This window comes from Balaenoptera musculus, chromosome 2 (assembly GCF_009873245.2).
Source record: "Balaenoptera musculus isolate JJ_BM4_2016_0621 chromosome 2, mBalMus1.pri.v3, whole genome shotgun sequence".
Taxonomy (NCBI): Eukaryota; Metazoa; Chordata; class Mammalia; order Artiodactyla; family Balaenopteridae; genus Balaenoptera; species Balaenoptera musculus.
Window position 1 is genome coordinate 113,084,518 of NC_045786.1, and position 72,089 is coordinate 113,156,606.

At 37.1% G+C, this 72,089-nt stretch overlaps 1 protein-coding gene across 2 annotated transcripts; it reads left to right on the forward strand.

The window, feature by feature from the left end:
* The first annotated feature begins 370 nt into the window (after window positions 1-370).
* BRMS1L (BRMS1 like transcriptional repressor) lies at window positions 371-39,804 on the forward strand. 2 transcript variants are annotated; one of them, XM_036844222.1, is made up of 10 exons: window positions 371-1,060; window positions 7,205-7,295; window positions 11,078-11,205; window positions 12,994-13,073; window positions 31,699-31,795; window positions 32,861-32,944; window positions 33,637-33,701; window positions 34,782-34,821; window positions 36,671-36,818; window positions 38,201-39,804. In XM_036844222.1, the coding sequence occupies exons 1-10, from the start codon at window positions 919-921 to the stop codon at window positions 38,316-38,318; spliced, it is 993 nt and encodes a 330-aa protein (XP_036700117.1). In that variant the 5' UTR covers window positions 371-918; the 3' UTR covers window positions 38,319-39,804. The 2 variants fall into 2 exon arrangements, with proteins under 2 accessions (XP_036700117.1, XP_036700118.1); XM_036844223.1 differs by having other exon boundaries at window positions 375-1,060; window positions 36,692-36,818.
* The last annotated feature ends 32,285 nt before the right edge of the window (window positions 39,805-72,089 follow it).

Here is a 72,089-nt window from a genome sequence, read left to right on the forward strand (position 1 = left end):
TGGTCAATTAGTATGTTATTATGATTATATTTAATGAGTTTTCCTTGTCTACCATCCCTACCATTGAGAAAATATAACATTTCATTAAGTCAAATATGTATTTTTCTTTGAAAACTGAAGTTAAGATTGGTCGCATTTTCAGGCTGCAAATGATAAAAAATAATGCAAAAACATACTAGAGAAAAGTGTCAAGATAAAACTTCCTTTCCTTCCATATTATGGATTGCAAAAGTTTCAAGAACAATTTAAAGACTTTTGTGCAACATAGAAAGTGCAAGTTGCCTGCAGAAATTAATTAAATAATAGTTTATTAGTGGTAATAAAAGTGCTTAGGTAAAGAGACATTCTCCAGTTCCCGTATCCTCAAAGAGGAGGAAAAAACCTCAGGCAAAAGACCTTTTCGTCTGACAGAAACATCTTGGATGGCCTGGGAGCTCAGACAATTACTTGGCGGGAAAAGAATAAATACAGACCAAATTCTCACAATCTGTTTCTGTTTAGTTTATAAACTGCGATCGACTCTGGCAGCTTTCGTGCCTTGTGGGACTTGAAGTCCAGAGGGGAGAAGTGATCAGGACTGTTGAAGCTTGGAAGCCGGCGGCCCCTGCAGGTCTGAGCAGTAAGGACTACAACTCCCGACACACACCGCGAGGCCGCGCCGTAATTACCGGCAACCAACCGGATCCGAGCAGGACAAGCCCCAGCCCCAGGCTCGGAGGACTGCCTCCACCAATGGCAGAGCTCCCACCGCAAAGCCTGTGGGTTAGGTTGTGAGGCTCCGGCGGGGGCGGGGAGGAGCCGAGGGGGTTCAGAAAAAGCTCGGCCGCCGGGTGGGTCGGGGCGTTCGGCGCGCCCTTCACTGAAGCGGCGGTGGCCGGGCTGGGCGCCGGGAGTGGGAAGCGACGGCGCGGCTGGAAAATGCCAGTCCATTCCCGAGGGGATAAGAAGGAGACGAACCATCACGATGAGATGGAGGTGGACTACGCCGAAAACGAGGGGAGCAGCTCCGAGGACGAGGACACCGAGAGCTCGTCGGTCTCCGAGGATGGAGATAGCTCAGGTACGCGACCCAGCGGGCTGGGACCCCGAGTCCTCGCGCCAGGCTAGCGACAGGCCGCTCTCCACACGCCGGGCAGCTGCGTCCTGCTGGGAGAGCGGGGAGGGGAGAGAGGGAAGGGGCGGAGACTGGCTCCCAGCTCTTCGTGGCACCCGGACTGTTCGCTGGGCGCTGCCCGGCTCCTGGCGGGTCCCGGTTGGCGGGGCGGGGCGGGGCAGGGCGCGGGCCTGGACTCGCCCAGCTCCCGTACGCTGCGCGGTCCTGCTCGCGGTCCGCCCCGCCCTTGGGACCTCCGGGTAGTGCCCGGGGCTATCCGGAGCGAGGAATGTGCCGCATCTTGTCTGGGAGACCCTGCAAATGCCTCCTCTCCCCAGACCACCGACTTCTTATTTTGCACCTTTGCAACCGTTACTTGTCAACGTGGGTGGGTTGTCGGAGCCGAGGGTAGATTTGTATTGGCTCTTGGCTGGTTTAGAATTTATTAATCTCAGCTTCCAAGTCAGCGTGTCAGTCAGCACTTGATATTAGTGCTCTTTCGAGGGGCTGACGTGGGAGCTGGACCGTTTACAGCATCTCTCTGCACTTGTCAAGACTAAGAAGAGCCTAACATCAGGGGTGGTTGGGGATCTTCATATGCTTATAAATTGGCTGATTTTTGGCAACTTTGAAATTCTCCAAATCCTTTCTTTCCTGCAATCTTTTCTAACTTTGGGCTATTTTAGGTTTGTTTTTTGTTTTTTCGGGTTTTTGGGGGGGGGGAGGTGGGGTGAGGTAGAGGAGGGCAGGTTAACACCACAAGTGAATTTTGGCAAACTTTTAGTAATGGTTATTTTGAAAAAAATGGAATTTGTGATTACCTGGATTCTTTTCCTTTTATCCATATGATGAAGATGAGACATATTTCTTTGTCTTGTCTTGATTTTGGCCATGTGAAGCAAGGATTGATGACAGGTTGATGACAGTCTGTCAGCACCCTGACACCCTCTTTTCAGGTTTCCCTTTCAAAGGAAACCTCCATGGAAGTATGTAATTTCAGTCAAAAAATCAGCCACCCCAAAATAATTATTTCTGAGTGACTTCCTTGTGCAGTACTGGGTTCTACTCATTGTGAGCTATAAATAGTTATAATCTAACTGCAGTTAAAGAGCTGTCATAGGTCACCACTTGATTAAATTGCCGAACAAATGTTTAACTATAAACAATACTGTAGGAATTGAGCAGAGGAAATCTTTTCAGTATAGGGTGGTCAGCAAAGGCTAGATGAAGAAGGTGGGGTTAACTAAATTACCTCGAAGAATGGGTAGAATTTGGATTGGAGTGGTAATGTTCAGGTGTTTGTATAGAACAGCGGTCCCCAACCTTTTTGGAACCAGGGACTAGTTTCGTGGAAGATAATTTTTCCACGGACCGGGGAGGGGGGGATGGTTTAGGGATGATTCAAGCGCATTACATTTATTGTGCACTTTATTTCTATTATTATTACATTGTAATATATAATGAAATAATTATGCAACTCACCATAATGCAGAGTCACTGGGAGCCCTGAGCTTGTTTTCCTGCAACTAGATGGTCCCATCTGGGGGTGATGGGAGACAGTGACACCAGAAGTGTGTTGCTTATGTCCAGTCTACTCCGTGATCTCGTTTTGGCTTCTGTCACTGCAGAAAACCCTGCTTCATGAAGATAGGATGTTGGAAATGGAAACAGGCTTTTCAGTGCTTTTGTGGCAATTTCAGGATATTCCGCCTTGACTTTAATCCAGACCGTATGGAGATTTGAAGTTGTCTCAAACATACTTTTAAGGCCACCGTCATTTGCGATCTCAAGCAGTTGATCCTCTTCTAGCATGGACAAAGTCGATTTCACCTGGCTTATTCACAAATGGGTCGCGGATCCATTTCTTCCCAGTTTGGGGGTCTTTTGTGGTTGGGAAGTAATGCTCAACTCTTTAGAAAGCTGAGATAGGTGATCATGCACCAGCTGGGAGAAAGAAGGCCCTGGTTCAGTCTCTTTCAAAATCTCTGCTAATGTTTGAAACATGTCAGAAATCCCATTGTTCACTCGTCGCCCCCATAATTCCAGTTTGGCTCTGAATGCAGCCACTTTATCTGCCGACTTGAACACAGTTGTCGTTCTCCCCTAAAGTGACAGATTGAGTTTGTTGAGCAGGTTGAATATGTCACACAAGTAAGTAAGTTTTGCGACTCATTCTGTGTCACTGAAATGTGCTGCCATTGGTGAATGTTTTTCTAAAAGAAATCTCTGGAGCGGCTCTCATAACTCAAAAACTCTGGCCAGTGATCTACCTTTAGAAAGCCATCTCACTTCTGTGTATAAGAGAAGACGTGTGTCCATCTCCTCACAGAGCTGAGTGAACAGACATGAGTTAAGGACATGTACTTTAATGTGGTTGATAATTTTAATCATATCCTGAAAAATGTTGTTTAGTTCAGGTGACATTTTTTGGCTAGCCAGCATTTCTCTATGGATGACACAGTGCGTAGACTCACATTCAAAAGCAACCTCTTTGACCCGAGTGGTGAAACCAGAAAGCCGTCCAGTCATGGCAGCCGCTCCGTCCATGCGTATACTGACACAAAATGACCAGTTCAGTTTTCCTGTTATGTAATCATTCAAAGACTTGAATAGTGCTGCAGCTGTGGTGTTGGTTGGCAACAAAAGTGCACATAACATACCCTCATGCACATCCTCCTGAAAAATATATCGCACAAAAACAAGCATTGTTGCCCTGTTGTCAATATTGGTAGATTCATCAACCTGGATTGTGTACCACGGTGACTCATTAATCCTCTCTAACAATTGTGCCTTGATATCCTGTGCTATTTCATCAATTCATCTAGTTACGGTGCTAGCCGGAAGAGGAACACATGCCACCTTTTGAACTGCATCCTCTCCTAAAAGTTCACGACAAACGTCCTTAGCAGCAGGCAAGATCAACTCTTCACCAATAGTAAAAGGCTTCTTAGCTTTAGCAATGCGTTTAGCCACTAAGAATGATGCTCTCAGTGCAGGCACATTTGATGAAGTGATGGCCTTCAGTAATTGCTTCTGTTCTTTGTGTTTACGTTTTTTTCTTTTGAAAAACTCCAAAGGCTTGTCTTTTAATGCAGGGTGCTTGGTGTCCATGTGGCGAAGCAGTTTTGAAGGTTTTATGGCTTCGTTGGATAGCCGGTCGCCACATATTATACAAAGTGGGCTTGGAAAATGTAAATCATCTGTTGCAACAAACCTGTAATTTAAGTAGAACTCTTGGTATTTTTTTTAAACCCAGCTTTCTTTTTGTTGGTAGTCTTAGAGTCTTCTGCTGTCTCATCATTGGGTCTTTCCCCCTTTTCAAAGAAGCTCTCCAGCGATATTTGTTTTTACTCACTTTGGCTAAGGTTAGCTTGTGGGCATACCAAAACTGTGACTGAGACAAGTGCACAGTGCGGGAAAGAGGCACGGACGGAAGTGGTAAATAAAATAATGGGTGGGCCATGCGCGGACTAAAATAAGTGTTGGATTCTGACTTAAAGCCTGCCACAAGATGCAGCTGTACAATTGAAGTACATCAACTCACTTGCCACTATAAAGCCTGCCATCAGATGCAGCTTAATTGTCACTTGCCACTCACTGATAGGGTTTTTTAAAAAGATTTTTAAAATTTTACTTATTTTTTGGCTGTGTTGGGTCTTCGTTGCTGCACGCAGGCTTTCTCTAGTTGCGGCAAGTGGGGGCTATTCTTCATTGCAGTGCACGGGCTTCTTATTGCGGTGGCTTCTCTTGTTGCTGAGCACGGGCTCCAGGCGTGCAGGCTTCAGTAGTTGCAGCACTCAGGCTCAGTAGTTGTGGCATGCGGGCCCTAGAGCATGCGGGCTTCAGTAGTTGTGGCGTGCAGGCTCAGTAGTTGTGGCGCATGGGCTTAGTTGCTCTGCAGCATGTGGGATCTTCCTGGACCAGGGATAGAATCCATGTCCCCTGCATTTACAGGTGGGTTCTTAACCACTGTGCCACCAGGGAAGTCCCACTGACAGGGTTTTGATATGAGTCTGCAAGCAATTGATTTATTATGGTCTCTGTGCAAACTTATCTGCTAATGATAATCCGTATTTGCAGCTGCTCCCCAGCGCTAGCATCACCGCCTCAGCTCCACCTCAGACCATCAGGCATTAGATTCTCATAAGGAGCACACAACCTAGATCCCTCGCATGTGCAGTTCACAGTAGGGTTTGTGGTCCTATGAGAATCTAATGCTGCTGCTGATCTGACAGGAGGTGGAGCTCAGGCGGTAATGCGAGTGATGGGGAGGGGTTGTAAATACAGACGAAGTTTTGCTTGCTCACCGCTCACCTCCTGCTGTGGGGACCGGTTCCTAATGTGGTACCAGTCTATGGCCCGGGGGTTGGGGACCCCTGCTATAGAAGGAGGAATATAAGAAAAAGTGCAAAGGCCAGAGCTTAAGGCTTATTCAAAAAAGTGAGAAAACCAGTTTGGTTGGGAGAAGGATTTGAGCTAGAAAAGGAAAAGATATAGATGTGAAAGATTTCAAAAAAAGCAGAAAGTGGGATTGATGACTACAAGTTTAAGAGTCAAGGTAAGAAGAAAAACCCAGATACAAGGAGAATGGTGGTAGCATGAACAGAAATAGAAAAGTAAAAGATTTGAGATGAAGGTGGAAGATAGAGTATTACAGACATGTTGTTTTTGAGGTCCTGATGGTATATTTAAGTCAGAGTGCCCAACTGACAGGTGGAAATGTGGCGTTGGGACCTGCTTGGTATGGGAAGCATAATTTGGAAGTCATCTGCCTAGTCATGAAAATAGATGAGATTTCAAAAGTGAGGAATACAGAGAAAGAACGTCTATACTATATGTGAATACATTTCCTAGATCTGTAAAACATTTTATCTTCAAGTGTTCTTTGTTTTTTTTTTTTTTAATTTTAATTTTTATGGGAGCTAGGATCTCACAAAATGACATCTATTTACTAAAATTCTGCCTCTCTAATTTTTATGTTGACCCTTGTGATTTTTCACTGTTTTTCATTCTATCCCAGAAAGTAATGAACAACTTAATTTGTGAAAAATGTAATAATAATTTGAACTACAAGTCAAATTTTTTAAGTGCAAAGAAATTATTTAAATCAATTTTGCAGTTTTGCATGTTGTGAAAGCATTTCTTTTCTACCATATGTCTTGCATGTTAAACTTCCACAGTTTTATTCTTCTCCAGCCTTGGTACTGGGCCAGTCCTAAGGCTACAGAAAAACTATCCAGAGATATTGGGGAGTGAGTCATCTTGAGGGACCACGTTTTAAATAGGCAAGGAATAAGCTATTAGGAGCCAGAAATAATTTTAATCTGTTTCAGAAAAGTTAAAAAAAAATTGTATGCTTCCTCACTATTCAAAGATAACTGAATATAATTTAACTCTTTCTCATAGTTTGACCTTTATTTGATGATGATCAATATGCACATCATTTTGAGCTTCAGTTATTCTGATGTTGTCAACTGTATGTGATGTAAAAATAGAAGATATGAAATATAGGACAGAGCTGGTAACTAACAGTTGCTTTCCTTGAAAAGTTTGCTTGTTTTTCTCATTTTCCTCTTTCTCACTGACTGACAGTAATTTGGGGAGAGGGATCAATGGGAATATAAGAGTAGGAGACGAAGATATTCTGTGGTAAACATAATGAGATTAGTCTTCTTTTTTATTTGACTGGCAAATCATCTATGTGAACAGTGCTGAAAGAAGAATTCCGTAAGTGTTTTTGAGCAATATTAACCTTTAAAGGACATAAACATCTTGGTGCTTAAGTTTTCATGATTTGGTGGAAAACAGACCAAAAGTGGGTTAATTACTTCATAGTCACAGTTTAATGTCAGCCCTTTAAAATGATTTAAAAATGAATAAAAATAAGAAGGTCTAGAGACTGTTATAGTTTTAATTCATCTGTATTTTAGGTTAAAATCTAAAGTGGAAATTATTTTTGGTAAATATGTATTTTAAGGCTGAATATAGGCCTTGCATATCTAACTTCATATTTCAGTTTTTTCTTTTTTTTTTTTACCATTTGAGTTAACATTCAGATATATTTGGAACATAAAATTAATTTTATCTTTGATATTTGCCTTTTACTAACAGAAATGGATGATGAAGACTGTGAAAGAAGAAGAATGGAATGTTTAGATGAAATGTCCAATCTTGAGAAACAGTTTACCGATCTCAAGGATCAGTAAGTAGTGACTTCAGAAGGTCATTGTCACCGAATCTCAACCTTGTCACGTGTACACTAGCATGAGAGAAATTATATTCACTCTAGACTATTTTCCTTTTCGTATTTTATGGGACCGACTGATCTGAAAAAGGCTTCGACTGTTGTTTGCCTGCTGAAGACCTCATTAACTAATCAAGGGTTTTGAGGCTGTTTTTTGGGGGGATATAATAAGATTTTTATGTGGGGTTGGTAATGAAAATGTTTTCCTGGGTTGTTGCACCCTTGATTCTAATCTGCTTCATTCATTCCTTTGTTAAATAATTGGATAAAGATAGCATTTTAAAATTGTGAGAATAAGAGAGATATTTCCCAAAGATGGCATAGTGATTTTTGTTTATATCTTAACATTGGGTAATATATACATTATGTGTTTTCACATGCATTATTTAGTTTGCGTCTCTGTAAGGTTGGGAGATAGTCTTATCTCTAATTTACACGTGAGAAGATTGATGCTCAGAGAGGTTAAGTGATTTGTTCATAGTTCTTTAGAAAGTGATAAATTAAGCCAGGCTTTCTGCCTCCTAGTGCAGAAAGTGCTATGGTGTCCCTTCCACTAAGGCACATTACTTTGGAGGAACTGTAGTGGAATAGAAAGAGCATAGGCTCTGAATCCAGGCTTTCTTGACAGATTTCAAAGGTATAATAAGAGATTCTTTATTATCTACTGTAAAGATTGAATGAGCAGTATGTAAAATTCTCAGCCATTTGCCTGGCATGTAGTGTGTGTTTATTAGATACTATTTTTTTCCCCCTCCTTATAATGCCAGAACTCTTATGTAAAGTTGGTAACGCAAGAATGGGCCCCAGTGATTTGAGAGAACAGAATAGATGCAGATGCGGATTAAAAAAAATCTTAAAGGTGAGCTTTCAGTTTGGAACTTGCTGGCAAGGTTATGGGACATGCTACATTTTAGGAATTGTAAATGGAAGTGAGAAACTTCTGAGACTATAGACACCTTAACTTATTCAGAAGCTGGCTCTTCAGTTTATGAATCCTTCGTGATTTTGCTGCTTATTCCTTTTCTCCTGCTTCTTCCCTAGAGAGGCCCAAAGAAGAGATGAAAGCCCATTTAATATCTGGAATTGCCAGACTTAAATAAGACAGATTTGGTTACCATATGAATCCTGCTGGATTTATGCCATTTCTGGTCTTAACTTTCATTGGTATTAGAGATGAATATATAGATAACGTTCCATGCTAGTGCAACAAATTAATATAAGCAATCCAAAATAATCCAAGGTTTAAAATTTTGGCTTTAAAAAACATGATATTTTCTTATTCTAAAGATTTATATTATTAATTTGAAATTAAAATAGTTTGGATCCCCAGGAATCTATTATTTGGGCAACATGGAGAGTTCATTCAGTTCATTTGGGATCATTCTGGAAAAGAGGAAGCAAATTTGTATTTTTGTATTTTAGCACAAGTAATCCGTGAATGAATAATTCTTAAACAATTATTTAAGATATACCTATTGAGCTTTTAAAGTGCCTTTTATGGTTATCCAAGAAATGAAAATTGTTGTAAAGCTCTAGTATAATATATTACGTAGGAGAACTTTGCGTCTAGTGAGTAATTTTGTCTAATCTTGTTCACCTTGGGGCAGGCAATTGTCTTGATTTTTACTTTCTCATGGCTCACTATGACCACCAGCCAGTTCCCCCTACCAGCTTTATTCATTTCTGAAAGTGTTAAAAGTAGACCCATTACCACTATTTAATAGGATTCTTTCTCAAGGAATTGGAATCTAGAAATATGTTTTAGAAAAGAAAAATCTTGGCACCAGGTTTATAATTATTTTTTTGTCTTGCCCCATTGCTTGTTTTTTATTTTTATCTTGTCATACTGTGTATCTCTGTAAGCTGTCTCAAATCCTCTTTGGAAGAGGTGGGTAATATAATAAAAATAATAGTAATAGTAATAAGTATCCTGCTTTGCCTGTTCTGCTACTACAGGGCACAGTAGCAGTCCTTTCCTAAGGTAGAAAATCCACAATTTGCAGTTTGTAAAGTGGTGGAAGGTGAGTTCTTCCACCTCCTTAAAAAGATAGAGGAACTTGTGCCATCCAAGTTTCCATTCATTTCAGTGTTCAACATCCAACAAACATTAATTGAGCTTCTATTCTGTGAATAGTATTGTGGTTGCTGCTGAGGGACTCATGATCCTTGCCTTTGATGAGTTTATACTTGGATTCCAAGGCTGTAGAAATTATACTGATTTTGAGGAATCTATTCTTTTAAAAGTGAGCTAATGGAATATTGTTAATTCACATATCCTCTTCATTCAAGATGTTCACCTATTCAGGATACCTTATCAATATTTTGTATGAGTTTGATGTTTTTCAGGGACAGTCATCTTTTTTATCAGATTTTTAGCATTTTGCCTAAAGTTGTATTTATAAGTTCAAAAACTATAAGTATCATGTTATACTTTTCTGACTTTACACGTTGTATGTTGAATTTTAGAAAAATTTAACCCAGATGTGATAATGTATTATTTTGACAGTTAATTCAGATAATTTTTCCCTTTTTGTTTAAAAAAAAGAATAGTTATTGTATTAACACTCAAATTTGCTTTATTCCTTTAGAATCATTGTATAAATCTCTATGCTAATTATAATGACCAATAATAGACAATTAATATTAGTTGCCTTAATTGTATTAGTTTATATTTTCAAGAGGAAAGAGTGGAATTTTATATGAAAGCCAGGTAGCATCATGTTTTCAATAGCCAACTGCTATTTATACTAACACCTACAAGCATAAGCAGTGGTTTCTTTTGGAAGTTACTAGATGCCATCCTTGTGATGTATATGACATATTCTTCACCTATGATGAGTAATAAACGGCCAAAAAAATTTTACAAAATAATCTTAAATTGTTTGTCTGCTTTGAAATTTTAGGATATCCTTGAAATGCCACAAAACCAGGGTTAGAAGTGCCTTTCATAAAGAACGACAATTTAAACATTTTCCTGTTAAAAAAGAGTTAGTTCTGTCCTGCAGGATTATTGCTAAAAATAAACATTGAGTTGTCTCACATACTGTCTTTGATAATCAAGCTAAAGGTATTGGGATGACAGCTGGTAAATTAGGAGTATTTGTATGTGGACTCATAAATGGAGCAACAGGGATTCCTTGCCCCACTTTTCACTTCCCCATCTGTTGAGCAACTCATATTGTTATAGCTTCTTCATTTGCAGTCTAGAAGAACTGAGTATGCCAGATCACAAGTTCTCTAGCCATTGGTTTTACCTTCATCACTCTACTTCCTCTTTGTTCTTTTAAAAATCAAGTAGGCTGGGTATTGTAATACTGACTGCTTTTCAGGAAACTTGGAGAGGAGACAGGGAATTATTTATTTTTGACAGCTAGTAATGCCTGTATCTAAATTATTCAAAATGATTTTTTTTTAAACTCAGTGTCTCTTAGAATTGATTTATTCTGCAGTTAAAACAAAAACATCTAGAGTGACCAAAAGTGGTTATTTCAGTTGTATTTTTTGTATTGTAAGTTAACCATTAAAGAGTGATATATCTAAAAAATAGAAAGACATTTCTTTGTGATTATGTGCATAAAGTCAAGTAATGTAACTGCGTTCTTCACTTGAGATCAAGGCAAAAATACATTTGGTAGGCTATTAGAATATGAATGATATTAAGAAGAGAATGTATAGAAATGGTAAATTGTTAGCCTTTGTTGGGCTTTTAAAATTAATATCTTAATTTTTGCTTTGTTAAGACTTTATAAAGAACGATTAAGTCAGGTGGATGCAAAACTACAAGAAGTCATAGCTGGAAAAGCACCAGAATATTTGGAACCACTGGCAACTTTACAAGAAAATATGCAAATTCGTACAAAGGTAGCAGGTAGGAAAGTGAAACATCTTTTCCATATAGTAGAATATGAACTCTTCAATAGACTTAAAAGGTGTTTATCAAGTGAGCGGTTGTTGTTAATGGAAGTACAACTGTATTTACATTGACCAGAGTATTTCACTGTCAGTCAGCCCACAGTTATTTATTAAATGCCTCATGCTTTTCTCTGCTACTGTAGGGGCTTGAAAAAAGAAAAAAAACCCTCAAATTGCTAACAGTGTTGTTGAGAGGGTACTTCCACATGTGAAACAATTAGAAACAATGATACTTTCCTTAAGAGATACTGTTACTATCGCAGTTTAATTTCCTATTAAGGTTCAATTTAAGTCCTCTTAGTATTTTTCATCTGTAAGAGTGATAAGGATTTTTTATTTGTAAAAACATTTTTTAAATGTTTGATCAGGATGTTAAAGAACAGGGAATTAGCCTTCAAACTTACAATTTAGTCATGAGTTTTTTATTTTGATAAGTTTGATGACTCATTTGTGGCTATGAATAAATGAAGATGTACTATATTTGTGTGGTTCAATTTCAGTCTTCTGTTTGTAACTGGGATCTGGCCTCAGAATTGTGTCCTACCATGCATAACAAGGGGTATATCTATTTGAAGGTCACTTAATGAATTTTCATAGTCAAACTAAAAACTGAAATTTAATTACTGGAGATGCTGATTGTTTTCTTTTTGAGGGACACTAATTGATCCTCATGTACCTGTTATATAATACCTAAGGCATTGTTGATAATAGGTTCTTTTTGTACTAAATCCACCTTAAACCAAATTTTATTCTTGAGTGCTTAATATTAAGTATGTAGATGACGTGATGCTTAATCTGCTGTCTTTGCATATTGGCTTAGCACACCCTTAAAAGTAAACATGTCCTTAATTTTCCTGGACATTCTAAAAGCACTAAGTGAGACTTAGTGGATGTTTAGGAAATATTACTTCAGTCAATTATTCACTTTTCTACTAGGCAGCCTCCTTTACTTTTTGATTGTACAAAAAGTAGTGTGTGTGAATGTGTTGCTGATGGCATAGTTTCAGATATCTGTCCCTTGCCTTTTCTATACAAGAAACAGAATTACATTTCTAGGGGCAACTATGGCGTAGAGTTAAGCATATACATCTAGACCTCTTTGTTTGCCATTTTTGTGATGGCATGTTTGCATGACCATGGTGCCTATTTTATGCTGTTGTCTTGGTACCTCTAAGTTAAACTCACTTGAGCATCCATTCTCTAGGTAAAGCCCTGTTTAGGAGCACTCAAACCTCGTATCAGTTTATAAATTTTGTTATATTAGTTTCTACATTTAATCCTCTTGGAAACTTTGGACTCTGAAAATAAATAATAGTTAAAAACTAGTGGTTTTGATGGTTATGGTATCCAGTTGTTACTTTGAGTATATATGATTAAGAAGCCAGAGCTTATTGACTCTGTTTCCCTTATGAATCCCAAGAGATTGTTTTTCATAGGTGAAGAGTTTTATTTTCATTTTAATCATTCTCTATCAAACATTTAGGAGTATTCTTTAGAAAAATGGGTAAGAACTAAAAATTGCAGTGTAGTTTTTTTCTAGCACTTAAACTCTTAGTTTTCTAGTCTTCTTTGATATATATTTTAACTGAGCCTTTTATTTTTAGTTTTTAAAGGTAAAGTTAGACTCACTTGCCAATTTCTTCTTGATTCATCTTATAAAATAGTTAGGACAGAATTCGTGTAGGGAAGTGATATTGAAACTCCTTATTGCTAACATAATCAGAGTAATTGTGTTTGGTTGCAGGAATCTATAGAGAGCTCTGCTTAGAATCTGTAAAGAACAAATATGAATGTGAAATTCAAGCTTCTCGCCAGCATTGTGAGGTACTGTTATTTTGCTTAACTTTTAAGCTGATTTCAACTCTTCAACTCTTCTTATGAGTACAGCAGTTAAAATAGTAAATAAACTAAATGAAACAAAATTAAATAGTACTTTAGCTCAGCACTTGTACGTTTTTTTTTTTTTTTTAAATACAGTTGCACTGGAAGCTGTATTGGAAATAGGACACAAAGAAAGGACCATAGGAAAGAGCTAAGTGATATAATTTTAGAAATTTTTCAACTGTTACCTTAAAAAGACTTTGTAATGATTATGTCATCTGGCATCACTGAAAATAGTATAATTATTATAATATTCAAGGCTCAAAAAATGTATATCCAGTAGTACAGTTAGAAAGTTGGGCTATATTAATTTCTCAATTTCTAGATCTGTTTCCACATCTTAGGGCAAAATTCTCTATGGGGAAGAAATAAATTCTGTATGTTCCATTTATTTTGAATAATGTTTGAAAACATAGTGCTGATTTTGCAGATAACTTTTCATAAAACCTAGATAAGATCATAAGTATACTAGTGAAAATAAGAGGACGCGTTCTATGATGATTCTTATCTTACTTTAATGTACCATATCTTTATAAATCATTAAAATACTAAGAGTATATAGGTATAAAAATGATGGAGCTTGTTTCATTTTCTTGGTTATAATTGAGGTGAAACATCTTTTGGTGTTTACTGGCTGCTTGGATTTTCTTTCCTAAGAAGTGCCTGTTCATATCTTTTGCCTTTACTTTGGGCTTTTAGTCTTTTCCTCATTGACTGTAGAGGTTCTGTATATATTCTGGATACAAATGCATTGCTGGTTATATGCTTTGCAAATATTTTTACCCAGACAATGGAATATCTTTTCACTTTTTCTGATGACCTTATGAACAAAATTTTACATTTTAATGTAGTTGAATTTATCATCTTTCCTTTATGATAGATGCTTTTTGTGTCTTCCCCACTTTGAGGTAAAATGATGTATTTTCTTTTAAAAGTTGAAATTTTGCTTTTTAACAGTTAGATTGCTAAACTGCCTTTAATTAATTTTTATGTGTGGTTAAAGTATGGCTCTAATTTTACTTTTTTGCATATGGATAGGTAATTCTCAACTCTCTTTATTATATTCTTCATTGTTTTCCACTAATCAGCAATCCCATCTCTTTTTTATAGAAAATATCCACATATGTGCTGGCTTGTTTTTAGCTTTTTTTCCTTTGTTCCATTGGTCTGTTTGGCTCTTTCTGCACCAGTATCACAGTATCATTTTTTACAGCTTTCAGTCTAGTAAGTCTTAGTCACTCAATACCCTAATAATTTTATCTTGCTCTTTTCCTTCTTACAGTTGTTATTGTTAATTTTTTTTGTTTTTTAGTAAAAACTTTTAAAAAATTACTTTTTTATTTTCTGCTGCTGCATAGAAAAGTAATTTTGTATATTGATATTATATCCAATCTTATTTACCTCTCTTAATTTTAATAATTTAATTACAGATTCTTAGATTGTCCATGTAGATAATAATGTCATTTGTGAATAATGGCAACTTTTTTCTTTTTTCTTCCTTTCTGATCTCTCTTTTTTTTTTTTTAATTTTATTTATTTTTGGCTGTGTTGGGTCTTCGTTGTTGCGCGCGGGCTTTCGCTAGTTGCGGCAAGCGGGGGCTACTCTTTGTTGTGGTGTGCGGGCTTCTCATTGTGGAGCACGGGCTATAGGCACGCAGGCTTCAGTAGTTGCAGCACGGTGGGCGCAGTAGTTGTGGCTCTCGGGCTCTAGAGCGCAGGGTCAGTAGTTGTGGCACATGGGCTTAGTTGCTCTGGGTCTGGGATCTTCCCGGACCAGGGATCAAACCCATGTCCCCTGCAATGGCAGGCAGATTCTTAACCACTGCGCCACCAGGGAAGTCCTCTGATCCTTTCTTATTTGTTTTACTTGTCTTAATGGCACTGATAGAACCTCTAGTACATGTTGGAATAGAAGCAGTGAAAGCCGATCATTATTGTGTTCTTGATTTTAAGGGAATGCTTCTAATGGTTTCCCAATTAGTATGATACTTGCTGTTTGGTTTTGTTTTTTTTTTAAAGTTTGTTTTATTTATTTATTTATTTATTTATTTATTTATTTATTTATTTATGGCTGTGTTGGGTCTTCGTTTCTGTGCGAGGGCTTTCTCTAGTTGCGGCAAGCGGGGGCCACTCTTCATCGCGGTGCGCGGGCCTCTCACTATCGCGGCCTCTCTTGTTGCGGAGCACAGGCTCCAGACGCGCAGGCTCAGTAGTTGTGGCTCACGGGCCCAGTCGCTCCGCGGCATGTGGGATCTTCCCAGACCAGGGCTCGAACCCGTGTCCCCTGCGTTGGCAGGCAGATTCTCAACCACTGTGCCACCAGGGAAGCCCCTTGCTGTTTGGTTTTAATAAATACTCTTTTTATCAAGTTAAGGGAACTTATTTCTTTTTTTCTAAGAATTTTCCATAAATATTGTTAGACTTTATTAAATACTTTGCGTCTGTTGAATTAGTCATATTTTTTGCACTTAAATTATTAATGTATTTTCTAATGTTAAACTGTCCTTTGATTCCTGGAATGATTATTTTTCTTGTGCATTACCAGATTCATTTTGATGATATTTTGTTTAGAAGCTTCATTTCTATGTTAATAAGTGAGATTTAATTTTTAATTCTTATACTGTCTTTGATTCCAGGATTCATAAAATAAGTTAGGAATATTCCATATTTTTCTCTTCTATAGAAGTATATATTCAACATTACAATCTTCCGTTCCATTAGTGCTTAGTACATCTTGTCTTTATGCTGCATTTTTGAGAACAATCTCATAGTAGGGTTGCAAGAAGGTACAAAAGAACTTTTTTGGTGAACGTGAGAATGAGTTGGCAACATGATGCTCCATAACCCCTGAATACTGTAATGAATATTTCAAACAAATGAGGGATGTTCTCTTACATAACCACACTAAAATCATCAAAATCAGGAAATGTACATTGATATTGTTACTACCATCTAATCTTCAGACTCCATTTAAGTTTTAGCAGTTTTCCCTATAGCAGTCTTTATAGCAAAGAGATCCAGTTCAGAATCACATGTTATCTTTGTCATTGTATTTAATTGTCCTGTCTTTTCAGTCTCCTTCAATGTGGAACAATACCTCAGTCTTCCCTTGGTTTTTTTAATGATCTTTACATTTTTGAAAATTTCAGGCCAGTTATATTATAGAATGTTCCTCAATTTTGAGTTGGTCTGCTGTTTCTTCATGATTAGAACCAGGTTTTGTATCTTTGGTAGGAGTGTCACAGCAATGATGCTGTGTTCTTCTCATTGAATTCTAACAGGCAGTGCACAATTTTGATATGTACCATGATAGGTTATGTACACTCTGATCACTTGGTTTAAGTGATGTCTTCTAGGTTTTTCTAAGTATACTTACTTTTTCTCATTGTGATTAGTAAGTATTTAGTGGAGAAGTACTTTGAAACTGCAAATATCTCATTCCTCATAACACTTTCAATTTATTCATTTATTTATTTATATAAGTATGTGCATTGTTTCCTCACTCTTTTTTTTTTTGTCTGCTTCATCTTTCAATTACTGAGGGAGGTGAGCAGAATTTCTCTCTGTGATGGTGGATTTGTTAATACCTCCTTGTATTTATTTCTTTTATTTTCTTTTTGATATTAGTTTTCTTTCATTTCCTAAGAAAATTCACATACTATTCTTTTCAATATAGTAACGTCATTCATAATTTGAAATCTGGAGGCCAAAGGTGCTAATGATGAGATGCCTCACAATGCATGTCCACTGTCTCAGGTTCCTTTGGTCAAAAAGGATTGTACAGTCCCAGAGACACTGAATGCTCATGATTCCAGAGCACCCAGTTGAAACTTATCTCCCATGGAATTTCTTTCATCTTTTTCTTTGTTTTGTTTTATTTTTTTCCTTTTTTCCTCTGTCTTCTGTCCTCCCTTCCTTCTTTCCTTCCTTCTTCCCTTCTTCCTTCCCCCCTTTCTTCCTTCCCAACCCCCAACCCTCTCTCTCTCTTTCTTTCTCTCTTTTTTAAATTGGGGTAAGAACACTTAACGTGAGATCTACCTTCTTAACAAATTTTAATGTGTAATATAGTATTGTTAGCTCTAGGCACATTGTTGTACAGCAGATCTCTAGAACTTAACCATCACAGATAACTGAAACTTTATACCCGTTGAACAGCAACTCCCTGTTTCCCCTTCCCCATAGCCCCTGGCAACCACCATTCTAACTCTCTGATTCTATGTGTTTGACTAGTTTATATATCTCATATAATTGGTATCATGCAATCTTTGTCCTTAAGTGACTGGCTTATTTCACTTAGCATAATGTCCTCAAGGTTCATCCATGTTGTAGCATATGGCAGGGTTTCCTTCTCTTTTTTAAAGAATGAATAATACTTCATTGTGTGTACATATCACATTTTCTTTATCCATTCATTCTTCAGTGTACATTTAGGTTGTTTTTCACATTTTGGTTATTGTGAATAATGCTGCAATGAACACAGGAGTGCAAATATCTTTTCAAGACCCTGATTTCAGTTCTTTTAGGTATATACTCAGAAGTAGGATTGCTGGACCATATGGTAGTTCTGTTTTTAGTGTTTTGGGGGAACCTCCACACTGTTTTTCACAGTGACCACACCATTTTACATTCCCACGAACTGTGCACAAGGGTTCCAATTTTTCCATATCCTCACGAACACTTATTATCTTTTGTTTTTTGAATATAGGCATCCTAACAGGTATTCAGTGATATCTCATTGTCATTTTGATTTGCATTTTCTTATGATTAGTAATGTTGAGCATCTTTTCACGTACCTATCAGCCACTTGTATGTTTTTTTTGCAGAAATGTCTATTCAAATCCTTTGCCCATTTTTTAAATCGAGTTCCTTACATATTTTGGATATTAACCCGCTATTAGATACATGATTTGCAAATATTTTCTCCCATTCTGTTAGGTTGCTTTTTCACTCTAGTTGTTTCTTTGCTGTGCAGAAGCTTTTTTTTTTTTTTTTTGATATAGTCCCACTTATCTTTTTGTTTTTGTTGTCTTGTTTGTGCTTTTGGTGTCATATCCAATAAATCATTGCCAAGACCAATGTCGTAAAGCTTATCCTCCTTATTTTCTTCTAGTGGTTTTACAGTTTCAGGTCCTACATTTAAATCTTTAATCCATTTTGAGTTGATTTTTGTGTATGATGTAAGATAAGGGTCAAGTTTTATTCTTTTGCATGTGGTTTTCCAGTTTTCCCAACACCATTTGTTGAAGATCTATCCTTTCCCCATTATGTAGTCTTGGTACCGTTATTGAAGTTCAGTTGACCATGTATGCATGGATTTATTTCACGGCTCTTTATTCTGTTCCATTTGTCTAAATGTTTATGCCAGTACCGTATTTTTAAAATTACAATAGCTTTGTAATATATTTTAAAATTAGGAAATGTGAGGCCTCCAGCTTTGTTCTTCTCTCTCAAGATTGTTTTGGGTCTTTGGGGTCCTTTGTGTTTCCATATGAATTTTAAGATTGTTTTTTCTATTTCTGTAAAAAAAAAAAGTCATTGGAATTTTGATAGAGGTTACATTGAATTTGTAAATTGCTTTGGGTAGTATGGACATTTTAACAATATTAAGTCTTAATAACAATATTATATCTTAATAACAATATTAAGTCTTAATAACAATATTAAGTTTTTCAATCCATAAACATGGGCTTTCCACTTATTTGTGTTTTCTTTAATTTCTTTCATCAACATTTTACGTTGTCAGTATACAGGTCTTTCACTTTAGTTTATTCCTAAGTATTCTATTATTTTTGATACTCTTATAAATGGGATTTTTAATTTTCCATATCTCTTTCATTCTATCAGTTTTTGCTTTATATATATATATATAGAGAGAGAGAGAGAGTCTGTATTAGCAGACTCACATATTTTAGAATTTTTATATTTTTAATAAATGTAACATTTTATCCTTTTTTTTTATACCCTTCTATCTCTGTAACAGTGATTTTTGCCTTAAAGTCTATTTTGTCTGATAGTTAAAACAGCTACCCTAGTTTTATTGGGCTTGGAATTTTCCTGATAAAAGGTTTTTTCACCCTTTTCTTTTTCTTCTCACTTTTTTCTGGCCTTGTATTTTGGGTGTATTACTCGTAAATAGCATAAGCCTTGATTTAAAATAAAATCTCTTTTAACAATCTCTGTCTTTTAACTGATAAATTTAGTCTAATTATATTGATGGTGATTATTTTGATATTTAATTCCAGCCTATTTTGTGTTTTCAGTTTGTTCTGCTTTATCCTTTTTTATTCTTTCCTGATCTTTTTTGGGAGGTATGTGTGATTTATTGAGTTTTAAAATTACATCATAAAGTTATACCCTCTATTTCTATTTTAATGATTACCTCCATACCTTCCATTTCTATATTTTAATGATTACCTTAAATTTTTAGCATGCATACCTACATTAGTAGAATCTAAATATTAATAACTCTGTCCTCCTCCTTAGAACTCCTATAAAGGACCTTAGAACTCTAACTCCAGTTACTCCCTCTCAAATTACAAGGTATAGTTGTTTACTATTTTAGTTCCTTCTTGTTTTTCATACTTTAGATGAGACGTTATTTTGATCTCGTAAATTTAGTTCTTTTTAGGTTTATCCACATTTTACTAGTTTCTTGTTCACTGTTTTCGAGTTGCAACCCTTTCTTGCAGATCTGTTTTCTGCTTCTCGAAGAACATCCTAGGCATTCCTTCACTGAGAGTCTGTTAGTGGTAAGCTCAGTTTTTATTTGTTCAAAAATAGCTTTATTTGTAAAAATTGTGGAAGGACAGTTTAGGGGGTTATAACATTCCAGGATGACAGATATTTCCTGTTAACGTTTTTAGGATCTTACTTTCCATAGTCTGTGCTAGAAGGCTACAGTCATTTGTAGATAACTTTTTTCCTTCCCTTCACTGGCTGCAAAAGCTCTTCTCTTTGCTGTTCTTCTATTTCTCTACTGTGTGTCTCCATAGAGATTATTTCTCTCTCCTGACTTGGATTTGTTGTGCTTTCCAAATCTCAGAATTTGTTCTCTGTTAATTCTGGAAATTTCTCAGCTGTTAACTTTTCTGGTATTGTCTGTCTTCCATTTTCTTTCCTTCTGTCTTCTGGAACTGTGATTAGTCATCTGTAAGGCCTTATTCGGTTTTTCATATTGCAATAATTAATTCATATTTTTATTCAATAAGTCATTATCTGACATTCTTTAGAGCCTAATTCTGTTTTTTTATTTCTGCCAAACCTCACACCTTATTTCCTTATTTCATGATTCTGGAGGTTTTATTGGTAGTAATTCTGTGAGCCCTGGACAGAGGCTGTAGCTCTTCAAATAGTATTTGCTTTTATTTCTGCTGAGTTGTTTCAGCCAGGCATCCTGGTATGCCAGCAGCACATGACTGCCTTTTGGCTTTGGATTTTCTGGAAGATGCAGGGTCTATATTTGAATCCCAAAGATGTAGAAATCAGGCCCAAGATGACATATTTTCAGGGAAAACTTTTTTCCCCACTTATTGCCTAGGCTGAGACAGATTTCCCTCAGGTGGATTTTTTCAGTCGCCCTTTTCACTAAAGATAGTAACCCTTCAGGACCATGCAGGGATCCCAGTTCCCCCCAGGATCGTTCTCTTTTAACCAAATAGCCACTAAAAGTCATGCCTCTCTGTTCAATAACCAGCAAATACACTCAAGGAAACCCCAGCTTTATTTTTTTATTTTTTAACATCTTTATTGGAGTATAATTGCTTTACAATGGTGTGTTAGTTTCTGCTTTATAACAAAGTGAATCAGTTATACATATGTCCCCATATCTCTTCCCTCTTGCGTCTACCTCCCTCCCACCCTCCCTATCACACCCCTCTAGGTGGTCACAAAGCACCGAGCTAATCTCCCTGTGCTATGCGGCTGCTTCCCACTAGCTATCTATTTTACGTTTGGTAGTGTATATATGTCCATGCCACTCTCTCACTTTTTCACAGCTTACCCTTCCCCCTCTCCATATCCTCAAGTCCATTCTCTAGTAGGTCTGTGTCTTTATTCCCATCTTACCCCTAGGTTCTTCATGACCTTTTTTTTTTTCTTAGATTCCATATATATGTGTTAGCGTACGGTATTTGTTTTTCTCTTTCTGACTTACCTCACTCTGTATGACAGACTCTAGGTCCATCCACCTCACTACAAATAACTCAATTTCTTTTTTTTTATGCCTGAGTAATATTCCATTGTATATATGTGCCACATCTTCTTTATCCATTCATCTGTTGATGGACACTTAGGTTGCTTCCATGTCCTGGCTATTGTAAATAGAGCTGCAATGAACATTTTGGTATATGACTCTTTTTGAATTATGGTTTTCTCAGGGTATATGCCCAGTAGTGGGATTGCTGGGTCATATGGCAGTTCTATTTTTAGTTTTTTAAGGAACCTCCATACTGTTCTCCATAGTGGCTGTATCAATTTACATTCCCACCAACAGTGCAAGAGGGTTCCCTTTTCTCCACACCCTCTCCAGAATTTATTGTTTGTAGATTTTTTGATGATGGCCATTCTGACTAGTGTGAGATGATATCTCATTGTAGTTTTGATTTGCATTTCTTTAATGATTAATGATGTTAAGCATTCTTTCATGTGTTTGTTGGCAATCTGTATATCTTCTTCGGAGAAATGTGTATTTAGGTCTTCTGCCCATTTTTGGATTGGGTTGTTTGTTTTTTTGATATTGAGCTGCATGAGCTGCTTGTAAATTTTGGAGATTAATCCTTTGTCAGTTGCTTCATTTGCAAATATTTTCTCCCATTCTGAGGGTTGTCTTTTCATCTTGTTTATGGTTTCCTTTGCTGTTCAAAAGCTTTTACGTTTCATTAGGTCCCATTTGTTTATTTTTGTTTTTATTTCCATTTCTCTATGACGTGGGTCAGAAAGGATCTTGCTGTGATTTATGTCATAGAGTGTTCTGCCTATGTTTTCCTCTAAGACTTTGATAGTGTCTAGCCTTACATTTAGGTCTTTAATCCATTTTGAGTTTATTTTTGTGTATGGTGTTAGGGAGTGTTCTAATTTCATACTTTTACATGTACCTGTCCAGTTTTCCCAGCACCACTTATTGAAGAGGCTGTCTTTTCTCCACTGTATATTCTTGCCTCCTTTATCAAAGATAAGGTGACCATATGTGCATGGTTTATCTCTGGGCTTTCTATCCTGTTCCATTGATCTATATTTCTGTTTTTGTGCTAGTACCATACTCTTGATTACTGTAGCTTTGTGGTATAGTCTGAAGTCAGGGAGCCTGATTCCTCCAGCTCCGTTTTTCGTTCTCAAGATTGCTTTGGCTATTCGGGGTCTTTTGTGTTTCCATACAAATTGTGAATTTTTTTGTTCTAGTTCTGTGAAAAATTCCGGTATTAGTTTGATAGGGATTGCATTGAATCTGTAGATTGCTTTGGGTAGTGGAGACATTTTCACGATGTTGATTCATGTAATCCAAGAACATGGTATATCTCTCCATCTATTTGTATCATCTTTAATTTCTTTCATCAGTGTCTTATAATTTTCTGCATACAGGTCTTTTGTCTCCTTAGGTAGGTTTATTCCTGGATATTTTATTCTTTTTGTTGCAATGGTAAATGGGAGTGTTTTCTTAATTTCACTTTCAGATTTTTCATCATTAGTGTATAGGAAGGCAAGAGATTTCTGTGCATTAATTTTGTATCCTGCTACTTTACCAAATTCATTGATTAGCTCTAGTAGTTTTCTGGTAGCATCTTTAAGATTCTCTATGTATAGTATCATGTCATCTGCAAACAGTGACAGCTTTACTTCTTCTTTTCTGATTTGGATTCCTTTTATTTCTTTTTCTTCTCTGATTACTGTGACTGAAACTTCCAAAACTATGTTGAATAATAGTGGTGAGAGTGGGCAGCCTTGTCTTGTTCCTGATCTTAGTGGAAATGGTTTCAGTTTTTCACCATTGAGGACGATGTTGGCTGTGGGTTTGTCATATATGGCCTTTATTATGTTGCGGAAAGTTCCCTCTATGCCTACTTTCTGGAGGGTTTTTATCATAAATGGGTGTTGAATTTTGTCGAAAGCTTTCTCTGCATCTATTAAGATGATCATATGGTTTTTCTCCTTCAATTTGTTAATATGGTGTATCACATTGATTGATTTGCGTATCTTGAAGAATCCTTGCATTCCTGGGATAAACCCCACTTGATCATGGTGTATGATCCTTTTAATGTGCTGTTGGATTCTGTTTGCTAGTATTTTGTTGAGGATTTTTGCATCTATTTTCATCAGTGATATTGGCCTGTAGTTTTCTTTCTTTGTGACGTCTTTGTCTGGTTTTGGTATCAGGGTGATGGTGGCCTCGTAGAATGAGTTTGGGAGTGTTCCTCCCTCTGCTATATTTTGGGAAACCCCAGCTTTAATATCAGGTTAGCATGCTGGTTTCTAGCTCCTTGTTTATATTTGGTCCTTGGGGATAGTCTCTTATTTTCTTAAGGGATTAGCTATACCTTTAAAAAAGAGTTTTGTGGTATTTTATCTAGAATGTCTGTCTAGGTGTGGTGGGAGTTTTATTTTGTTATGTTTTTTGTGGATATCTAGTCTACTATATTGCCATAAATAAAAGTCAATAAGATATCTTCAAGTAATGTTTTTTACTTAGACAATTATATTGATATTCTTTCTCTTCCATCATTTTTCAGCTTTGAAAGTCCTCCCTCCTCCATAGAGATGCTAAATATTTACCTAAATTTCTTGTGGTTTAATTATGGCTTGCTGTTTTGTATGTTTAATATATAATTAATATTATAATTACTCTGTTTAATTATATAATTAATCTGAAAATACTCACGAGTAGTTCAAGGGCATTTAAATAGGAAATAAAGGGTTAATGGGAACCTACATTTAGAGTGTTATGTGTTTTACATTCATTCTCTCATTTTAATACTTATAACAACTTTATAGCATAGGAATTATCTTGATTTTTATGAATGGGTTAACTAAGGCTCAGAGAGGTTAAATAGTTTGCTTGAGGGTCACACAATTAATAAGCAGCAGAACAGGATTGAAATCCTTTGATCTTTCTAGTCAATCAGTCATTCATGCAGTTTACCATTAAATCTGAACTTGTTGTTCAGGGCTTTGTATCTGCTTGTTCCTTAGTTCTACATTTGACTCATATAGAAATAACCTGAGAGGCAAGGGAAGCAGGAAGAAGGAAGACACACTGACAGTTGTCAGAATAAAAGTTTGATTAGCAGCAGATAGAAAAGAGGGGCCGGGACCAGAGACTAGACAGGTTCACACAGGTATGCACATAGAGAGTGTGCCCAAAACCACAGAGACAATCAGGCAGCAGATGGTTTGTGTCAAATTAAGGGAGAAAATCGTATTTATAGAATACTACAATGTGCCAGGCACTAAGATGGATGGAGATGCTTTATTTAGGTTATCTCATTTAAGCCTCCCCACAGAGCTGCAAATGAGTTTTCAGATGTGACAGCAGGTGGTAGCAAGGTCTCAGCCAGGCCCTTAGGGTTCAGGGTTAGGATTCCAGTTCTTGAGAAGATTGGTGAGAGCTCTTCAGAGCTCTGATTTTTTGGTTGTCTATTCATTTAATTATTTTTTGTTTCTGATTGTAACATTAATAACTGTCTATTGAGAAAACTTGAGAAATAAGTCTAAAGAAGAAAATAAAAGCAACCATAATCTACCAAGCAGAGGTAATTACTGTTAATAAGTATGTGTGTTTGTATAATTGTTTTTCACATAGCTAATATGACTCTATGTATGCTATTTTGTATCATAACTTTTTTATAAGCAGCATTTCATGAGCATTTCCTTATGGCTCTAAATACTTTGTTTTTTTTGGGGGGGGTCATTTTGTGTTTTATTTTTTATTTTGAAAAATTAAAAATTTTTCTTCTAGTTTTATTGAGATATAATTGACATATAGCACTGTGTAAGTTTAAAGTGTACAGCATAATGATTTAATTTACATACATCGTGAAATGATCATCATAATAAGTTTAATGGACATTCATCATCTCATATAGATACAAAATTAAAGAAAGAGAAAAAAATATTTTTCCTTGAGATGAGAACTCTTAGGATTTGCTCTCTTAACAGCTTTCATATATAACATACAGCAGTGTTCATTATATTAATCATGTTGTACATCACATCCCTAGTACTTGTTTATCTTATAACTGGAAGTTTGTACCTTTTGATTGTCTTCATCCAATTCCCCCTCCCTAAATACCCTTTTAAAAATCAGTTTTTGCTGGGTAATGTGTGTACATATTTCTGAAGGCACAGGCTTGTAATGAAAAACAGCAGTCCCTCTGCCATCTCCATATTTTACATCCCAGCAGCAATTGTCTATCAAAATCTTTTATCTACTGCTTCTGGAGTTTACCCTCATATTTCTAAATAATATCAGTTTCAGATATTACCTTTTGGTTTCCTATTATGGAAGCTGAGGATTCCATAATAGTTCCCCTCATCTCATTCTTCTAATATTGTTGTGTCACAATTTTTGTTTTACTGTAACTATAAATATTGTTTACTGATCCAGGAGTTACACTTTGGTTAAACTTCCCTTTATGTATTGCTGTACACTTTAAACTTACACTTTTTTTAACCTTGGGATTAATTGCTTCATTTATTGTTTGTTAGTTTTCTCTTATTTACCATTTCTTCCCAGGGACTCCAGCAGATTTATGAAAACCCCCAATGCCATTTTCCATGTGATCAAATGCATCAGGTAATCCATGAGACCCATTTCCTTCTGGAGTCCTCCCTCCTGGGAGCAACTTCTCCACCCCTGGACACCTTGTTCACCTGTTCCTTCCTGCTACATCCTTCAGATGCTTTCTAGGCCAGCTGCATCTCTGTCTACAGGGGTATCTCTTTACCATCACCCTGGAAATTCCCTTTACATCTTTCCTGCTAGATCTTGTTTTCTTTTTTCAGTTTCATAGAATAGCTTCTTGGGAAAAAGTGTACAGAAGTTAGTTGTTTGAGACCTCTTGTATTGGTTATCTATTGCTTTGTAATAAATTACTCCAAAATTTAGTCGCTTAAAACAATAATCAACATTTATTATTTCGCAGTCTCTATTGTCAGGAATTGGGGAGCATCTTAGCTGGGTGGTTCAGACTCAGGGAATCACATGAAGTTGCAGTGAAGAGGTTGGCCAGGGAAGCAGTTGTCTGAAGGCTTGAGGGGGGGCTGTAGGATCTGCTTCCCAAGTGACTGACTTCCAAGGCTGGCAAGCTGTTGCTGGTTGTTGGTTGGAAGCCTTAGTCCCATGGGCCTCTTCACAGGCTGACTGAGGGCCCCCATGACCTGGTGACTGGCTTCTCCCAGAGTGAACGGGTCGCAAGAGCAAGACAGAAGTGACAGGATTTTTAATAACTTAGATTTCTGCCACATTTTGTTCATTAGAGATGAGTCACTAAGTCCTACCCACATTCAAAGGGAGAGGAATTAGACTCTACCTTTTGAAGGGAGGCATGTCAAACATTTATTGGACATGTTTTAAAACCCCTACATCTTTCATGTCCAAAAACATCTTAACTCACAATTCAGAGTATGGAATTCTAGATGGTAAGTAATCATGTTTCCTCAGAATTTTGAAGGCATTTTTCCATTGTCTTCTAGCTTCCAGTATTGCTTATGAGAAGCCTCTTATCATTTTGATTCCTGATCCTTTGTTCATGACCTGTTTTCTTCCTGAATACCTATTTTTCTTTATCCTTGATGCTGCGGAACAGCAAGATGATGTGCCTTGGTGTGTGTCTCTTTTCATTCATCATGGATACTCAGAGGAACCTTTAAATCAGGAAACTCATATCTTTAGTTCTGGGAAGTTTCTTATATTGTTCTTCTCCATTATTTTCTGTTTTCTCTTTTTGAAACTCTTATTCGTTGGCTGCTGGACCTCCAAGATTGAGCTTTGAATTTTCTTTTATTTCATATAGTTATTACATATTATATAGATCTTATATATTTTTACTGTACCTCCCTCCCTCCACCCCTCCCTCCCTTCATTTTTTTAAAAAAATTTATTTATTTTCGGCTGCATTGGATCTTCATTGCTGTGCGTGGACTTTCTCTAGTTGAGGCGAGTGGGGGCTACTCTTCATTGCAGTGCACGAGCTGCTCATTGCGGTGGCTTATCTTGTTGCGGAGCACGGGCTCTAGGTGCACAGGCTTCAGTAGTTGTGGCACGTGAGCTCAGTAGTTGTGGCACATGGGCTTAGTTGCTCCACGGCATGTGGGATCTTCCCAGACCAGGGCTTGAACCTGTGTCCCCTGCATTGGCAGGCGGATTCCTAACCACTGCGCCACCAGGGAAGTCCCTACCCCTCCCTCCCTTCATTCTTATTTTATTCTTTTTAAGAGCGTATTCAACTTTCTCATCCACTCCTTTTACTAAATATTTTATTTCTATTATGTATTTAATTTCCAAGAGCACTTATGCCCTCTGATTACTCATTTTTAAATATTTTTTCTAACTCCTGTTCTTTCCTTATGGGTGTAATCGCTTTCCTCTATGGGTATTAAATGTAGTTGCTTTGAAATTTTTTTCTGTGTCTTGACTTATGTCTGTTTCTTTATACTTCTTTATTGTTTGTTTGTCTCTATGTCTTTCATTTTGATGCTTTTCACAAATAACTCGTCACCTTTGGCCATCATTCATATTTAAGAGTGAGTCAATACAATCTGCCTGTGTGCAGAGCTTGTCAGCTGCTGAGCTGTGGAAGTTTTCTTCTCACTGGTGAGCCTACCATGAAGAGGGCTTTCTCTCTCTAGGGCTTTTCATGTATTTTCCCCCATCCAGACCCTCCTTCATTTCTTTCTAGATTTGGAAGTATAACTCAGACTTTTCAGAATATTCCCCCTTCTCTCATATTCTTTCTTCATGAAGTGCACGCATGTGTGTAGTGTACATAATGCGGGTCCTGGGGTTCTGTCTCAGTTTAGTCACCATGTTCAGAGATTATGGCATGACATTGTGCCCCTTCCTTTGTTTGATAACTACAAGTGTGGTTTGTTGATTTATTTTGTACATATTTTTGTTTATTTCATTATGTCTTAGGGAAGAGAGAGTTTATGATCTGGGTTCATTTGTAATCTTACTCTAGCAGTTTCTCCCTACTTTCTGAATTCTGAATTTTTGGTGTCTGCAGGGTAGTAGTATGGATGTACAATAATTTATGTAGCCAATACTCTATTATTGGATTTTACTTTGTTCCTAGTTTTAGGCATTACAAGTATTGCTGTTGTGAGCATCCTTTTCCATACAGCATTGGTCGAGGTTGTTATCTCCTTAGGATGGAATCCTCAGTGTAATTACTAGATCAAAGGATACAATCAGTAAAGTCCTCAATACTTGTTTCTAAATTACTTTCCAAATTGTTGAGTTGGTTTATAGTCTCAGTATCAGTTGGCGTTGTTTATTATACTTGAAAAGAATGAAACAACTTTGCCAAGTGAAAAATAATATCACATCATGCACATTTTAATTTGCAGTTGTGTTTTTCTGTCTCTCTTTTTGGCCGATTTTGGCAGTGAGTATGGATAGTATTTAGATTTTTCTTACTGATTTATCCATGCTTGTTTAATTCCATCTTATGGTTATTAGGCCTTTGTCATGTTGTAAATGTTTTTTTATTGCCTTCCTCTTACTTTTGTTTGCTTTTTAATGTGTTTTTAATTTCTGTGTGCATAGTTTTAAAAAAATAACTTGTCCTTCTAATTTTTGTGCTTTGAAAGACTTCTTTCACCCCAACATCAAATAAAGAGTCACCATCTTTCCTTTAGTTCTTTTGAAGTTGATTTTTTTTCTTTCTTTCTTTGTTTATTTTTTGGCTGCGTCAGGCCTTAGTTGCGGCACACGGGATCTTCATTGAGGCACGCGGAATCTTTTGTTGTGCTGCGCGGGCTCTTCATTGCAGCGTACGGGCTTCTCTCTTGTTGTGGCGGGTGGGTCTTTTCTCTATAGTTGTGGTGCACGGGTTCCAGAGTGCGTGGGCTCTGTAGTTTGCGGCAGGCAGGCTCTCTCGTTGAGGCACGGGAGCTAAGTCGTTGTGGCCTGTGGGCTTAGTTGCCCCGTGGCATGTGGGATCTCAGTTCCCCGACCAGGGCTTGAACCCGCGTCCCCTGCATTAGAAGACGGATTCTTTACCCTTGGACCACCAGGGAAGTCCCTTTCCTTTAGTTCTTTTGGATTTCATTTCGTAAATTTAACTCTTTAGTTCATTAATTTTTTTGTATAACATGAGGCAAAGAACCTGAGTTTTGCTCTATATAGTTAAACTTATTTTTCTGTTGTCATTTATTGTCATCAGGTTTCCAAATGATTTGAAAAGTCACCTTTTTCATAAAATTTCCCATAACCAATGGGTCTATTTCTTGGCTTTTAAATTCTGTTCTGCTTATCATTTTATTCCAGTGCATCCCACTTTTAAAAAAAATGATTGTAGCTTTTTAATATGGTTTGCTCTCTGGTAATGCTAGTCTTTGAAAATCTCTGAGGACTCCATTCCAGGTTGGGAACTGTGAGATGCCTAAATCAGGGAACTGCCAAAAGGGAGTTGGTTCTGAACCCAGGCTAGGGGGGAGATGAGTACAAACACGGAACCTTGGAGCCACTTTCTTGGGGCTCCCTGGCATTGCCCTGATGAGAAGGAGCATAGGTGTCAGCCTGCGAAAGGGCTCAGTGAGCAGGTTCACTAAGTATAGGCGTGGAGATTGGAGGGTTTTGGGATTTTGAAGCCAAACATGTAATTATAATTAGTAATACTTTAAAAAAGCTAAGTTATCTATTGACTATAGAAGCCTCTACAGGCACCAAAGCAAGGGAGTTTGGATGCCTCTTTCTTTTCTAGGTGTCTTTTTGCTGCTTCATTATGACTTTCCTTCTCAGGGAAAGTTGTTGAGGGGTTGGGGATAAGGGAGAGAAGATCAAAGAAATAACAGTGAGGAAAGATTCAAGGCACTTCTATTTGTATACTTTAAAATATACCTATTATATTTTTAGAGATGCCTTAAAAGCTTCAAACATTTTAGTCCCATTGTGGCTTTTTTTTAAATTGTAAAGAATGATTGGTAGATTTATTTTAGAATTTCTGCTTGGCCTAGGGCAAATTTATCAATGGAAAGCGAAGAGAATGTAGCAGTTAAACTTCCATATTCTTTTTTTTAATGTTAATTTTTATTTTTACTTAAAAGTTTTTTTAAAATTGAAATATTCTTAAAAACAAAAGCTTTATCACTCCTGCTTAGCATTCAGAGTCATCTTTGGTTGGAGAATCCGGCTCTATTTATAGCTGTCACACGATCTTGACTGTGGCCACAGCCTGCTCTCCCTTTTTCTCTGCTACATAACATTTCCCAATTCTTGTAATACAATGTAGATAAGGCTAGAATATCTGTAAGACTTTACCAAAGGCAGAGGGGTAAGTAAAAGGAAGTAAGCATAGAGAGTAGCATGTAATGAGGTAATTTTTCATATGAGATCTAGTTTTAGTCTTCTTCAGCTTTGCTTTCTCTGTAGCTCCTGGATTGCTTCAACTTGACAAAAGCCATCTTTTCTCTACCACTCAGGAGAACCTTCAAGCATGTGTAGACTCTAAATCTCAAACCCCAAAGAGAGGACTTCATAACTGACACTGGGAATGCTGAAAATGGGCATGGCTTATGCCATCCACAAGAAATCATAACTAACTGCATTCCAGTGACCTCTACGAGACAGTCATATCTAGCTATATCTGGCCCAATAAGCTAATATCCTTACTAGAGATAAGCGTGTGGTGGGTGGGTGGGAATCTGTCATAGCTTTTTATATAATAAATCTATATATTATACTGATGTGCATTCTATGGCTTTTAAAATAAGGGATACAGTGGGCTAGAACTAGTAGACCTGGATTCTAGTCTGATTTACTAGTGAACAGTCTTGTCTCTTAGCAAGTGACTCAATCTTTCTATAGTTTTGTTGAAAGATTTGGATATAATTAATCTGTAATTTTAGGATTTTGACTATAATTGAATTGTTTAAAATAATTATAAAATTTAGATTTGAATTTTTCTCCTGGTGATATATTAGTCTATTTTAATATGATTCTGCGATATTAACGAGGAATTGTTCTGATGACAAAAAGTGATCCATTTTATAATATACTTTATAGGACAAGGTCTCCATTGTGGTACAGGTGAGACCTGCTTATATTTAAAAGGGACCATGGGAGCTTACTATGAGTTTTTTTATAAAGTAAATATTTGCCTCTTTATTTATCACATATAAATTTAGATGTTCGTAAACAATTTAATTGTATATAGTTCTCCCTATATTTAGATTCTATATTTTCTAGTGTTAGTTTATTCATATATTTGACATTTTATCATTAAAATTTTTAAGTTGAAATTAAACAAAAGCGCCATATGTTAAAATACTTTAAGAGTGAGTTATTTGGTACTCTTAGTTAAGATAGACCGATTTGTTCTTTCTACTTATGTGTGATCTGCTTTTTTTTTTTCAGAGTGAAAAGCTTTTGTTATATGATACAGTGCAGAGTGAACTAGAGGAGAAGATAAGAAGGCTTGAAGAGGACAGGCACAGTATTGATATTACCTCAGGTGAGGGGAATGCTGTGACTGTCATGTTTAAGTGACACTAAACCTTTGGTTTACTGAGGTGTCTTGCCGTATGTAGTCTCCTATACATATGTTATGTAAATGAAGTGTCCTAATGAGAGGGGAAGGGGCAAGACTGCTAAAGAATTTGATATGATTGTGATCGTTGCTTTGATTTGGACTCACACTTCAGAAAGACGTAGAAAATGGAGCACATGAAAGGGAATAAAATAGAAGTGAGACAGGAACTATAGGCATAAGATAGTATACTACAAGAGTAGTAAGAATATTATTATAACATAAGCATAGTATTGGAAGACAGCTATAGTACATGTTCTTTCCTCTAAGCCTTGAAAGATTGTCATGTGGAAGAAGGAATAAAACCCTTTTCTCTTTGGTCCCACACAAACTAGGACAAATGGATGGACTTTCCAGGGAGGCAGATTTTTGTCTCAGAAAAAGGAAATACTTACTACTAATTAGATCAGTCCAAAGTGAAATGGCTTTTTCAGAGGTACTGTGGAAAGGATTTCTACACTGGATGGAAGATTTACTGGGTTATCCTATCGTTCTTGCATATGTATTATTTTACTTGTTACAAATTCTATTTCTCTGGTATGGAGTAGGCAGAGAGGACAAGCTGAGCTCTAATGCCACTGCTGCATTACTTGTAGTTGGGTGACCATGGGTGACAGTTACTTTAGCTTTTCTAAATCAGTCTCCTACTATAATTGAAGTAATGAGACTATCTGCCTCAGAGGTAGCTTTGAGGATTAGTCGAGACCATTCATGCGATGTATATTTAACAAAGTGCCTGACATATGTTTATCAGTTATTAGTCACTAAGTGCCAAGTTGAATTTTGCTCTAATAAAAGCAGAGGAAAATTCAAAATATATAACTGCTCATGAAATTATATATAGTCATATATATATGTAGAGTATACACATATATACAGTATATAAACACAGACACCAATGAAATTTTGTGACTATGAAATTATATAGTCTTTTTTTCCTCCTTTGATATCCAGAAATCAGCTAATACTTAATTTTTATTTACTTGCCAGAGCTGTGGAACGATGAGCTTCAGTCAAGAAAAAAGAGGAAGGACCCTTTCAGTCCTGACAAAAAGAAGCCAGTTGTGGTTTCAGATATCCTTTTTCAAATTTTCTGGGTTTTTTTGTTTGTTTTGTTTTGTTTTAATGTACATTTTTGCATTGTGCATATCTTTGTAACTTTTGTTAGTATACATTGTCTTTATTTGCATGATCCTGTAATAAGCAAAAGATGATTTATAAAACCGATTGAAGGCAGAAGGGTATAGTTTAGATTAAGAGGAGTGGGGAAGGAGTAGAAATTTAGTCACGATCCCGACTTTGAAAATTAATATGGCTTTGTAGATCACAAGGGCTTTGATATGAAGCAGCTGTTTAGTATGTAGCATGATTGCTTAATTCTCATGTGTACTTTTTAACATTTTTAATGTCTCTGAAACTGGAGTGTCTTTAAATTAAATTAATATGTGCATTCAATCTTGGCAGTCCCTTTGGTACCCTCCCCTCACTCCTGCCTTTTTCCCCCCGCCTCAAACCAGTGATTAGGTTGATGGTGTATCTTGCTATCAGTGATACCATAGGACTAAGGGAATATGGTTATAACATCTGAAGTACTGGAACATATTTATCCTGGTACTAAGTTTTTTGAAGAATAATTTGAAGTCAGAATTCAGCATGCTGAAGGTTTTTGTCCGGAAGTCATTGTTCCATTCTCTGAGAAACAGAAGTTTGGAAGTATAATTCAAAATGTGAAATTCTTACAACTAAATTGACCTTGACTTTTCAACGTCCGTATATAGTTTATATGCTACAAGATCTTGATATTCTTGAAGACTGGACAACAATAAGGAAGGTATGATTAAAGAGCAATGGAATACAAGTATATTTTTTATAGTCTACTTTTTAAGATTCTTTGATTTTTCACTAATACATCAAAATATTATTGTAAATATGCTTTACTTTGCAACAGTCTCTCTAAGACAGTTAATACTAATACAGATAATAGTGGATTACAAGAGTTTTTAAAATAAATTTATTTATTTATTTATTTGTTTATATTTATTTTTGGCTGCGTTGGGTGCTCGTTGCTGCGCGTGGGCTTTCCCTAGTTATGGCGAGCAGGGGACTACTCTTTGTTGCGGTGCACGGGCTTCTCACTGCAGTGGCTTCTCTTGTTGCGGAGCATGGACTCTAGGCTCACGGGCTTCAGTAGTTGTGGCATGCGGGCTCAGTAGTTGTGGTGCATGGGCTTAGTTGCTCCGCGGCATGTGGGATCTTCCTGGACCAGGGCTCAAACCTGTGTCCCCTGCACTGGCAGGAGGATTCTTAACCACTGAGCCGCCAGGGAAGTCCCTGCAAGAGTATTTTAAGAGATGCATGTCAGCTGTTTGACTGTTTTTTCCTGTGATAATGTAATTAATAATTTATGCAAAAGTGCAGAAAAGCGTTTATTTAGGTTACCCCAAAATAATAATAAATTACCATTCTGTGCCTAGTTCTTAGCCTGATAATGGCTCATGGAAGACCCTCAATAAATATTTGTTGAATAAACGAAAGTGAATATTTGAACCCTTATTATATGTCTTGCATCCTGTCTTTAAACATTCAAGCATTATAGGATTTTCTGTGCTTGTATGAAAGTGGAGACTTGTTTTCTTATTAAATTTTTCTATTTTCAGAAGCTTCTTAGTTGAGAATTTGAGATTATTTCGGATATTGATAACACCTCTAGGAGAAATTATTATTCTTTTTATATATTCCTATGGTCTTAGACATTACCAATTTATTGAAGCAGCTAAAGATCGTATTTCACTGTGTTTGTCATTGAGCTTATCAGTTGTGTTGTATATATTAAATAGAAACTAAAATATACTTTGCCTATGAACTCAGACATCTTTCTTCTTCTTCTTCTTTTTTTTTTTTTTTAATTAAGGCGATGGCTACACTGGGTCCACACAGAGTGAAAACAGAACGTAAGTCATTTAGTCCGAGTTCAGAAATCTTTGCTATGGAGACTTTTTAAGTCAGTCCCCTATCACTGGTTTCATTTCATCAGTGAACACTATCCCCAGAATTATGAGGAATTCTTCTGGAGTCTTTGCCTCATGTAAAAGTTTCAAGATTTCTGAATGGAATGTATTTCTTCTTTTAGTGTTTCAACTACATTTCAATTGCTAATAATGGATCAGTAATTTTAAAAGTATGTACTTAGTGTTTTTTATGGGTTCAGTAGTTCTGTAGGGGAGGTTTTAGGAGTCCATGGATGGCCTTCAAGGAGGCTGTGAATCCTCTGGAATTGTGGGCAAAATTTCTTCTGTGCCTGTGTTTTCTAGGTGAGAGATTAGAGTGCTGGCAGTGCGGTTCATCAAGAAAATTTACACACCTCTAAGATTTACACATTCTGATATGCCTTAGTAAAATTTATATCATTATACTTTCACAATTTTTTGGAAAGTCTGAAACCACTGCCAAAGTAGTGATGGGCATTATTGTCTAGGATAACTTTCTCTGTTTCTGCCTACTTTCACTATATATGAGATTTCCTAATCCTAAGAACAATGAAGCTAGAATTTTAAATAAAACACGTTTTAAATACGAAGAGTCATATCCCAACAGATAATCTATAAGAGATCAATTTCTATTTTATATTTAACCCAAGGATTCTTTTAAACTTTATATGATGTCAGGAAATTGTTAGCAATATTGTACTAAACTGCTTCCGTTGGGAATTAAGTGGAAGGGTAACTACCTATATTCTGAACATTTTTGAGTCATGGATTCCTTTAAGAGTCTCACTACACTGTGGAGTGGGTCTCCTCCCCGACCCCTGTTATGTTATCTTTAGCGTGTGTACTATTTGTTTTCTTCATGGCACTTAACACAATTTGTAATTTTTTATTGATTGTTTACATGTTTACCTGTCTCCTGAGAGAATCGTAAGCTCCACAAAGGTCAGAAACATCTCTCTTTTAGTCGCAGTTCTCAGAAAACATTTGTTGAACGAATGAATGAGTGAATACTTATTGAACACCTTCTATATCGGAGGCACTATTTGAGGTTCTGGGAATACAGTGGTGCAACAGATGGACCTCCTGGAACTTCCTTGGGGGGAGGCAGAATAATAATGTATATGTAAATAGATAACTAACAGATAGTGACAAATTGTAATAATTGCTATGAAGGAAATATAAAGCTGTGATGAAGATTAACTGAGGAGTGGGTAGAGTGGTTGGGGAAGACCTTTCTGAGGTGGTGACATTTGAATGATGCAGAGGTGTGTATTTCATGGTATGCTTTTGACAGTGTGCTTCTATAAAGAACATTTTTTTTCTCTGCATGAGTTTATCTGGTGAATCTCAAACCATTTCTAGGATTTCAAAATGGAAGTTCTACTTGAGGACATTTGCTTTTTAGAATCAAAGTCCTGGGGAACTTTTGGAATATATATTAAACTTTGCTTTTTTGGAAGTGTCAGCTGCAGGGGAGCAAATATGAAAAATATAATTTTCAGTAGAAATATGACAATTCAGATTTTAAATCTTACTTAAAGTTGGCACTAGTAATTGATAATGTATCTGCTTCTCCTTCTTACACTTGTCTAGTTAATTGATTTATTGTATATTGTTTAGCTTTATTAAATAGCTAAATTAAAAACTTAGTGAATTATATAAAAATGTAAGAAATGAAATTCTCTTGTTTTTATTAGATTTAGGTTTGTTATCTAAGAAATATTTTTAGTGTTTTTTCACATATATGCATGGGTTGGTGTTAATATTTAATGTTCTGCACTTTTCTTCTGACAATGTCTTATTAATATAACAGTTTTTGAACTGATCCCTTTAGCACCTGTGAAACTGGAAAAACACCTGCACAGTGCTAGATCTGAAGAGGGAAGATTGTATTATGATGGTGAATGGTATATACGTGGACAGACAATATGTATTGACAAAAAAGATGAATGTCCTACAAGGTAAAAAGCCTTTATCATTTCAGGGCTACTCAGTATTAGAGTTTACCACATTGTTGTCAGTAAATATTTGCTGCTTCCATAGTGCATTCATAATACATTATTAATTCCCTATGGATTCTTTTTTTCTCTTGACATATGATTTGATTAGCATGTTTACACACCAGTATTAATTTTATACACCAGAGTTACATATTAAGTTCATGGACACAAGCATTAACACAAATGGAAATGTTGGAATTATTTAGCCAGGTAAGAGATCCCATTTATTAATTCTTAATAGTAGATGACTTGCTATGATCCTAGTATTATGACCTTTAAACCAGACTGTTATGAATTTGACAGGATGCTGCCACAGTGTGGCTCTATTAATCCTTAACTTTTTGGGGTATATTACAGTATTTTAGATTAAAAATTTGCTTCAATTAGAATGGGAAAGGAATTGAAAATTAACAAAAACTTAGAGTAGTGGGAATTAAAGTATAACTTGAAAACTGAAAATTGCCTTTTAAAAAACTCAATCTGTCTAGGCTTAAATAAAGTTTATATAATTACTTATAGAGCCTTCTAAGTTTTATCTGGTGTGGCCTTTGGAAAATATTATTGCCCATCGCTGCTTTAATTCCTTTAGTAGTTTAGGATTTAATTCTCAGAGTAGTAACCTTCTACAGTAAGAAACTATCTTTTTCTAGGCATCAGTAGTAAATAAAGTGTTTGTGTTTAGTATAGAATACTCATTTCAGGAGCAGTGTGTATAGTAACTTTTCTCATAGAAGCTCATTGAGCTAATTAATTACTAGTTATACATGATACCCATGGATTCTTTGCTTTATCTTATTGCTTTTGAGACATTTAACTACTACTACTTAGCATAAATGTGGTTAAAAAGGAGATGAAATAACATAAAAGAGGATTAAACACATATATTTTTAGAAAGATTTCTATATAAAGATTAGTAGTGTTAAAAAAAATCTGTACAAGTACCATAGATGCTTGACACTGGGAGTTAAGTTTGGTATTTGAAAGATTTCCTACCGCCAAGGCTGATATGAGTTGGAGGTGTAATACTACATAAGGAGTGGTGTTAGCTCCACTTTTTCTTCTTTTGGAGGTGGGGTGGGAATGGAGTTAGGGACAGTGTGCTTTTAATAGTTCTAGTAGTAAGTTTTACCAACTCTATTAAGAAAAGAAAGGAGATTATCTATTAAGTGTTGCTGAATGTGATATTTTTGACAGCATGCCCTGCTGATAGCATTCCGGTAAGTGACAATTACATACCTGCATCTACTCTTATAGTCCAGCTATTTTGGTTTTATAGTTTGTGCTCTAAAATGAGTGGAGAAGGCATATTGTAATTCATTCATTCATATTTTTTTTCTTTTTAGTGCTGTAATTACAACAATTAACCATGATGAAGTTTGGTTTAAGAGGCCTGATGGAAGCAAATCTAAGCTTTACATTTCACAGCTACAGAAAGGAAAATATTCAATTAAACATTCGTAATCATGATTTAAGTGTTATCTAAATCTACCTTATTAGTGTTACCAAGTATGATGTGCCATGGGAATAAAAAAAATGTATTCAGTAACTTAATATTCTCATCGAATCATGAGAGACTGTGTATTTGTAGGTAGTACTCTAAGTAGACCTCATGTTAATACGTTATTAAAAGAGACAGTGATAAAAGTTTAATCATTATCATTACATTTATTTGCCTTTTTGGCCCAGTGACCAATAGGTATATATGGTAGGGGTTTCTTACTAAACTTTTTTCTTTGGTTTTTATGTAAATCTGTCTTACCTTTAGTGAACTATGTTAGCAATGGCTACATTTATCTGCAGTTTTCTTGATTTTCAGTATCTTTGTCACTGATCATGTATTTGTAAATAAGCCCGATAAAATGTTTCCTATAAATGGTTTGTAATAGTACATTTGTGTTAAATCAGAATTGAAATTTAAACGTATATACGTGAGTATGTATAGATGGCATCATCAGCTTATTTAGAACTGATGGCCTTACTTTGCAATCTTGTGTTACCCCAAATTAAGCTATTGGGTTTGAAAGCTAAAAGGAGCACTTTTGTAGACTAGCAGCTTTCCTTCTCCTTTTCCTTGATTGTATGGAGGTGACCTATTTTTACAAATTATACTTCATGTTGATTAGTAAAATTAGTGTCAAGTAATAACATGCTTCTACCTGTATTTCTTGTGAACCTTTAGAGGGCAGGTATATATGCCTGGTATTTATGATGCAGTATGTAAGTGGTGTACAGTAACTGACAGTATTGTGGTGCTTGCTGTACATGTCTGATCTTTTGAAGCAGATTTTTAGTAAGCATTTTCCAGTGGTAAAACTAGGTTCGTATCCTAATTTTATTCCTAGGGCAAAATAGACAGGGATGATCTCCTTGAATCTATTCCCAAATTAATATTTTTATCTTTGGTGTTTCTACACTAAGGCCACTTGGTGCAATTTAGAAAGTATTGGCCTCTCTTCCCCTAGTCACATTCAAAATTAACTTCTAAAACCTCAGGAACAGTACAGGGAATTGAAACCCTCAATATGGCAGCACAATTGGCTGTAGTATATATTAGGGTACAACCAAATCAGGTATTCCTGGTGGTCTTGTGCACTTTAACTTCTGTTATACGGAGACTTAAGAGGATGAGGAAGAGATCTACTTATTAACACTTAGGGCAGGAATATCTGCATTTTTCCATTTGTTTTCTCACTATTTTACCTCTGCAAACATCTTCCTGTGCAGATCACTACTTCACAGTTGCCAAATGTTAAAATATTTGACTTCTGAAATTCATTATCAGCAGTTATGTACGTTGTTCTGTTTCTAATTAACCTTAGCAAATGTACATAATGTCATAATCTGATAGTATTTGACAGTACTTATGTATACAATGTTTCATAAGCATTTTTAATAATATTTGGATTTTTAAATTTAGTATATAATAAAAAGATGTGTTTGTGTGTCATTCGTAGTGTCTTGAATGACTTGTGCACTTTTATTATTTATAACCTGTCTACTTCTAAGAAGGATTTAAGACAATTTACATTAATAGATATGGAGTGTTGGAGTGCTGAACAAATGTTTCTACTTCCCTAAACCACAATTCAACCTCTACTGGGGTATATTTAGCTATTTAAGACAGCTAAGTTATATTTAATTTAAATATATGCATATATGTTCTACTTTAATAAAAATGTACTGTGTAAGTTCTGAAATTTTAAGTAGAAAGTCTTTATTTTAAAAACTGACTATGATTTAGTACATTTACTTTCAGAACTTCAATGTTTATATCATATGTAACTATTCCATCATATTGATACTGATTCAGGTAAGTGTATGCTTGTCTATGATTGAAATACTATAAAATATGTTTCGTTGTTGGCAGTTTGCCATTTGACTTCTCGTCAGAAACGGTTTAGTTTAGGGGAACTGTTAGAATCTGCAAAATGTGATCTAGCAGCTGCTGGTACTTTGTTTATGATCAGACTCTGTCTTAGTATCAATATATGGACCTTTCCTGTCACAGCTTCCAGGATTTCATGTTTGGTCTATCCCTTCTCGACATTTCCCATTAAAAGAATCTAATCATCACTAATCCAATTCATCACTAATAATTATTAGCAAACACTTATGTACATTCCTCATTCTGTCCCTTCTTCTCACTGGACACTGAGTACTTTTCATTGCGAACTTCTTCACGTAAAAGTTGTTTTGATATGTGTATTGTTACTCAGAACTCAAACACCACTGACAGAACCATGTACAATCTTAAATACTTGATAATTATTTAAAAAGAAGAACAGGGACGTTGGTTATTTCTGATTTTGTTTTCGGATCCAGTAAGTCCAGTACACTAAAACTGAACTAAAATGAATTGATAAGGAAAATGGTTGTAGGATGAATGAATACACTAGTTAGGATTTGTGTAGTCCCTTGCCAAGTTGGAATATAAATGATTTTAATTGCTAAATGTAAGGAAATGTAAAATATTTTTCAAAGAACACAAAAGCTCAGAATGAGGTTAGGGAAAATGTATGTTCCTTGTATTGTCTTCATGGATGAACTACAGGAAGTGTGCCTGGTATGTCAGGTGGGATTAATTGAGGCGGTTTCCCTCCTTGGTCACTGTGGCCCAGAGTCTTGCCCCTTACTTCATAGGCCCAGAAACTTAAACTTTATTCCTATACCCTGTTATGGGCTGAATTGTGTCTCCCCCACGCCCCTCCAATTCTTATTTTGAAGCCATCACACCCATTACCTCAGAATGTGACTGTATTTGGAGATGGGGCATTTAAAGAGGTGATTAAGTTAAAATGGGTGTTAGGTTGGGCCCTCATCCAGTCTGACTGATGTCCTTATAAAAGGAAATTTGGACACAGAGAAATTTGGACAGCAGATGTGTGAACACAGAGGAAAGACCATGTGAAGACAGTGAGAAGTCCACCAACTGCAAGCCAAGGAGAGAGGCTTCAGGAGAAACCGAACCTGCCAACACCTCAATCTTGGACTTTTAACCTCCAGAACTGTGAGAAAATACATTTCTGTTGTTTAAGCCACCCAGTCTGTGGTATTTTGTTATGGCAGCTCTATCAAACTAATAACATGCCTGAGTTGACAGCTCTGGGGGAGTTAGGCCGACCCACTCACAGTGGATTGAAGTGACAGCCGAGTGTCACTTTAATAATTTTCACTGAGAAGGAGACCAGACTCCTCAAGTCAACTACTTGGCATATTTTTTCCTTCTAGGAAAATCTGCGTGAAAGCAAACTTGGAATCAAAAGATGGTTTTGTCGAAACGTGAAGGAGTCACCTGTCCTCTTGTGAGATAGCCCCTTCCTGGTATTGTGCCGGACACATTGTTACAATCTTATTTTTAAAAAAATTTTATTGAAGGATAGTTGATTTACAATGTCATGTTAATTTCTGATGTACAGCAAAGTGATTGTTATACATATATATATTCTTATTCATATTCTTTTCCATTATGGTTTATCACAGGATATTGTATATAGTTCCCTGTACTATACAGTAGGACCTTGTTGTTTATCCATTCTATATATAATAGTTTGCACCTGCTAGTCCCAAACTCTGAACCCATGCTTCTCCAGCCCCACTTCCCCCTTGGCAACCACAAGTCTGTTTTCTGTGTCTGTGAGTCTGTTTCTGGTTTGTAGATATGTTCATTTGTGTCGTATTTTAGATTTCTTTCACGTATAAGTGATATCATATGGTATCTGTCTTTCCCTCTCTGACTTACTTCGCTTAGTATATTAATCTCTAGGTCCATCCACATTGCTACAAATGGCATTATTTCATTCTTTTTTATGGTTAATATTCCATTTATACATATACCATATCTTCTTTACCCATTCATCTGTCGATGGACATTTAGGTTGTTTCCATGCCTTGGCTATTGTGAATAGTGCTGCTGTGAACATAGGGGTGCATGTATCTTTTTGAATTATAGTTTTGTCTGGATATATGCCCAGGAGTGGGATTGCTGGATCATGGCAACTCTATTTTTAGTATCTTATTTTTGATTTTATTTTTTCCTGGTGCTCTGCTGACCAGGATCTCGCTGTGCAGGCCTGGTCCACAGCCCCCCTGTAAGTTCTTTCTATATTACGTACTTTGCTACTCTGCCCAGTTTATTGGACCAGTGTGGCCCCTGGCTCATGGGCAGACAGTGATAATAGTACTTGTAATTCGAATGCCTGCCATGTGCCAGGAACTATGTTTAGTATATAAACAGAAAGTCATTATTTAATATTTTTCATGTTCGAAACAAAATGAACATAAATGTCAGAATTCTGATATGCTTACTTTATAAATTTACCATATATTAGGAATTTCTGGGGTTTTTTTCCGCAAAGTATGCAAGGCAAAAGATTGTGGCAGAACTTATATTTTGAATGTTCTTAAACTTAGTTGATTATCTCAAGTTGCTAATCTTTCTGAAAAATGTATATATGTTATATACGTTATCTATCATCTATCTTCTTTCTATCTATCTATCATCTATCTATAACTAGAAAGCAACTATAAGTCTAAAATTTCTTTGCTCTTAACTTGAAGTTAATATATTCCCTTTCAAAGACAAAATTTATTAAAGAAGGTCAAGGGGAAAAGTTATGTTAACAGTCTTGAGAGTTCATTTTTCCTTTCCTTTTCCATTTTTCTGTATCTAATAGAAGTTTGAAGTGGGTGAACTTGCCAGGAGACTGTCGCATTCTCTTGAAGAGAGAAGTGCCATAATTCTAGTCCAGAAGCAGGCCACATGGTAGCATTTCATCTCTGCTAGTAAAGATTATAATTTATGTTAAACTGCTTAGAAAACCAGATCCTCAGGCAGAGGCTAAATGATACCTGCTATTAGTGGGATGTTGAAAGAAATATATTTCGCTTATTATTGAGCAAATATGAAAATGTTATTGGTAATGGCAAAGATAGTAAAGTGTTTTCACTTCTTTGAAGATAAATTTATGATTTCAGTATATTATGTTTAAGTACATTTATGGGTAATTGCACTTATTAAGGAAAGCCGATTTAAAAAAAACTTCAGGCACTGTTTAAATTATTCATTGGCTACAGCAGTTTTTTTTTTTTAATTTATTTTTTTGGGGGGTATAGTTGTTTTGCAATGTTGTGTTAGTTTCTACTGTACAGCGAAGTGGAGTTCCCTGTGCTATACAGCAGTTCTTACTAGTTATCTATTTTATACATAGTAGCGTGTATATGTCCATCCCAATCTCCCAGTTCTTCCCCCCCGACTCCCCCACCACTACAGCAGTTTTTGATTTGAAGCTTACCCTCCATGGTGTTAACCTATACGTATTTTATCAATATACTTATATATGTATAAATAATAACAGTACCCACTACGTCAGGGCCAAATTGGTTTGGGCCTTTCCTACACACCCTTGAGCTGTACCGCCCCTCATGCCCAAGGGTCTGTTGGGAGGTTTCAGGCTTCTCATAGTCAGGGGAGCCCAAGAGTTGTGTCTGCTCGTTCCCCTTCCCCTCCTGTAGAGCTCTCCTCTCCCTCCTCCTGGTGTGGCTGCTCAAGGGAGCTCTTAGCACCAGTCATGGTCATGGCCCAAGTCCACTCTCTGCGAGGCTGCCGAGGTGAAGGGAGACCAAAGAAGGAGAGGATGCTGGCCTGTCCACTTCCTGCAAGATGCCTCCTGTGTCCTCTCCCAGTTCTCTGGACTTCCTCTTTTTCTCCCTTCACTTTGAGCTTTAAAAGATTCCATGACTTAATATTGGTTGTTTTTCTGCCAGGTAAATAAAATAGGGCAAAGCAGGACCCATTATTTACATTAAAGGAATATTATATGTACTCTTCTGTGCTTCTCTTTTTCTTTTTTTTTTTAATGTCAAGACTTTTTATTAATCACCTTTAAAAAATTGTTAAATATATATATATACTTTTTCAGATTCTTTTCCATTACAGGTAATTACAAGATACTGAGTATTGTTCTCTGTGCTATGCAGTAGGTCCTTGTTGTTTATTTTATACATAGTAGTGTGTATCTGTTAATCCCAAACTCCTAATTTATCCCTCTCCCCCCATTTTCCCCTTTGGTAACCATAAGTTTGTTTTCTACGTCTGTGAGTCTATTTCTGTTTTGTAAATGAGTTCGTTTGTATCATTTTTTTAAGATTTCACATATAAGTGATGTTATATGATATTTGTCTTTCTCTGTCTGACTTACTTCACTTAGTATGATACTCTCTGGGTCCGTCCATGTTGCTGCAAATGGCATTATTTTGTTGTTTTTTATGGCTGAGTAATATTCCATTGTATATATGTACCACATCTTCTTTATTCAGTCATCTGTTGGATATTTAGTTTGCTTCCATGTCTTGACTATTGTAAAGAGTGCTGCCTATAGCAGGTATTTTATTTCTAAAACCCAGAACTGATTTTTTCACTCCTGGCTGAACTTCAGTTCTTTTGCCCAGCACTCCAGTTCTACTTTTTCCCGAAACTGCTTCTTCCCCAACCATGTGGTTCCAATGGGAGCCTCCATCTCTCTCATGCTCTGCCATTCTTGGTCACAGTTGTTTAGATTAGGTGGGTCTGTAACTCAGGCTACCCCAGCTGGAACCCTCCCCTGGGATCTTTCAAATTATATCTGTAGAAAGAGAGTCAGTCTCCCTTTTTTAATGTAACTGGGAAGACAATTAAGCAATAGGCAATTAAGTTTCCTGCCCTTTGGAGAAAGATGACATGGAGAGCTGAAGAGATGAGAGACAGTTAGTTCTTGGCATTTAACTTCCTGCTTCCAGCTGACCCACAGTCCTCCTGCACCCAATCTTCCTCATGTTACATGAGTCTTCTAATAAATACCCTCCTAATTTTTTTTTTTTTAGCTTACAACATTTATCATGAACACCAGGGCTTCAAATTCTATTGATTTCCATCTTAAAAAAACATAATAAACTTCTATGATTTCAGCACAAATTCAAGGAATGACACTAAAGGTATTGGTAGAATTGCAAACGTTCCTCTGAGAAAGAAAAGCAGTCCCTGACAACTGGGAACTGTCTGGCACTTGCCTTTGTGTTCTGTTGAGCATAAACAATCTCATAGAACATCAACATCAAACAAGGCCACTCTGTGCCCGCGATGAAGGGAGACGGAAAAACCAAGACCCTGCTCCCCCTCATAATCTTGTGTAAGTATAGACAAAACCAAGGTCAGCCTGCCAACCACAAAAATCTGAAAGCTTCCCCTATCTTGGCTAATATGAAGAGCTGCTGCTGTTTTATCCATGATGGCTTTGGCCTTGTTTCATTCCTCCTGCCTTATAAATAAGATTTAGTAAAATGCCCAGTCATAGAAGTGCCCCCACTTCCTGACAGTATCCCATCCAGAGCAAAGCCCCACTTCCATGAACACAACCCCAAATTTCCCACTGTAAGTCCCAATCTTCTAAGTCCTTTCTAACACCTTCTTTCTCAGACACCCACAGCTCCCCATGGTGTGTGCGCTCCCTCGTTGCAGTGAGCAAGAGACCCAACTTGTTTAACTATAGATGTGTTCCTGTTCGTCTTTGGCTGGAGGGCATTGACACATGGAACCTTTAAAACTGTTTTGCTTAAAAAAAAAAAAAACAAAAAAAACAAAAAAAAAAACTGTTTTGCTTGAAGAGCTTTTTAAATTAGATTTAGTCTGAAGATACTTAGGTATATTCTGGACAGTGTTCCGGGAGCTACCTGTATGTATAGTGACTGATAAAATACTGTAGGCTTTGATTTTCAATTACATTGTAGAAGAATCATGAAAGACAAGGTGAAAGGGTATTTCATGAAAGACATTTGTACTGCAGTCTAACTTAGCACTTTGCTTCCCAAACCAGAAAATAATGTTAATATTTTAACTACATTAACCAGGGACTGTCTCCTGGAAATATAAAAGCTGTACTATGATTGCATTTTGATTAAAACCTGAAGGTGGCAGTAAATTCCTACAAGACTTAGGTGCTTAGTTTGGAATTTGTATTTTTTCTTCTAATTATTCAAAATCGTATAGTGAGACTGCAGTCGCATTTAATTCTATTGCGTACTAATTAAGGGATATTCAGGAAGAAGATAAAGTTCAAAACAAGCATTATATTGTTATTACTGTTTATTGACTGAAAAGAATTCACCATGTAAAAGGCTTAGGAACATTGCAACAGATTATATGCTTTAGAGTTACTACAGAAACAGAGTGTGGAATTAAAAAAAGGAACATTAGAACTTTTGTAGAGATCGAAGTGCTCTGAAGGGATGTGGCAGTAAATAGTTTAATTTGTCTATTAAATCAATAACCCTGTTGTAAGCTTTGTTCCCTGCTTATCCAATTTTATCCTCAACATTCTTAAAATAGTTTTGTATGGTTGTGTTTTACCCAATAATCTACTTATAATCAATAGAATCTGTAGACTGTTATTAATCAGGAATGGCCTAGCTGATAATTTAATAAAGGATATTTATAAATAGCAATTAATAAATATAATTCACACTGGAAAATGATTACTTCACTGATCTTTTATATAAAGATCTAGAACTAGATGTTTCATAGTTCCTTCTCTTAGGGTATAAACATTGTCATTGGTACATTGTGTTATACCCAAAGTTAGGGTGATGTTTAGTGACCTCAGTATATAGGCATACATTATTAGAGCTTTGAAAATTGGGAAGCATAGACTTTCTATAATCTTTCTAGATTAAAGTTAAAATGAACAGGTACTGGTATGTATTAGTGGGTAAATACACAAAATAGTTAATTTTTGAGTCAGATAAATGATGATGATATTTTAAATATCTTCCAATACCATGCTGACACAGGGTAATTATCAGTTTAGAAATTATTAATAAGGAGGATCTGAATTTTAAGATATCATTTTATCTCTCTACTTAATTTTAATGACTCTATTTTAAACTATTCAACTCTATTTTAAGATTGTAGTACACTAATAAATGACTTTATTACCACAGTAAATACAACTTTAATTTTCGTAATTCCGTAGAATTTATTTTTATCATTTTTTATGGCCATCTCTCTTAGGCAGTCAGAAATTTTACATGAAGAATGAAAGAGGTTAGTCATGGGTGTTTATTTTTGACCAGGGAAAAATGTAAAGTTAGAAGCACAGCTTTCTGACATATACATTTATTCCTGAAATATTGATAACTGTTCATAATAGAGAATTTCCAAAATAGTCATTTTTAACTAACAATTATTCTCAATAATTATAAATGGCTAGTTCATTTCATTTTCAAGTAGCATTTAGATTTGTTTGTAATACTTGAGAACTTGTGAAGAAAAAAAAGTCTCTTTTTTGCACTTCCATTATAGAATATATCTAACTTAGTGAGATACCTGTAACCTTACCCCTCAGAGAGAGGCACTAATTGTGCTCTGTGTGTGTGTGTGTGTGTGTGTGTGTGTGTGTGTATTGTCTTTAAGGACATTATTTTTAAGGATCTATCTGTGTCAAAAAGAATGTCTTTTAACTGTAGATTCTGTATAAGTTAGAGCTATTTTAGCTTATGTGCTTGAATTCATTTTGTCAGTTGGAGAACATAATAGTAAATATAAATATAACTCCCTATATGTGATCACGAGCTTAAAATGTAGTTATGTACAAATAAAGTCTGCATTAGTAATTATTTGTAATTGTTGACTCAAGCGGTGATTAATACTGGCTGCCAGCAGAGGGCGCTTTGAGGTTTCCCTGTTAGAATTCCAAGACTGGCGGCCCAAGAGGCTAGACTGTCTTCTGTTTTCCTAAGAGTAAAGACATTACTAACATTTCTTTATTTCCTATGATTTCCTGTCTCAATTTAAAAACTCCCAGACTGTCTGGCAAGGGATAAGAAGGCCATCAACACCTAATGGAAAAGTGGAAGCCTGAGAGGGAACCAGTGCCAAGGTACCTTCTGGATGACCCAGGGCAGTGGCTTTCCCTTTTGACAGGACACATGTCATAATACATACACGTGTATGCACACACATACCACACACACGCATCTAAAACAAAGTATCTTGAAACAACATTTACCCTTATAATGTATGAAAGAGGCATTTAAATTTTAAATACTTAAATGAAATGTAGAAAATAACAGGGTTTTCTCAAGGAACCTGACAGACTTGATTTGGAAATGTATATGGAAGAAACAAAGGCCAATAGCACCCAAAACACTTCCAAAGAAGAATAAGTTGAGATATCTTCTCACCAGATACTAGAATTTTAATAAAGATGTTGTCATTAAACAGTGAGGTATCAGCCAGGAATAGACGATGAGATCAGTGGAAAGAAACGGAGGGTGCAGAAGCACACTCCCCACTTGGACATCTATGGATGCTTAAAGCATGACTGAGGGAGGATTGCAGAGCCATGAAGAGAGTGCACTTTGCAATAGTGGCTGTGGAAAAGTAGTTACCCATATGGGAAAATATGGAAGTTGAACTTCTACATTAATACAAAAATTAATTTTAGATGGAAAATTCTGGAGAGATGATGACAGCAGCATGGTTTTTCAATGTCTTTTATTCTCCACATAAAAGCAGTCAGAGGAACTAGATAGCAAAACTAAAAACTCACGGACTCCATTTACGACAAAACTAAATGGAGAAGTTATCTTACGGACCCCAAACTATAGGCAGGTGAGGCCAAACCACCATCAGCCACAAAACACAAACAGCATCTGTGTAGGAGGAAGAAGGAAGCAACAGGGAAGAGGAGACCCTTAAAGTAGCCAACAGGTATTCACTGGAAAGCAACGTGGGCCACTTTGAGGAGAGCAGCTGACACTTGCCGAGGTTTTGCTCTCTCCAATCCCAAGGGCCCTGAAGGAAGACGGACGGAAGGAGCTGAAGAAGCCCCGGCCCATGAACTCTCCAAACAGACCTGACAGGAGCCCTTTTGGGTCAGGGATCCCACTGAGGAGAAACTTCTGGGAATATAATCAAAGCTGAGCAGCATGGAAACAATAGAGATGAAGGAAAGAAAAGGTTCAGACCGAAGCAGTGTGTGGTAACAAAACCAAGAAAATCTCAGAAAACAAGCCACCATATTTTTGAGCATCACACAGAAACAACTCAAGAGGGAACTCTGTAAAATTTTATATTAAGGAGTAAGACAAATGTGAAACAGTGAAGATGTGTATCATGAGTTCAGTCATTTGTCAATGATGCAAGTGACCTCTTCGATGAACTGGATAATAGTTTTCAAGTATTTTCTCATTTTTGGGGTGCTATTCAAGAACGTAATGGCTGTAGACACAATACACTTTTAAGTTTACTTTGCATTATTACCATTTCCTCCTTCACTTTCTTAAGTCTAGGCAATTGTAAAAAACAATAAAGCCCTAGTTTATAGGATTTGTCCATTTCTGTGACGTCCATACTCCCACCATGGTCGATTTCAGGCTACCAAATGTGATGTCACTGAAGGCGGGGTTGAGAAGAGTTGTGCAGCCTCTCGCCGTGATAGAGTAATACGGTGTTTCCACCATGCAGATGTAATCCATGTAAATAACCTTAAAAGCATAGGTAGTAATGACATGTAGTAAAATAATTAGGAGATGATGAGTTTTGTTTATTTTCTCCCTTTTCTTTCAGTATGATTTAATTGTAAGTTTATATAATTTAATTTTTAATAATGGATGTGTTTAACAACCAGCTTACAAAGTTCCTGAAAATTTAACAACTGGCTCTCCTGAGCTGATATGAGGTGGCCCCAGCACTGGATAAGAGGGAGAGAGTGTGTGTAGTATGTAATGGCCTGACAAAGTAGAGTATAACTGTTTTAAGAATAGGAAGAGTATATGAATTTTTAAAATGTTTTCAATAGTTATATTGGTGGTAATATTAATATTATTATTCTGAGACTGTTGTGTGTGTAGTATGAGATAAACTGAGTAATTGTGGAATATATTAATTCTGTCATCCTCTGCATTCTTGAGAACCAGAATTCTCATCTGGAAGAAAGGAGATATAATAGGAAAGAGGTTACATAAAACCTTGAGGTGGAATTGGAATTATCAATATGGATGCAACAAATATTTCACATATATTTCCTAGTTCTGTCCACTGAACAGCCTAAAAACAATGATCAACCCAGAAACAGGGTGCATCCTTTGTGCTTAGATTGTGATACAATGTATAATTCTCATTACAATTTCTCATTAAAAGAAACCAGGGCTTTTGGGAGAAATGGTCAAATCGAGGACTTGGGCAAGAAATAAACAAGAGAAGCCTAGAACATCCTATATTACCAGTGAGAAAGAAAACTATCAAATACTGCTAGAGTCATATCAAAAGGATTCAGGGGCTGGCTTTAAAGGGCTCCTAGTGGTAAAAGATGGGACAATTTGAGCTCAAATATGATAAAAATTACAATGGATCGAAGCCCATAAAAATGTTTAAATTGAAAAGCTCATAATGATTTTGTGTGTGCATGTGTGTGTTTAACCTTTGGAGAATGATAAGGAAACAATTCATTATCCTGAAGACTGGTGAATAAAGAGAAAGACACCAACATTTACCTTGCCTTTCCTATATGAACTGCACTACTTGGTAACAACAGAGTAGATTATTATAAAGGTAATCTAACAAATAAATGAAAATAAAGTAATAGAATTTGAATATTGCCATTTGGCAATTTCTAATGAATGGCTATAAGCGTTAAACATCATTGGCTGCTAAGATCACAAAATAAAGAGATAATCAGAAATTACATGCCTCTTATAGTCTTGAACCTGAGTCTGATCCAGTTTCTGGATGCAACTGACAATTTGCAGAAATTCAGAGAACAGAAGAAAATTTTGGATTGTACCAAGAATATGCAATCTGCAAAATCCAGTCTGTGGGAGACTCTCCAGCCAAATGGCCCAGTTTCTTCAACTGAAAAAGTGTAAGTAAATGAAAGGGATAGAGGGAGAACTTATAGAATAAGACATACTTAAAAGGCATATAATTTTATTAAAACTAGGCAAGAATAACTGATAGTGCGTTGACAAAACTATATTTAAAAAGCAAAGAAGTGATTATTATAAAAGCTAAATGGTCGTTATTCATGTGGGATGAAGAAGAGTGGTGACTGGGATGGGACACGTGGAAGAAGCTTCTGGAGCTGCTGGAAAGATTCTACTTCTCGACCAAGGTAAGTTTGCCTTATAATAATTTCTTGAGTTGTATATGTGTATTGTATGCTTTTTCTGTCTTCACATTTTACTTTACAATAAAAAGATTTTAAATGATTAATTCCAGATGGATTTTTGGCTTGTGCCAACGTGTTCATGGATCTCACCTGTGAACCAGGCCTTGATTTTTTTCCCCCTGTCAATTAATTGTAGGGAACCTCTACTGGGCCACAGATGTGAGCTGAAGGAGAGGTGTCGGTTCACAGAGGCAGGTGAGTGGAGGACTGGGCAACGTGTATGGGTTACTTATCTGTGCCCTCTCCATCTGCTCAGTCCTCCCTGACCCCCAACTTATGTACACCTGTGTGCAACTCGTGATGAACAGCTCTGGTCACATAGTCCCTTGATGTCTCATGGTCAGGTACTCAGTCTCTGCTAAGGGCCAGTAGCAAGGCAGAAGCTGCTTTACAAATGATGTCTAGCTCTGCTGTTTTTCCTGAACCCTGGTGGTCTGCAGCCCAGCTCTCCTCTGTGAGACTTGCCAGAGACTGCAGAGCATCCTTATCTACCACAGACACCTGAAGCTCACAAGATTTGATGGATCCTAACCTATGTGGCAGGACTGCTTGGAGCACAGCCTACATCTGCCGCAGACCCCTGTCTTACTCTGGGTGCCATTCAAAACTGGCAGTGTTTGGAGTCATGTGACCAATGGGTTGGATTCCCAAATATGCACACTGTCTCCAAAATCTGTAGAGGACTACTGTTTGGTGTACATTTTCCTTAGCAGTAGGTGGTACAAGGTGCAGTAAATTGTTCTTTCCTTGGATGGTATTGCTTCAGCAGGACCCAGGCCACCCAGTCTTACTCAGTATAGTTTCGTTTATGGGGCAGGTCCTTGAATCATCGTGTGGTCGTCTTCCACTTTCTGATGCATATTTTTCTTATCACAGCACTTATTTATCTAAAGTTTGTTTTTTAACAGGCTTCATTTTTTTAATTTTTAACTTTTTATTTCTAGCTGGGTTGAGTCTTCGTTGCTGCGTGTGGGCTTTCTCTAGTTGTGGCAAGCGGGGGCTAATCTTTGTTGCGGTGCGTGGGCTTCTCATTGTGGTGGCTTCTCTTGTTGTGGAACACGGGCTCTAGGTGTGCGGGCTTCAGCAGCTGTGCTGCTCGGACTCAGTAGTTGTGGCTCGCGGGCTCTAGAGCACAGGCCCAGTCGTTGTGGTGCATTGGCTTAGTTGCCTTGCAGCATGTGGGATCTTCCAGACCAGGGATTAAACCCATGTCCCCTGCATTAGCAGGTGGATTCTTAACCACTGCACCACCAGGGAAGTCCTATCACAGCATTTAGGTTACTTGTCCTCCATCCCTCCCACCCTATCCCCCCAGCCCTCCAAATAGTTTAACAAAATATCATTAATATAACTGACTAGCATAATATTATTCCATGGAATGCCCAGACAATAAAAGTCCCTTTGGACTATATTGTAACAGAGAGCAGGAGAATTAATGTAACCCCGGGACAAGACGATGAATGCGTATGGATGTCTGTTGCAAATGAATGTGACTTGATTCTGATCTTTTTTCCTCATAAGGATTTAAAAGACTGCATTTGCCAGATTAATAGCTGGATACCATATGCCAGAGTTTGTCAATCTGTTCCATTAAACATAGCACATCAAAATCATAGCACAGCAACTGTGATTGGGGCTATCACCTGGTTAAGTTTATAGCAGTGCACTGTTCTGTCCTGATCTGTATGATTTTTGCTGGGCCCGGATCTGCACATTAAAAAGAGATATAATGAGGACTACCATCCTGCTTCCTTTGCATTTTTAAGAATGTCACTACTCTGACATTCACCCCAGGATATAATATTCTTCTTATTTACTAATAATTTACTGATAAATTACTCTGAAGCTTAATTTTCAAGTCATCTGTATACTCTATTAGTGTTACTATGAACAAAATCAATATCAGATGTTAACCACCAATAAGCATCTAAAATTTCTTCAATACTGCAATAATTGAATGAGATTTTGTAAAACTAAAGCTATAGTTTAAATTTATTGGTTGATTTACTATAAATAATTGAACAAACCATATTCCACAGTTTTAGAAAAAAAAATTTTTGGCACTGTGAACAATTCTCTCTTTTGCCACATATTTTGATGTAACTGTGTATTAGTCAGGGTTCTCCAGAGAAACAGAACCAATAGGATTTATATAGGAAGAGATTTATTACGAGGAATTGGCTCATGCAACTATGGGAGCTGAAAAGTCCCATGATCTGTTGTCTGCAAACTGAAGACCCAGGAAGGCCGGTGGTGTAATTCCAGTCCAAGACCAAAGTCCTGAGAACCAGGGGAACGGATGATGTAAATCCTAGTCCAAGGACAGGAGAAGACTGATGTCTCAGGTCAACAGGCAGGCAGGAAGTAAAAAGGGGGGAATTCCTTCTTCCTTTGCCTTTTTGTTCTATTCAGGCCCTAAAGGGATTGGATGATGCCCACCCACATTGGGGAGGTCCATCTGCTTTTCTGAGTCTATGGATTCAAATGCCAATTTCACTTGGACACGGCCTCACAGACACACCCAGAAATTATGTCTACTCTGGGCACCCCTTGGCCCAGTCAATAATATTTGAATTGTTTCCAAGTGACTTTTTAAATTTGGAAGTTTTTAAGCTTTCATTTGTAAGTCTATTATTAGAAAATGAGATCTGTTAGTTTATTTGGGTTTTGCACATTTGTTAAAATCATATTTTTTAAAACATTTATTACTAGGTCTTGCACATAATTTTTTCTTTTTTAAAATAAAGTAGTTTAAATAAAGTCTAAGAGGGCTTCCCTGGTGGCGCAGTGGTTGAGAATCTGCCTGCTAATGCAGGGGACACGGGTTCGAGCCCTGGTCTGGGAAGATCCCACATGCCGCGGAGCAACTGGGCCCGTGAGCCACAATTACTGAGCCTGCGTGTCTGGAGCCTGTGCTCCGCAACAAGAGAGGCCACGATAGTGAGAGGCCCGCACACAGCGATGAAGAGTGGCCCCCGCTTGCCACAACTAGAGAAAGCCCTCGCACAGAAACGAAGACTCAACACAGCCAAAAATAAAAATAATTAATTAATTAAAAAAAAAAAAAAAAAGTCTAAGATTACTTTTTACAGTGAATGTTATTCTTAATATGATTACTATTTAAATCTCCACATCCAGCACTTGGACTTGAATACACTGCTATAATTTTTTTACTTTATCATTTTTTCTTTTAACAATAAAACCATTCATTTAAGAAAAAATTTGTACTAATTGATAGCTCAGATTCCCTTAGCTAAACTTATTTGTGTCCCAACCTGAGGCTTACTCAAGACCAAGAATCTGTGGACTCCCTAGTGTCTGATTCTTAGACTCTGGATTATTTTTGACTGTCCACCCAAATTACCAGCTCTTGGACCCTTAACTTGTTTCTGATCTTCACCATTCCTCACACAATCACACATGGCAACTTTGTGAAATGTAAATGTCTTCTTGCCAGACTTGGACCTAGAACCCTATTCAACACTCTCAAGGCCTATATTTATGCATGGAAATTTTGACTTTCCACATCCAAGTGACCATAAAACCCTGTCAATTTTGTGTCCTAGAAATTTCTACAACCTATTCCCTCAGCATTAGACAAGGCTGCTTCAGTTGCAAATTACAGAAACACAATTCAAGCTAGCTTTGCCAAAAAGGGAATTTATTCTTCTTCATTACTACAGAAGTCCAGGGGTTGAGTCAATTAGACCCATGTATTCAAACAGTGTCAACAGGAACCAGCCTCTCTCCATCTCTCAGCTCTGTTCCTTCTGTGCAGCCTTCACACTTTGGCAAGCAGAGTTTTTTTATGGTGGGAAGGACAGTCCTCGGCAGCTCCGGGCTCACACAGGCTTACAGACATGACCTCTGGGTAAGGAAACTGGGGGACTGGAGTGCAGGGGTGGGAGGAGACTTTATCAGGATTTGAACTTTCACCTTGTCCTACTGATTAAATAACTGCACCAATACATCATTACAAATTGTACAAAGTAGAAATTCAAGCCATAGAGATATTAATCAAGTAGAAAATAACTGGGTTAATTAGGCAGTAGGTGAGAAGGGTATGGACAACAGTAACAAATACTGTTGGGGGGGGTGGAGTCAAGATGGTGGAGTGGGAGGATGTGGAGTTTGCATCTTCCCACAACTAGGGCACCTACCAGATGCTGGTGGGGGACCTCGACACCCAAGGGGATGGGAGGAACACCCAAGCAACCAGGTAGGACGTTGGGGGGCGGCAAGGTGGGAGAAGTGGAGGTGGGATGGGACTGGCACCCTGAGGGGTGGCTAGGGGAGGGGAGGGGATCCCATGCCTGGAGGGACCCTCAGGGGTTTGGAGGATCGGTGGGGAATGTGGCTGGTGTTTCTCCTGCCCGCTTGGGCCCTGGAAAACCTGCTGGGGTCCTGGGCTGGGTTCTCTGCTCCCCAGGGCCCCTCTGGTGGCATGGGTCTTGGGGGCGTGGGGGGGGGAGAAGAAGAGAGGTGAACAGGGAGGGACCCTCCAGGATTGGAGGATGGGGGGGGAAATGCCACTAGTGTTTCCCCCACCCACGTGGGCCCCGGGGAGCCTGCTGGGGTCCTGGGACTGGTCCTCCGCCCTCCGAGGCCCCCTGCATCGCTGTGTGGGTCCTAGGTAGGGGTGTGGGAGGGAGGGAGGGGGGAAAGGAGAGTAGAGGCGAATGGGGAGCCTGCTGGGGTCCTCAGCCTGATTGTCCCTGCTCCGAAGCTGGAGGCACTCTGTGGCCCCTCTGGCCACACTGAGCCTAAGCCCTGCCCCCCACCCCCAGGACCTTTTCCAGCTGCATGGGTCCTAAGCACAGGCCCCACCCCCACCTAAGCCCTGCCCTCACAGCCAAGGCCTTTTCATTTCTTTTTCCTCTTTTTTGCTATTGTGGTTCTGTTTTACCTTCTGGTTGTTGTTTCATTTATATTTTATTTTTTCTAACATATCTGTTAGTTTTCTAATCTTATTTTATTTTTTACTCTTGGTTATTGTTCTGCTCCTTTCTTTTTGTTTTTTGTCTTTTTTGCAGCCCTGTGTGGCTTGTGGGACCTTGGTTCATGGGCTGGGGGTCAGGCCTGAGCTTCTGTGGTGGGAACACCAAGTCCGAACCACTGGACTAACAGAGAACCTCAGATCCCAGGAAATATTAATCAGAGTGAGATCTCCCAGAGTACCTCATCTTGGCACAGAGACCTGGCTCTACCCAACAGCCTACAAACTCCAGTGCTGGAAGCCTCAGGCCAAACAACCAGCAAGACAGGAACACAATCCCACACATCAAAAAAAAAAAAAAAAAAAAAGAGAGAGAGAAGACAAAAAAATATGTTATAGTTGAAGAAGCAAGGTAAAAACCTGTAAGACCAAATAAAAGAAGAGGAAATAGGCAACCTACCTGAAAAAGAATTCAGAGTAATGATAATAAAGATGATCCAAAATCTCAGAAATAGCATGGAGGCACGGATCGAGAAAATACAAGAAATGTTTAATAAAGACCTAGAAGAACTAAAGAATAAACAAACAGAGATGAACAATGCAATAACTGAAACGAAAAATACACTAGAAGCAATCAGTAGCAGAATAACCGAGGCAGAAGAACAAATAAGTGAGCTGAAAGATAGAATGGTGGAAATAACTGTAGAGGAGCAGAATAAAGAAAAAAAAAATGAAAAGAATTGAGGGCAGTCTCAGAGACCTCTGGGACAACACTAAACACACCAACATTCAAATTATAGGAGTCTTAGAAGAAGAAGAGAAAAAGAAAGGGTCTGAGAAAATATCCAAAGAGATGGTAGTCAAAACCTTCCCTAACATGGGAAAGGAAATAGCTACCCAAGTCCAGGAAGCACTGAGAGTCCCATACAGGATAAACCCTAGGAGAAACACACCATGACACATATTAATCAAACTAACAAAAATTAAATTCAAAGAAAATCTATTAAAAGCAGCAAGGGAAAAGCAAAAAATTACATACAAGGGAATTCCCATAAGGTTATCAGCTGATTTTGCAGCAGAAACTCTGCAGGCCAGAAGGGAGCAGTAGGACATATTTAAAGTGATGAAAGGGAAAAACCTACAAGCAAGATTACTCTACCCAGCAAGGATCTCATTCAGATTCGAAGGAGAAATCAAAAGCTTTACAGACAAGCAAAAGTTAAGAGAATTCAGCACCGCCAAACCAGCTTTACAGCAAATGCTAAAGGAACTTTTCTAGGCAGGAAACACAAGAGAAGAAGAAGACCACAAAAACAAACCTAAAATAATTAAGAAAATGGTAATAGTAACATACATATCGATAATTACCTTAAATGTAAATGGATTAAATGCCCCAACCAAAAGACACAGACTGGCTGAATAGATAAAAAAATAAGACCTGTATATATGCTGTCTACAAGAGACCCACTTCAGACCTAGGGACACATACAGACTGAAAGTGAGGGGATGGACAAAGATATTCCATACCAATGGAAATCAAAAGAAAGCTGGAGTAGCAATACTCATATCAGATAAAATAGACTTTAAAAAGAAGACTGTTATAAGAGATAAGGAAGGACAGTACATAATGATCAAGGGATCAATCCAAGAAGAAGATATAACAATTGTAAATATTTATGCACCCAACATAGGAGCACCTCAATACATAAGGCAAATGCTAACAACCATAAAAGGGGAAACTGACAGTAACACAATAATAGTGGGGGACTTTAACACTCCACTTACACCAATGGACAGATCATCCAAACAGAAAATAAATAAGGAAACACAAGCTTTAAATGGCACAATAGACCAGATAGATTTAATTGCTATTTACAGGACATTCCACCCGAAAGTGGCAGAATACAATTTCTTCTCAAGTGCACATGGAACATTCTCCAAGATAGATCACATCTTGGGTCACAAATGAAGCCTTGAAAAATTTAAGAAAATTGAAATCATATCAAGCATGTTTTCTGACCACAACGCTATGAGATTAGAAATCAGTTACGGGAAAAAACTGTAAAAAACACAAACACATGGAGGCTAAACATTGTGCTACTAAATAACCAAGAGATCACTGAAGAAATCAAAGAGGAAATAAAAAAATACCTAGAAACAAATGACAATGAAAATAGGATGGCCCAAAACCTATGGGATGCAGCAAAAGCAGTTCTAACAGGGAAGTTTATAGCAATACAATCCTACCTCAAGAAACAAGAAAAATCTCAAGTAAACAATCTAACCTTACACCTAAAGCAACTAGAGGAAGAACAAAGAAAACCCAAAGTCAGTAGAAGGAAAGAAATCATAAAGATCAGAGCAGAAATAAATGAAATAGAAACGAAGAAAACAATGGCAAAGATCAATAAAACTAAAAGCTGGCTCTTTGAGAAGATATACAAAATTGATAAACCTTTAGCCAGACTCATCCAGAAAAAAAGGGAGTAGATGCAAATCAATAAAATTAGAAATGAAAAAGGAGAAATTACAGCTGACTCTGTGGAAATACAAAAGATTATAAGAGACTACTACAAGCAACTATATGCCAATAAAATGGACAACCTTGAAGAAATGGACAAATTCTTGGAAAGGTACAACTTTCCAAGACTGAATCAAGAAGAATTAGAAAATATAAACAGACCTATCACAAGTAATGAAATTGCAACTGTGATTAAAAATCTTCCAGCAAACAAAAGTCCAGGACCAGATAGCTTCACAGGTGGATTCTATCAAACATTTAGAGAAGAGCTAACACCTATACTTCTCAAACTCTTCCAAAAAATTGCAGAGAGAGAAACACTCCCAAATTCGTTCTACGAGGCCACCACCACCCTGATACCAAAACCAGACAAAGATATCACAAAAAAAGAAAATTACAGGCCAATATCACTGAAGAACATAGACGCAAAAATCCTCAAGAAAATACTAGCAAATAGAATCCAACAACACATTAAAAGGATCATATACCATGATCAAGTGGGATTTGTCCCAGGAATGCAAGGATTCTTCAATATACACAAATCAATCAATGTGATACAACATATTAACAAATTAAGGAATAAAAACCATATGATCATCTCAATAGATGCAGAAAAAGCTTTTGACAAAATTCAACACCCATTTATGATAAAAACTCTCCAGAAAATGGGCATAGAGGGAACCTACCTCAACATAATAAAGGCCATGTATGACAAACCCACAGCCAACATCATTCTCAAAGGTGAAAAACTGAAAGCATTTCCACTAAGATCAGGAACAAGACAAGGATGTCCACTCTCACCACTCTTATTCAACATAGTTTTGGAAGTCCTAGCCACGGCAATCAGAGAAGAAAAAGAAATAAAAGGAATACAAATTGGAAAAGGAGAAATAAAACTGTCACTGTTTGCAGATATGATACTTTACATAGAAAATCCTAAAGATGCCACCAGAAAACTACTAGAGCTAATCAATGAATTTGGTAAAGTGGCAGGATACAAAATTAATGCACAGAAATCTCTTGCATTCCTATACACTAACAAGGAAAAATCTGAAAGAGAAATTAAGAAAACAATCCCATTTACTGTCACAACAAAAACAATAAAATACCTAGTAATAAACCTACCTAAGGAGGCAAAAGACCTGTACTCAGAAAACTGTAAAACACTGATGAAAGAAATCAAAGATGACATAAACAGATGGAGAAATATACCATGTTCTTGGACTGGAAGAATCAATGTTGTGAAAATGACTATACTACCCAGAGCAATCTACAGATCCAATGCAATCCCTATCAAATTACCAATGGCATTCTGCACAGAATTAGAACAAAAAATTTTACAATTTGTATGGAGACACAAAGGACCCCGAATAGCCAAAGCAATCTTGAGAAAGAAAAACGGAGCTGGAGGAATCAGGCTCCCTGACTTCAAACTATACTACAAAGCTACAGCAATCAAGACAGTATGGTACTGGCACAAAACCAAATATAGATCAATGGAACAGAATAGAAAGCCCAGAGATAAACCCATGCACATATGGTCACCTTATTTTTGATAAAGGAGACAATAATATACAATGGAGAAAAGACAGCCTCTTCAATAAGTGGTGCTGGGAAAACTGGACAGCTACATGTAAATGAATGAAATTAGAACACTCCCTAACACCATACACAAAAATAAACTCAAAATGGATTAAAGCTCTAAATGTAAGACCGGACACTATAGAATTCTTAGAGGAAAACATAGGAAGAAACATTCTTTGACATAAACCACAGCAAGATCTTTCTGACCCACCTCCTAGAGTAATGAAAATAAAAACAAAAATAAACAAATGGGACCTAAATAAACTTAAAAGCTTTTTCACAGCAAAGGAAACCATAAACAAGATGAAAAGCCAACCCACAGAATGGGAGAAAATATTTGCAAACGAAGCAATAGACAAAGGATTAATCTCCAAAATAAACAGGTCGTGGAGCTCAATATCAAAAAAACCCCAAACAACCCAATCATAAATGCGTGGAAAACCTAAACAGACATCTCTCTAAGGATGCTCAACATCACTAATTATTCGAGAAATTCAAATCAAAACTACAATGAGATATCACCTCACACAGGTCAGAATGGCCATCATCAAAAAATCTACAAACAATAAATGCTGAAGATGGTGTGGAGAAAAGGGAACCCTCTTGCACTGTTGGTGGGAATGTAAATTGATACAGCCACTATGGAGAACAGTATGGAGGTTCCTTAAAAGACTAAAAATAGAGCTACCATATGACCCAGCAATCCCACTACTGGGCATATACCCTGAGCAAACCGTAATTCAAAAAGAGACATGCACCACAATGTTCATTGCAGCACTATTTACAATAGCCAGGACATGGAAAAAACCTAAATGTCCAATGACAGGTGAATGGATAAAGAAGATGTGGTACATATATACAATGGAATATTACTCAGCCATAAAAAGGGGCGAAATTGGGTCATTTGTAGAGACGTGGATGGGTCTAGAATCTGTCATACAGAGTGAAGTAAGCCAGAAAGAGAAAAACAAATATTGAATATTAACACATATATGTAGAATCTAGAAAAATGGTACAGATTAATCTATTTGCAGGGCAGGAATAGAGATACAGATGTAGAGAATGGACATGTGGACACAGTGGGGGAAGGAGAGGGTGAGACGAGTTGGGAGATTAGGATTGACATATATACACTACCATGAGTAAAATAGATAGCTAGTGGGAACATGCTATAAAGCACAGGAAGCTCAGCTCGGTGCTCTGTGATGACCTAGATGGGTGGGATGGGAGTGGGTGGGAGGGAGGTTCCAAGAGGGAGGGGATATATGTATACATATAGCTGACTCACTTCACTGTACAGCAGAAACTGACACAACATTGTAAAGCAATTATACTGCAAGAAAAAAAATTAATAGGGGACAAGCAGGCAAAGAACTGAAGAGTGATTGCACAGCATAGAGGTCAGTGATGGATTTGGCAAGGGAAATTTGTTGGGACTAATGGCCAGAATGCGGTAAATTGTGAAACGGAAGGGAGATGAGGAAATGAAGGGGAGCAGAAAGGGAGGACCTCGTAGGAGGTGAGACGTGGAAGGCTGAGGGGAAGGAGCCAGTACAGAGAGGCAGTTTGAAGATACAGGACAGAGTAAGGTACCTGAGAAGTCATAAGAGGTAGGTCACTCCTTCCTCTGAAGCAGGAGGGAAGAAAAGATTCATCCATGGATAGGATTGTGTTATTATCCTGGTGGCAGGAATTTGAGGGGGTCCTTCTGATGGCTTTTGTAATGGAAGTCTGTCTCAGATTGCCTGCTGAGGGACTCGGCAGGGCTGTGGGGAGAGGGGTATGTGGGGGGCAGAATTCAGAAGCCTGAGAAGAATAGAGAAGATTTTATCTATGTTATAGAGATGTAAAGAACAGAAATGTAACACAACTAGGAAAACAGAATTCTGTACTTTCTTTTCAGTGCTGAGAGCCCATGTGAGGTTGATGACCATAAAACTATAATAGATTCCATCTACTTGACTTTTCTCCAGCAAAGCTCAGAGGACAATTGGAGGAGTCAGAGAGTTGGATCGCCCAGGGTTAGAAGGACAACAGGACAATGGGATCTAAGGCTGTGCTTCTTTTTGGCCGCACCACACGGCTTGTTGGATTTCAGTTTTCCAACCCGGGCCCTCGGCAGTGAGAGCTTGGAGTCCTAACCACTGGGCGGCCAGGCAACCCCCCAAGGCTGTGCTCTTAATATGTTGTCTATTCGGCCGTCTTTGACAACATTTTCTGTTTCTTCCGTGGATGTGGATCTGATTAAATGATGCCTGCCATTTTTATTTTCTTAGAAAAGTCTGCATTTCATACATACTTTTAAAGTTTTAACATACAGTTGTGGGTAGTATTTTGTTAAGAAAAAACCCTTCCATATCTATGGTTAGAGCCCCCATTTCATTTCTGCCTTCCTGTATATATTTCTTCCTTTTTCTTGTTTAGCTAGAGGTTGGTTTGTTTTCCTTTTTCCTCCTCAGGGAAGCTGTTCTTAGATTTATTTTTCAATTGCACTGGTTTTAAGCCCCCTTTAGGGTTGTTCACACCTGGCTCTGTTTCCTGCATTAGACAGTAGGCTGTGAGTGGAGAGAGATATATTCCCCCATCCTCAGACCCCCAGGAACCCTTGACTCCCGATGTCTTCCACAACCCCAGGATTCAGTTCATTTTGATAAGATTGACTTCAATCTTCATGTGTGATAATTTGCTTTAGACTCTAAAAGAAACTAGGAATTTTATTAAATCTGACCCAGTGTTTTTAGTTTAGGACTTATCAGTATGGGTTTTTGCACTCCCAACAAGTCAATGGAAAATTTTTACACATTCTATATTATGGGTTAAAAGGCTCTAGGCAAACAATTATACATACAATAGAATGGATAAACAATGAGGTCCTACTGTATAGCACAGGGAACTATATTCAATATCCTGTGGCAAATCATAATGGAAAAGAATATGAAAAAGAATGTATATATATATATATATATATATATATTTACACACATATATATATACATATATATATATGTACAGAAGAAATGTACAGAAGAAATTAACACAACATTGTAAATCAACTATACTTCAATAAAATTTAAAAGAAAAAAGGTTCTACTTACCTGGGTGGCAGAGGGCATGCAGGAAAAAGAGGAGAAGTCAGAAAACACTATTTTATGATTTCTGAAATTAGAATTTAGAGCCGATGTTTGAATTGTTATCCAGCTAGCAACTTGGTGGCTTTGGGTATAGCTTCATCGCACAGTACTAAGTGGTATGAATACAATAGAATTGAAGAGGTTAATTTTCTTTCTGCAAGAATGTTTTGGTAGAGTGTTAGTGAGTGGGTGAGATAATGGGCATTTGGGCTTCTTGTATGCTGCATGGGCAGGTGAATATCATTACGGCCTGCATGATGGACTATTTGGTAATATCAAAAGCCTTAAATATGCACATACCCTTTGTCCCAGAAATACTGCTGCTAAGAATGTATCCTAGTATAATAAAGGGCCAAGATATATGCAAGTACATAGATATTTATTGCATCAATGTTTAGAATAGAAAAATGGAAACAATGTAAAATTTGAATAATAGTAATTCATATAGATTTTGATAGAGCTATACAGTCACTGGCGAATTATGCAGGTATTTTATAAAAACATGAATGTGTATTTGTATGTGTGTGTTTGTATATAATTGACACCTAAAAATCTGGACAGGGGTTTTAGTTAAGGTAGCAGCAGGACACAGATGGCACACTGAATTTGAGTAATTTGAGCAGAGTTCAATATAGGGGTTATTTACAAAGTGTAGACAGAACATAGAGAAGCAATGAACAATAGTACAGAACCTGGAACTGATAAGGGTGTGGAGGGTGAGATGTTCTTACCACCTCCAGGCCTGCCTGAAGGAGCCAGAGGAAGGGGATATTCGGTGGAGGTGGCCTTTTGACAGGATTTGTGAATTTTCCTGAAGGGATGTAGTCTTCCCATAGCAACTCGACAGTGTGGTTGCTGAAAAATGAATATCTTGGCCTCTCTTTCCTTCCTCCCTCTACTCTCTTACTAGTGTCCTTCATTCATTGATCTCAACCAGAAGTCCGACTGCAAAGGGGTCCTTTGATGCAGTCCATGTAGATCAACCTATACAGCACAGAGCAGGGTGGGCAGGATTGAGAATGGATCCAGAGGGGCAATCAGAAAATACCCAGATCAACAGGTGTACAGCAACATGTTAACAGAAGTTATCCTGGACAGTGGGATTATGGGTTCATATTCTTGTCTTTTTCTTCTAAATTTTTGAAGATGAACACATATGACATGTGAGTTTTTAAAAGTTTAAAAAGTTGTGTGTGTTTTTTGTGGAAATAGTTTACCTTAAATTACCTGAAAATTATGAACTTCCTTTGCCAAACTTCAGTTTTATATCTACACAGCTGAATACCCTCTCTTAACCCTTAAACCTTATTTGCTTAAAAAATATCCATAGGGTTTCTTTAGTTGCAAAATAAGGAGTTTGCCTAACTCCAGCAGATGTTAACATTTGCGGGGTAGGGTGGGGAATTGGCTTTATTTGGGAATACTTACTGTCTTTTGATGAAATTTTTGGGACCATTGTGACATTTAAAGCCATTACATATAAAAGCAGTCTGAGGTGACTTCCCAGGTGGTGCAGTGGTTAAGAATCTGCCTGCCAATGCAGGGGACATGGGTTGGAACCCTGGTCCGGGAAGATCCCACATGCCGCGGAGCAACTAAGCCCATGTGCCACAACTACTGAGCCTGTGCTCTAGAGCCTGCGAGCCACAACTACTGAGCCCACGCGCCACAATTACTGAAGTCTGCATGCCTAGAGACCGTGCTCTGCAACAAAAGAAGCCACCTCAATGAGAAGCTCGCACACCACAACGAAGAGTAGCCCCTGTTCGGTGCAACTAGGGAAGCCCATGCACAGCAACGAAGAGCCAACGCAGCCAAAAATAAATAATAAATAAATAAATAAATTTATTAGAAAAAAAAAAGCAGTCTGAGTTTCTCAGAAGAAAGGAGCTTTAAAAGCCCAGTATAATTCTTTAAGCTTGATAGACTATAGAATTTAGTTGGATTAGTAGGTAGCATTATTATTTTTTTAACATCTTTATTGGAGTATAATTGCTTTACAATGGTGTGTTAGTTTCTGCTTTATATCAAAGTGAATCAGCTATACATATACATATATCCCCAAATCTTCTCCCTCTTGCATCTCCCTCCCACCCTCCCTATCCTACCGCTGTAGGTGGACACAAAGCACAGAGCTGATCTCCCTGTGCTATGTGACTGCTTCCCACTAGCTATCTATTTTACATTCGGTAGTGTATATATGTCCATGCCACTCTCTCACTTCGTCCCAGCTTACCCTTCCCACTCCTCGTGTCCTCAAGTCCATTCTCTACGTCTGCATCTTTATTCCTGTCCTGCCCCTAGGTTCTTCAGAACCTTTTTTTTTTTTAGATTCCATATATATGTATTAGCATCCATTATTTGTTTTTCTCTTTCTGACTTCACTCTGTATGACAGACTCTAGGTCCATCCACCTCACTACAAATAACTCAATTTCATTCCTTTTATGGCTGAGTAATATTCCATTGTATATATGTGCCACATCTTCTTTATCCATCCATCTGTCGATGGACACTTAGGTTGTTTCCATGTCCTGGTTATTGTAAATAGAGCTGCAATGAACATTGTGGTACATGACTCTTTTTGAATTATGGTTTTCTCAGGATATACGCCCAGTAGTGGGATTGCTGGGTCGTATGGTAGTTCTATTTTTAGTTTTTTAAGGAACCTCCATACTGTTCTCCATAGTGGCTGTATCAATTTACATTCCCACCAACAGTGCAAGAGGGTTCCTTTTCTACACACCCTCTCCAGCATTTATTGTTCATAGATTTTTTGATGATGGCCATTCTGACTGGTGTGAGGTGATACCTCATTGTAGTTTTGATTTGCATTTCTCTAATTATTAGTGATGTTGAGCATCCTTTCGTGTGTTTGTTGGCAATCTGTATATCTTCTTTGGAGAAATGTCTATTTAGGTCTTCTGTCCATTTTTGGATTGGCTTGTTTGTTTTTTTGATATTGAGCTGCATGAGCTGCTTGTATATTTTGGAGATTAATCCTTTGTCAGTTGCTTCATTTGCAAATATTTTCTCCCATTCTGAGGGTTGTCTTTTCATCTTGTGTATGTTTTCCTTTGCTGTGCAAAAGCTTTTCAGTTTCATTAGGTCCCATTTGTTTATTTTTGTTTTTATTTCCATTTCTCTAGGAGTGGGTCAAAAACGATCTTGCTCTGATTTATGTCATAGAGTGTTCTGCCTATGTTTTCCTCTAAGAGTTTTATAGTGTCTGACCATACATTTAGGTCTTTAATCCGTTTTGAGTTTATTTTTGTGTATGGTGTTAGGGAGTGTTCTAATTTCATTCTTTTACATGTAGCTGTCCAGTTTTCCCAGTACCACTTTTTGAAGAGGTTGTCTTTTCTCCATTGCATATTCTTGCCTCCTTTATCAAAAATAGGGTGAGCATATGTGTGTGGGTTTATCTCTGGGCTTTCTATCCTGTTGCATTGATCAATATTTCTGTTTTTGTGCCAGTACCATACTGTCATGGTTACTGTAGCTTTGTAATATAGTCTGAAGTCTGGGAGCCTGATTCCTCCAGCTCCGTTTTTCTTTCTCAAGATTGCTTTGGCTATTTGGGGTCTTTGGTGTTTCCATACAAATTGTGAAATTTTTATTCCAGTTCTGTGAAAAATGCCATTGGTAGTTTGATAGGGATTACATTGAATCTGTAGATTGCTTTGGGTAGTATAGTCATTTTCACAATGTTGATTCTTCCAGTCCATGAACATGGTATATCTCTCCATCTGTTTGTATCATCTTTAATTTCTTTCATCAGTGTCTTATAGTTTTCTGCATATAGGTCTTTTGTCTCCTTAGGTAGGTTTATTCCTAAGTATTTTATTCTTTTTGTTGCAATGGTAAAATGGGAGTGTTTCCTTAATTTCTCTTTCAGATTTTTCATCATTAGTGTATAGGAATGCAAGAGATTTCTGGGCTTTCCTGGTGGCACAGTGGTTAAGAATGCGCCTGCCAATGTGGGGGACATGGGTTTGAGCCCTGGTCCGGGAAGATCCCACATGCTGCGGAGCGACTGGGCCCATGCACCACAACTACTGAGCCTGCACTCTTGAGCCCGTGAGCCACAACTACTGAACCTGTGTGCCACAACTACTGAAGCCTATGCGCCTAGAGCCGGTGCTCCACAACAGGAGAGACCACCGCAATGTGAAGCCCGTGCACCGCAATGAAAAGTAGCCCGCGCTCGCCACAACTAGAGGAAGCCCGTGTGCAGAAACAACCCAACACAGCCAAAAATAAATAAATTAAATTTAAAAAAATTTTGTATCCTGCAACTTTACCAAATGCATTGATTAGCGCTAGTAGTTTTCTAGTAGCATCTTTAGGATCCTCTATGTATAGTATCATGTCATCTGCAAACAGTGACAGCTTTACTTCTTCTTTTCTGATTTGGATTCCTTTTATTTCTTTTTCTTCTCTGATTGCTGTGGTTAAAACTTCCAAAACTATGTTGAATAATAGTGGTGAGAGTGGGCAACCTTGTCTTGTTCCTGATCTTAGGGGAAATGGTTTCAGTTTTTCACCATTGAGAATGATGTTTGCTGTGGGTTTGTCATATATGGCCTTTATTATGTTGAGGTAAGTTCCCTCTATGCCTACTTTGTGGAGGATTTTTATCATAAATGGGTGTTGAATTTTGTCAAAAGCTTTTCCTGCATCTATTGAGATGATCATATGGTTTTTCTCTTTCAATTTGTTATATGGTTTATCACATTGATTGATTTATGTATATTGAAGAATGCTTGCATTCCTGGGATAAACCCCCCTTTATCATGGTGTATGATCCTTTTAATGTGCTGTTGGATTCTGTTTGGTAGTATTTTGTTGAGGATTTTTGCATCTATGTTCATCAGTGATATTAGCCTGTAGTTTTCTTTCTTTGTGACATCTTTGTCTGCTTTTGGTATCAGGGTGAAGGTGGTCTTGTAGAATGAGTTTGGGAGTGTTCCTCCCTCTGCTATATTTTGGAAGAGTTTGAGAAGGATAGGTGTTAGCTCTTCTCTAAATGTTTGATAGAATTTGCCTGTGAAGTCATCTGGTCCTGGGCTTTTGTTTGTTGGAATATTTTTAATCACAGTCTCAATTTCAGTGCTTGTGATTGGTCTGTTCATATTTTCTATTTCTTCCTGGTTCAGTCTTGGAAGATTGTGCTTTTCTAAGAATGTGTCCATTTCTACCAGGTTGTCCCTTTTATTGGCATATAATTGCTTGTAGTAATCTCTCTTGATCCTTTGTATTTCTGCAGTGTCAGCTGTTACTTCTTCTTTTTCATTTCTAATTCTATTGATTTGAGTCTTCTCCCTTTTTTTCTTGATGAGTCTGGCTAATGGTTTATCAATTTTGTTAACCTTCTCAAAGAACCATCTTTTAGTTTTATTGATCTTTGCTATTGTTTCCTTCCTTTCTTTTGCATTTATTTCTGATCTGATCTTTATGATTTCTTTCCTTCTGCTAACTGTGGGTTTTTTTTTGTTCTTCTTTCTCTAGTTGCTTTAGGTGTAAGGTTAGGTTGTTTATTTTAGCTGTTTCTTGTTTCTTGAGGTAGGATTGTATTGCTATAAACTTCCCTCTTAGAACTGTAAAGCATTATTCTTGAAATGAATTTAATAGACCAGATTAGGATAAAATAGCCTACCTTATGTCCTTCAGTGGTACATATAGAAACATTCATATTATTGATTTTTGAGCACTGCTCCCCCATGGAGGAGCCTTCATGTATACTTCTTTTTCTTTCTTTATTTTGAGGTCTTAGGACTTTGATCATAATGTATAATCATTCTAAAAATGTTGTTGATATCACCTGCATTTAACTAAGATAGGAGTAATTTTTTTAAGGTAAACTTTCAATAGAAAATTTTGTATAAGTAACACAATCATACATTGTTCAATTTTCTCTTCCTCTTTTTCTAAGCTATTGCTTTTTGCTTTAACAGCACACAAACATTTTTAAAATTGCATTTTCTATTAATGTCTTATCTGGGCAAAAAATGGGAATATGGGTATCGTATGTAAAAATGCTATCTATCAAACCAGTGATAAAAAGAAAATCTTAAAGGCAGCCAGAAAATAAAAAGGATATTATATTAGTTTCCTATAGCTGATGTAACAAATTATCTCAAGCTTAGAGACTTAAAACAACCCAAATTTGCTATCTTACAGTACTGTGGTCAGCAGTCTGACATGAGTCTCACTGGGCTAAAATCCAATTATCAACAGGGCTGCCTTCCTTTCTAGAAGTTCTAAGAAAGAATGCTTCCTTGTGTCTTCTAGCTTCTAGAGGTCACCCACATTTCTTGGCTCGTGGCCTCTTCCACCATCTTCAAAACCAGCAAATAGCATCTCTGATTCTGCTTCCACAATTATGTTTCTTTTTCTTACTCTCTTCCACTTCTCTCTTTCACTTTTAGAGACCCTTGTGATTAAATTGGATCCATCCAGATAATCTAGGGTAATCTCCCTATTTTACTGTCTGCAACCTTAATTACCCTTTGATGTAATATAACGTATTCATAGGTTCCAGGAATTAGAATATGAACATGTCTGGGAGTCATTATTAGGCCTAGCATAGTCTATCTCCTGGACCTTAAGTATACATGGGTCCCATGACTATATATGTCCCACATGTAAAATACATTCACATCATCCCAAGAGCTCCAATTATGTCATCAACACAAAATTAAAAAATTCATCTAAATCTCATTAGCCCAAAAATCCCAATCTCATCCATCATGTAAATCAGTGATTTTTCTGCCTACCACATACCTGTTACATACAGAGGCATAAAGATAAGTAGATTAATATAAATAAATGACAGTAGATTTCTCATCTGAAGCAACACAAATGAGAAAACAGTCAAGCAACCTCTTTCAAGTACTGAGGGAAAAATCTGTTAATCTAGAATTCTATACCCGTCAAAAAATATATGTATTTTACTCAATCTAAAAGAAGGCAGAAAAAGAGAAGAAAAAAGAGCAGATGGGATATACAGAAAACATATTAATATGATAGACTTTAAACTAACTATACCAATGATGGCATGAAATGTAAATGGTTTGAACACCCTAATTAGAAGTCACAGATTACCAGATTGGAATAAAAAAGCAAAACTCAATTATATGTTGCTTATAAGAAACACAATTTAAATATAAAGACACAAATAGGTTAAAAAGTACCAAATGGGAAAAGGTATTCCATGCTAATACTAACCATATAAAAGCTGGAGTGGTTATTAATAGCAAACAAAGTTTTCAGAACAATCACTATCAACAGGGATGAAGAATGCGATTTTGTAATGATGAGTCAATTCATCAGGAGGACACAACAATCCAAAACATTTTTGCACCTAACAAAAATTCAAAATACACATCAAAAAACATCAAAGAGTACAGAAATCCACAATTACAGTCAGAAATTTAAAAATCTTTCTCTCAATAATTGATAGACTACTAGACAGAAAATAAGCAAGGATATAAAAGACTTGAACAATAAATACCATTAACAAACTAGAACTAATTGACATTTTAAGAAAACTATCCAACAACCATAGAATGCACATTCTTTTCACATGCACAGAGAACATTTAACAAGATTGATCATATCTTGGGGCACAGAACATGTCTCAGTAAGTTTAAAGGTATTCACATAATCAAAACACATTTTCTCTGGTCACTATGGAATTAAATTAGAAATCAATAAAAAAAAGATTGCTGAAAATTCCCAAATATTTGTAAACTAAAGAACACACTTCTAAATTCTAAATAGCCCATGGGACAAAGAAAAAATCAAAAGAAAAATTACAAAGTATTTTGAACTGAATTAAAAAGAAAACACAACACATCAAAACTTATAGGATATTGCTACTAAAGCAGTACTTAGTGGGACATTTATCGTGCTAAAGTGCATATATTAGAAAAGAAGAAAAGTTTCAAATAAATTATTTCAGCTTCCATCTTAGGAAACTAGAAAAAGAAGAGCAGATGATACCTGCTGTAAACAGGAGAAAAGAAATAATAAAGAGAGGTGTAGAAATCAATGAAATTAAAAAACAGGAACAGTGAAGTCAATGAAATACAAATCCAGAAACACAGACATTAAAAGATACTCAACATCATTATTCATTAAAGAAATGAAAATTTAAAACCTTAATGAATACCACCAAACAATTTAGAATGGTAAAACAAAAAAGTCTGACCATATCAAAAATTGATAATGATGTGGAGGATTTCTTACACACAAAATGGGAATGTAAATCAGAACAACTGGCAGTTGTTAGTTTCTGAAAATGTTAAACATACTCTTACCATATGACCTGGTCATTTTGCTCCTAGAGAAAGGAAGG

Excerpts from the sequence above, each read along its gene's own strand:
- BRMS1L (XM_036844222.1), top strand. The coding sequence starts at position 919 with ATGCCAGTCCATTCCCGAGGGGATAAGAAGGAGACGAACCATCACGAT. Across the intron at positions 7,296-11,077 it reads TTTACCGATCTCAAGGATCA|ACTTTATAAAGAACGATTAA; the intron begins GTAAGTAGTGAC and ends TGCTTTGTTAAG. Across the intron at positions 34,822-36,670 it reads ACACAGAGTGAAAACAGAAC|TTTTTGAACTGATCCCTTTA; the intron begins GTAAGTCATTTA and ends TTAATATAACAG.